Source organism: Cynocephalus volans, chromosome 6, assembly GCF_027409185.1.
Source record: "Cynocephalus volans isolate mCynVol1 chromosome 6, mCynVol1.pri, whole genome shotgun sequence".
Classification (NCBI taxonomy): domain Eukaryota; kingdom Metazoa; phylum Chordata; class Mammalia; order Dermoptera; family Cynocephalidae; genus Cynocephalus; species Cynocephalus volans.
Genome location: NC_084465.1, coordinates 157839769 through 157911857, shown reverse-complemented (window position 1 = coordinate 157911857; position 72089 = coordinate 157839769). Strand labels below are relative to the sequence as shown.

The following is a 72089-nucleotide window of genomic DNA, read 5'->3' as shown; positions in this document are numbered from 1 at the left end:
AGTAAGAATTTCTTCTGAGGTAGAATTGCTGGCCAAAGATTCTCTTACTTTTTGACTGTCTGAAAGTGAAACCTTTATTTTTAAAGGTTATTTTTGTTGGCTATAGGCTTCTATCATTCACTTTATTTTATAATTTTAAAGGTGTTGTTTTATTGACTTCTGGCTTCCATGGTTCTAGTCCGTCATCAGTTTCATTTTCTCTTTTAAAGTCCCAGTTGTCCTTTTTCTAAACACCTTAGGAATTATTTTTTGTAATCATTTGTTATCAGGTTTATTACGATGTGTCTAGGTGTGTTTTTCTTTCTATTCACTTTACTTACAGTGAATAATTATGCTTCCTGACTTCCATTCATTTGGAATGATTATCAGCTATTTTATTACTATTCAAAGGTATATCAAATGTTGCTTCCGTCTTGTTCTTTCTCTCTCTTCCTGTAGTGGGACTCCAATAATACACACGTGTTGAACTTTTTTACTATAATCCATATATTCCTTACGCTTATTTCTTTATTTTCCAGCATTGTATTTTTCCTAATCTTTGGTCCGTATTTTTTTCTTAACTAAACTGTATTTGAAATCATTAATCCTTTCTTCACCTGAAACTATTCTGGTGTTAAACCCATCTTTTGTGAGCTTAATTTCAGATATGGAAGGTCTGGATATAGCAATGATGAGTTTCTTATCTTTCTGCTAATCTCTTAGCCTGTAGCACTTATGTATTAGTGAATGCTGTCATTCTTCCTTTTTCATAGACCAGCTTTCCTGTTTCCTGGATAGAACATTTTCATCATCAGTCTTTCTGAGGATGCGAATTAGGCTGCATGGTGTGCTGTTTCTTCCAGTCACTTGTTTTTATTTGTCTTTCATTTTCACATTGCAAGGTTTACTTAAATTCTTGGTGATCTTTGACCATTCGTATTTAAGAAAAAGGAAAAGTATTCCAAACAAGAGCTGTTGATAGTTTGGTTAGGTAGGTTGATTGAGAGCCTCTTTCTAACGAGGTATAGATTCTGTTATTCACCTGGCAGACCCCTAAATTCCAGAATGTAGAGGACCTCCTCACAGGCTGTGTTGATTACTCTAAGCCTACTTTTTCAATTTGTTTGGAAAACTAGCATCCACTTTTTTCCTTGGAGAAGTAGATGTCTGGTTTTCAGTTATTCTGCTCTTATAGATGGGGGTAATAATTGTGCTATATACAGAAATTGAATTCATCCTTTTGTTGTCATCTTGTGATTTATTTGCATTCTTCATTTTCTTTAGAGTTCATTCTGAATCCAGCTGGGAAAATGGAATATCTCTTTACCTGCAGTCGTCTCCATTGAAACTTGAGGTTGTGGCTTCTTCCACCCTGCTTTACTAATTTACTGTTTCTAGAAAATGTTTTAAACATTTTCAACTCACTGATTATCACCTTCTTATATTCTCTATTTTAGTAAGTTTGTGCCTTTATATTCTTTTTGGATAATATTAAGAAAATCTTAGATAATGAATGAACAACACATGTACAGCCTATCACTTAATCTCTTTCAGCCAAGTATCAGTTGAATTTTCCATGCATCTGAAAATGTCAGTAGATGGCTAATCTTACACATTTTGTATTTTACCTAATCTAAATTTTCAGAGTATAATCTCATTTCTAGGACTTGATGGAAGCTTATTTTACTCTATAAACTTACAATGAGATTTATAAGGAGTACATCCTTTGAAGGGCCTTATCCATACATTGAAATGAAAGCAGGCTTAAAATGGGTATGACTTCTAACATATGTATTAAAATATCCTGAATTTAGCCCTCTACTACTGTAAAAGTTCCTTAAAATATTTTATTTTTTTCTCAGTTTTGAAATTGAGAAACACAAGGGAGACAACTTACTAGGTAGATACACGTAGGGTTTACCCTGTTCTTAGTTCTACAGTTGAAGTTATATGTTAAATGTTTAGTTCTATTTCCTTTTACTTTGGATATTTCTTGGAAATTAACATGAAAAGAAGAAATTTTAAGTCACATTAATGAATGAAAATTACAGTGAATTTGTCTTAATATCATTCTAAAATGTGATATAGGATTGGGCACAGTTTAATACAGTGTGATTGAACAATGATTTTAAAATAATCGTACATTTGAATGTGTGACCCATGAATCAAAGAGAATTTCTGACTTGTCTTTTATATTTTATTTTAGCATATGAACGAATATTGTGTTCCCAGGTGAAAAGTCCATATTATTTTATATTGAAAAGGAAAAAAAAAAAGTCCTTAATTTTCCATTGAGGGAGTTTAATTTTATAAGATGAAATACGAGTTGCAAGGCTTCTGGTCAAGTTGGCAGAGTAGATGGTCCCCAGTGTCATTCTCTCCAACAAATCAACCAATTTCCAACTATTAAAAAGCAACAACAGCCAAGCTGGGGCTGCTACACATCAGGCAAGAGCAGGAGAAACCACAATGAGAGAAAGAAAGGACCACTCCAACTGTTTTGAGCCCTAGCCACTTCAAGGCTGGAGCTGGTAAGTGCACAGGGCAGGAGCTGGCAAAAGCTGCAGCTGTGCCCTTCCTATGAGGTTGCTTGGAGGCTGCAGGGGAGAAGAAGGCCTTGGTAGCCCCCAGGCTAGCAAGACTACTATTAGGGTTCCCATGGACCCACATAGGAGCAAGGAGCCACAACAACGGAAAAAAAGGAGCCGCTCAGAGGCCAGTGAGTCATCACAAAGGATCAGCACATGGCTGCCCCATGGGAAGTGTTTGGAGCAGGGGCAGTAGGGGAGATGGGCCCACTGGGAGAACACTGGGGCACAGCAAGGACAGCTGATCTGCCCCCCAGTCAGCGTAAGATGACTCAGTGGAGACTGGCCAGGAATACAGAACTGCAGGAGGTGCAGTTTGCTGAAAAGACTAAGTCTCAGACCAGAGTTTCTACACGACCCATGTGTACCGGATCTCACAAGACCCCGAAGCACCTATAAAGTCAACCATTAAAACCTGAGCTACACAAAAAGCCTTCCCTAGGGCATCAGCAGCAAAGCAGCAATTTAGTTCAACCACACAGCTCAAGGGCTGGGCAGCAATTTAGTTCAACCACACAGCTCAAGGGCTGGTCCCTATAGGAAGTTCCCCCATTTCAGAAGTAAGCAAAGGACAACAAATTAGTTCTAGTGCAGAGTTTAAGTACTGGAAACAGTGAAGAATCCAACACAGAACTGAAAGAAAATGCAAAATACCCTGAGACTAGAGACAAAGTTTAATATTAGCTAGTAAAGGTCTCACATAACCAAAGAACACCTATAAAACCTAGAATGACTGGAAGTCCCCTGGGCTACCAAGATGGGGGGAGGGCTGGGGCCTCAGCCACACCCCACTGACACCCACAACCAGCCCAGAGATGACCACTGAGCTGCCACAGGACGCACCCCAGGCTCTCCTGAGCCAGGGCAATGGGGGACAAAGGGCCATGGCCATGCCCCTCCCAACACTTCCAACCAGTCCAGTGACAACCACTGAGCTTCCACAGGAAGCACCCCAGGCTCTCCCAAGCTGTAGTGGTGGGAGGCTGAGGGCGTCCACCACGGCCCCCCGACACCCACAACCAGCCCAGTGGAGACCATGAATCCACCACAAGAAACACTCCAGGTTCCCAAGCTGGGGTGGTGGGGGGTGACAGCTTCAGCCACACTCCCCTGACATCTGCACCCAGCCCAGCAATGAGCAAGCCACCACTGGAAGCCCCCTGGTCTCCCCTGCAGGAATGAGGGGGGTGCCATGGGCCTCAACCCTGCCCCTCCTCCTTCCTCCTTTTCCCACCCTATTTCCTTCCCCTTTCCCCTCTCCCCCTCCCCCAACTGCTCCACAACAACATCATAGAATGTAAATATATATATATATTAATAAATGAATAAACTTTTAAAAAAAGAAATACAAGTTGCAAGCTAAATACTTACAAGGAACAAATGTATGAGTATTTTTGACCTCCTTTCCATGTTACTGCCTAGATATCCTTCTTTATAGCTAACTAGAGAAAAGCCATTAAGACAGTAGAATTTCACTGGAAAAGGCCAGTGGGAAGTTAAAATTTTTGATAGCTCAGGTAATTAAACCATGGAAATACAGAACATAAACCACATACAGCAAGGGTCCCCACTGTTTTGTGATTTTTTTTCCGTTAGTAACCAATCCTTAGTTAGTGCTTACCATGTGCCAAATATTTCACATGCACTCTCCAATTTAATCATTACTACAGTCCTATAAGGTAGGTCATATTTAGACTCTTAGAGACCTAAAAATGGGTAAGAAATGTTAATTAACTTAGTTGGTAAATCACAGAACCAGGATTCAAACCCAGGATTGTCCTGGGTTTAATTATTTATTCTATAATTATTTTCAGAACATCTAAACATGGGCCAGGCATTTAGCTTGGCACTAAGAATGCAATAGTAAACAATTCAGACATGCCCTATGTCCTTATAACATTATGTTATAGTGAGGGAAGTAGCCACTGGGTAGTGGAAAAGGGTCAGTCACAGTTGACTTGTGTACCACTCGCTTGGGCAGCAGTGTGAATAACTTGGGAGGAACTTGTCCTCTGATTTAGGCATGTTGATTTTGGTATGTCTTTCAAATATCCAACTGAAATTGTCAAGAAGGCAATGAGATATAGGCAGAAGACAGTTCTAAATGTATAGATTTTGGCATTTCCTGATTTACATTAAGAGGATTGCATGAAGAACCGTAAAATGCACTAGGAGTAGCTGTGCCAGGGCTAACAGTGAAATCCTGCCAACAGGACATAGACCACAATTGAATAAAATTATAAATTCTGAGACATTGGCCTCAGGCAGGTAGAGAAACTCAAAGGTAACTGCAGATTTCTCAGTTTATCTGGGTACATAAGATTTTGGGGCAGTTACTCTCAGATGCTCACATAACAGAGATCCAGTTCAGTATGACTCAGATTTTTAGTGCTCAGACTTTACCTACTGACAGCATCCCAGTACAATACCACATTATTATACAGTCAGAAATTGGCCATGTTCAACATTTTCATTTGTTGTATAGAATGAGAAACAAATTCTTGAACAATATGTGAATCTCTGAACTAGAAAAAAGATACATGATCACAAAGAGAGAAAAGACCAGTTCTGTTTCATTATAGCTTTGCACAATTCCTGACACTGATTGAATATGTCTCACTTTGAATTGAGGTTCTTTGAAATATGGACACTGAATCCTAGAGAAAGGGGACAGAATGGGTTTGCATGTCAGAGCAGAGAGGACCGGGATAATGAGATGCCAAAAAAAAATGTCTCTTATTTAGTATTCTGTCCAGTTTTAGCCCCATTAAAAAAACTTGCTAATTGTCTTCTAAGAAGTGCCCAAGATGTGAAGTAAATACAAAGATTTGAAGTAAGATGTGAAGGAAGGAAGGAAGGTGTTTTCTTCTGAGCAATGCCTAATATGAGAAGTAAGTACAACACAAGAGCACAGAGAAGACTGAGACTAAAGAAAAGAATTCGGACATACTGCCCTGTTGACTCTCACTTTGATCTATGTTACTGGAAACAGTAAAATTAAGCTACAAGCAGTTATTTTTCAAGAATTTAAAAACTATGACTTTGAAGTTTTCCCAGTTACATTTAATCCTAAGAAGTTAAAAATATATTACAATATAAGCTGACTTATCATTATAGTGTATCATATCTATTCTTTTAAGTTTAAATTTTATTATTTGAGAACTATTATCCTATGCTTATTTACTCAGTGGTAACAGTTTTCCAACCTTGCAGCAATCTCATTATTTTGGTCTTTAAAAGGTTATATTTGCCTTTCTATGTGTTTTTAATTTTTTACAAGTCAATAAGATAAATACTCTACTGTTTTGGTCTTGGAATCAGGGGAACAAGTTGGAGTTGTAAAAGAAGAACGTGCTTGAGAAAGTTAGCAGATATAGTTTAGACTACTGAGTCTTCTAACTATGTGATCATAGGACAATTATTTTGAAACTGGTAATAATATCAACCTTTCAGGTTTTTTTTTTAATTAAGGAGGCAACATATGGAATATTTGTAATATAGTAGCCAATAAATAAATAGTATAACATTCCCCATTTTTAGCTGTAACTCTATAACAAATAATCTAAGTAACAATGTTAGGGTGGATTTTTTCCTTCTCATCAAATATTGGGATCCCTGAAATATGACATTGCACTGACATATGCACCCATTCTCCCAACACAGAAATTTTTCAAAAAGTATACAATTAAAGTTAATTGTAGCTTATCGTTTTAGGAAATCATCAAAATATGAGCAAAAGTCAGAATAAAAAGGTAGGAACAGCTATTACACAAAATTTCCTTTACCATGGTGCAAAGAATTTACAAATAATAACAAAAACTATAGGGAAAAAACTCTTACATTTGGAAACAAAAATAATTCTAGATGATTCAGTGTCAAAAACTAAATCATAGTGGAAACCTGGTAAAAGTATCACCAAATAATACTGAAACCAATACAAGTAAATTGTTAAGTTAAAGGGAAATCAATAGCCTAGATTCCATTATTAGAAACTAATATTAGCAATAAATTAGCATTTCACTCAGAAAGTTAGAAAAATAACAAATAAATCCCAAGGAAAAATAAGGTAGAAAATAATAAAGATTATAGCAGAAACTAATGAAACAAAACAAAGAAACATTAGGGTATCAATTCAATTCTCCAGAGAAACTGAACCATTAGGATATATGGATGTGTGTGTGTATACACACACGTTTGTTTCTGTTCTTTATAAACTACCTAGTCTTGGGTCTTCTGTTATAGGAGCACAAATGGACTAAAATAGAAATTGATAGCAGAGGAGTTGGGGTTTGCTGTACCAAATACCCAAAAATGTGGAAGTGGCTTTGGAATTGGGTAATGGGTAGAGGCTAAAGCCGTTATGAAGTGAATGCTAGGAAAAGTCTGTATTTCATGAATGGAATATTAAGGGAGATTCTGGTGAGAGCTCAGAAGAGAAGACCTGTAGGGAAAGCCTCATTCTTCTTAGAGATCACTTCAGAATGCTGGCAGAATCATAAACAGTAAAGGCCATTCTGATGAGGTCTTAGGCAGAAATAAGGGATATCTTAATGGAAACTGGCAGAAAGGCCATCTTTTCTGTAAAGTGGCAAGGAACTTGTCTGAATTATGTTCATGTCCTTGGACTTTGTGGAAGGCAGAATTTAAGAGCGATAAACTAGTATATTTGGCAGAAAAAAATCTCGATGCAGCAAGCACTCACTGTGCTTCATGCTTCCCTTAATTGGTTATAGTAAAATGTGAGAAGAGATAAACGATTTAAAGATGGAATTTATAATCAGAAGGGAAGCAGAACTTAAAGATTTGGAAAATTCTTGGCCCAGCCATGTAAATAATAAAAAAATATGTTATGTTTAGAGGGGAAACCAAGGGTGTGGCCAAATGAATGTTTGATAAGGAGATTACTATGGAGGAAGGAAGCCAGTTGATATTCATCAGGAGAATGGGAGAATGACCCCAAAGGCATTTTGAAGATCTCTGGAGGCTGCTATACCCATCACAGGCCTTGAGTGCTAGGGCTTTGGGGCAGAATGGTTTCAGGAGAAGGGCCCAGGGAACTCATGGGGTCTTGGGGCTTGCTGCCTAAGGATGTCTTGGGTTTCTGCTCCCTGCATTCCAATGCAGCACTCCTTGGCCACCTCAGCTATGGCTCAAGTGGGCCCAGGTGCAGCTTGGGCACTGTTCCAGAGGGTGTCAGCAGTGAGCCTTGGCAGCATCCATGTGGTACTTATTCTGCAGGTGTGCAGAGTTCAAGAGCAATGGAGGCATGGCTTCCTCCACCCAGATTTCAAAGAATGACTTAGAGAGCCTTGGGGCCCAGGCAGAGTTGCTGCAGAGTCCCCACTAGGGCAATTCCTAGTGGAGCCATGGCCCCTGTGACCCCAGAACTATAGAGCCACCAGTGTGCAGTGCCAACATGGGAAAGCTACAGGCATGTGACTTCGATGCATGAGAGCTGAAGCATGTGCTACATGTGGGAAATCCATGGGGGTGGGACTGCCCAGGTCTTTAGGGTCCCAACTGCACCCCTGTGTGTCTGGAGGTGGGGCATGGAATCAAAGAAGATTATTCTCAAGCCTTAAGATTTGATGTTATTCGTCCTGTTGGGTTTTGGACTTACTTGGGAACTGTTACTCCTTTCCTTCCTATTATTCCCTTTTGGAATAGGAATGTCTATCCTATGCCTGCCCCACAATTGTATTTTGGAAGTACATAATTTGTTTGATTTCACATGTTCACAGCTAGAGAGCATATTACCTCAGGATGAAGTGTACTTTCACTCTCACCTGTATCTAATTTAGATGAGATTCTGTACTTTAAGGATTTTGCGTAGATGCTGGAATGTGTTAAGACTTTTGTGGCTATTGGTATGGAGTGAATGTATTTTACACATGAGAAGGACATGAATTTGGGGGGCCAGGGTGGAATGATATGGTCTGAGTGTATCCCACAAAATACATGTGTTGGAAACTTAATCCCCAGTGCAACAGTGTTGGGAGATATGGCCTTTAGGGAGATGTTTAAGTCATGAAAACTCCACCCTCATGAATGGATTAGTGCCATTATAAAAGGGCTTGATAGAGGGAGTTTGGCCCTTTTTGCCCTTCTGTCTTGTGCCATGTGAGGACACCATGTTCTCCCTTCCAGAGGACATAGCATTCAAGGTGCCATCTTGGAAGCAGTGAGCAGCTCTCACCAGATGCCAGCACCTTGATTTGGAATGTCCCAGCCTCCAGAACTGTGAAAAATAAATTTCTGTTCTTTATAAATTTCTGAGTCTCAGGTATTCTATTATACCAGCACAAACAGACTAAGGCAGGGGCCTTAATGGATGGGACCACAGCATTAAGGTTGTGGTAACCCATTGTAAGGTGCCATTTATTTTTTCCAGTTTTAGGAGCAAGACAAATTGGGCTGTTAAATGGAGAAGCAGTAGGGATAATGATTGCTTCATTAATTAGATCTTATATGATGTTTTAATCCTTGAAGACCCTGTTCTCATTTACATTGGGCCATACTGATTATTTTAACTGGGGCAGGGGTGTCCTTGGGTATCATTTTGTCAAGTGTCAAAGATTTGAATGAATTTTAGTTCATTATTCATTGGATCAGAGTATCTGTGGATACTCTGCTTTTAAGGTCTTATTCATACAGTCTTTGCCCAAACCTACTTCCTGAAATGTTTCCTTTTAGGAGTTTCATAGTTCCAGGTCTTATATTTAAGTCTTTAATCCATTTTGAGTTGATTTTGGTATATGTTGAGAAGTACAGGTCTACTTTCATTCTTTTACATATGGATGTCCAGTTTTCCCAGCACCATTTATAAAAGAGGCTGTCTTTTCCTCAATGTATGTTCTTGTTGTCTTTGTCAAAGATCAGTTGGCTATAAGTATGTAGGTGGATTTCTGGGTTCTTGATTCTGTTTCATTGGTCTGAGTATCTGTTTTTATGCTGGTACCACTCTGTTTTGATTACTATAGCTTTGTAGTATAATTGAAGTCAGGTAGTGTTATTCCTCTGGTTTTGTTTTATGTGTTTGTGTGTTTGTGTGTGTGTGTGTGTGTGTGTGTGTGTGTGTGTGTGTGTGTGTTTTCTCTCCCCCTCAGGGCTGCTTTGGTTATTTGGGGTCTTTTGCTGTTCTATATGAATGTTAAGATTGTTTTTTCTGTTTCTGTGAAGAATATCATTGGTATTTTGATAGGGATTGCATTGAATCTGTCGATCACTTTGGGTAGTATGGACATTTTCACAATGTGAATTCTTCCAATTCAGGAGCACGGAATGTCTTTCCATCCTTTTGTGTCCTATTTAATTTCAGTAGTGATTTGTAGTTCTCAAGGTAGTGATCTTTTATCTCCTTGGATAAATTTATTTTTAGTTTGTTGTTTTTGTTTGTTTAGTTTTTGTTTGTTTTTGTTTTTTTTTGGTAACTATTGTAAATTGGCTTGCTTTCTTGATTTCTTTTTCTGCTAGTTCATTGTTGGAATATTAAAAAGCTACTGGCTTTTGCGTGTTGATTTTCTATCCTGAAACTTTATTACAATCACTTATGAGCTCTAATAGTTTTTTGATAGAATCTTTAGGTTTTTCTATGTATAAGATCATGTCATCTGCAAACAGGAACAGTTTGACTTTGTCTGTTCCAGTCTTATATGCCTTTTATTTCGTTCTCTTGCCTGATTGTTCTGGATAGTATGTCCAATACTATGTTAAATAGAAGTGTGAGAGTGGGTATCCTTGTCTTATTCCTAATCTTAAAAGCTTTTCCCCACTCAGGATGATATTAGTGGTGGGTTTGTCATATGTAGCTTTTATTGTGTTGAGGTACTTTCCTTCTATACCTACTTTGCTGAGAGTCTTTATCATGAAGGGATACCATGAAGGGATTTGAATTTTGTCAAATGCTTTTTCTGCATCTATTGGGATAATCATATGGTTTTTGTCCTTGATTTTTTTGACATGGTGTATCACATTTATTGACTTGCATATTTGGAACCACTTGTATCCTGGGATGAATCCCACTTGATCATGATGTGTAATTTTTTTTGTTGTATAGCTGTATTCTGATTGCTACTATTTAGTTGAGGATTTTTGTGTCTGTATTCATCAGAGATATTGGCCTGTCATTTTCTTTTTTTTGTTGCATGTTTGTCTTGTCCTGTTATCAGGGTGATGCTGGACTCATAGAATGAATTTGGGAAAATGGGCTCTGTTTCAATTTTTTGGAACAGTTTCAAGATTAATTCCTCTTTAAAGGTTTTATAGAATTAGGCAATAAAGCCATGCAGTCCTGCACTTTTCTTTGTGACCTAATGTGGTCTATCCTTGAGAATGTTCCATGTTCTGATGAGAAGAATGCATAGTCTGTAGTTGTTGGATATAATGTTCTGTAGATACCCTCCAGGTCCAATTGGTCTAAAGTGTACTTTAAATCCTGTGTTTCTGGGCCCAGCCCGTGGCGCACTTGGTAGAGTGCTGCGCTGGGAGCGTGGCGACGCTCCCGCCGCAGGTTCGGATCCTATATAGGACTGACCGGTGCACTCACTGGCTGAGTGCCGGTCACGAAAAAATGAAAAATAAATAAATAAATAAATAAATAAATAAATAAATAAGTCCTGTGTTTCTCTGTTGATTTGTTGTCTAGATGATCTGTCCAGTGCTGAAAGAGGGTTGTTCAGGTCCCCAACTATTTATTGTATTACAGTCTGTCTCCTTCAGGTCTAATAGTGTTTGCTTTATATATCTAGGGGCTCTGGTGGGGGGTACATATATATTTATGATTGTTATGTCTCCTCACTGGATAGATCCCTTTATCATTATGTAGTGGCTTTCTCTCTTTTTTATTGTTGTTGGTTTAAAGTCTATTTTATCTGATATAATAACTACTCCTCATTTTTGGTTTCCATTTTTGTGGTATATCTTTTTCCATCCCTTCATTATTAGTCTGTGTGTGTCCTTACAGGTGAGGTGAGTCTCTTGAAGATAGTGTATAGTTGGGTCTAGCTTTTTAATCCAATCAGTCAGTTTGTGTCTTTTGAGTGGGAAGTTTAATTCATTTACATTTAGGGTCATTATTGAAAGTTTTTTTTATTAATTCTGGCATTTTGTCAATTTTCCTTTAGATGTTTTAAGTATCTTTTGTTCCTTTCTTCCTATTTCACCATTTGTCTTCAATGTTTGTTGGTTTTTTGAGGTGGTAAGGTGTAAGATTCATTCTTTCTCATTTGTGTTTTTGTTCTACCAGTGGGTTTTATTCATTCTTGTGTATTCATGGTAGTGATTAGTGTTCTTTTTATTGCAGATGCAGGACTCTCTTAAGGATTTCATGCAGGGCTGGTCATGTGGTGAACTCCCACATTTTTTGTCTGTCTGGGAAATATACTATTTCTCCCTCATTTCTGAAGGATAGCCTTGCTGGGTATAGTATTCTTGCTGGCAGTTATTTTCTTTTAGTATTTTGAATATTTAATCCCATTTCCTTCTGGCCTATAGAGTTTCTGTTAAAAAGTCTGCTGTTAGTCAGATGGAGACTCTCTTATAAGTGATTTGACACTTTTCTCTTTGTCTTTGAGCTTTTCCAGTTTAACCATAATGTGTTTTGGAGAGGATCTTTTTGAATTGAATCTGTTTGGGGATCTTTGAGCCTCCTGGATCTGGAGGTCCATGTCTCTCCCTATACCTGGGAATTTTTCCATTATCCTTTTGTTGGATAGGTTTTCAATGCCTTTTCCTTTCTCCTCCCCTTTTGGAACACCTATGAATCAGGTGTTTGTGCACTTAAGGTTGTCACCTAGCTTTTAGATTTTTTTCATTTTTTAAAAATTCTTTTCTTCCTTTTGTTTACTTGGGTTATTTCAGAAAGACCATCTTCCAGATCAGAAATTGTTTCTTCTGCTTGCTCTAACTGGCTGCTTCAGCTCTTGGTTGCTGGTTTTTTTGTTTTTTTTTTTTTTAATTGAATGAATCCTTCCTTTCCAAGAATTCTGCTACTTTTTTTTAACGGTATTAATCTCTCTGTGAACTTTCTTCTTCATATCCTGGATATTTTTTCTTGTTTCATTGTGTTCTCCAACTGAGTCTTTTTGTATCTCCTTGAGTTTCCCTAAGATTGTTGCTCAGAATTCTTTTTCAGTCATTTAAAGGTTTCCTGCTCTATGGAATCTGGTACATGAGAATTACTGTATTCCTTTGGTGGTGTCATTTTTTTGGTTTGTTTTTTCATGTTTCTAGTATCTCTACATTGATGTCTGGTCATCTGGTAGAGAAGTTGTTTCTTTTTTTGCTTTGTTATGGGGTTTGAGGAGAGAGAATTCCACTTCTTTTTCCAGGCTCTGCTGGTGACTCTCCTTGTGTCAATGCAGTCAAGTGGGCAACAGGCTGCCTGCACTGTGGCCATGGCTTCTACTATGGTTGTGAGACACCCTCATGACAGCTGTGACAGTGGCTGTGGTGGGCTACCTGCACTGAAGCAGTGTTTGTAGCCTGATCCTGCCTTCTATCAGGTGGGTGGCTGCCTGCAGCTCCTGCCTAGGTCCCGAGGATCCTTCCAGCCTTCTCTCAGGTGGGGGAGGCTGCTTATTTCTCCTGCCTAGGTCGTTGGGTATGCTACTGCCTTCTGTCCCCTCAGATGTCTTTATAAGGGCAATCATCCTATTTATGAGAGCAAAGTCATCATGAGCTAATCACCTCCCAAAGGCCCCACCTGCTAATACTATCACATTAGGGATTAACTTTCAACATATGAATTGTGGAGGGACACAAACATTCAGACCTTAGCACTTGGTAAATGAACTTGAGTAGTATATCCAAACGAGGAACATGTTGCCTCAAAAATTCAGAGGCCAATTAGGTTTCAAGGTTCCGTTTTAGTTTCAAGAAAGGCCAGCTGCAACAATTTATTCTTCACCTTAAAAGGGACACCCTGATATGCCCCATATCACTGGATCGTGAGAAATTTCACTGAGGTAGAAGGCCCTGAAGTAATGTCAGATTTATTTCCCACCCTTTCTCATGGAAAAGTCTTACCAGTAAGTCTAGAGTAGTGCCACTTGTTGCTCACTAGATGCAATCAGCATAATGTCATCAATGCATGGATCACTGTGATGTCCTGTGGGAAGGAAAGGCAATCAGAGTCCCTGTGGACTTAATTATGACACAGGACTGGAGAGTTGATATGCCATTGAAGTCAGACCGTGAAGGTGTATTGTTGGCTTTGGCAGATAAAAGTAAACTGCTTCTGGTGGTCTTACTAAGCAGTACTAAGCATTTTCCAGATCAATAGCTGCTAACCAGGTGCCAGGGGATGTGTTGATTTTCTCAAGCAATGAAACCACATATGAAACAGCAGCTGCAATTGGAGTTACCACCTAGTTAAGTTTACATAATCTACTGTCATTCTCCAAGATCCATCTGTTTTCTGCACAAACCAAATAGGTGAGTTGAATGGGAATGTAGTAGGAATCACCATGTCTGAATTGCTGAAGTCCTTTGTGGTGGCACAAATCTCTTCAGTCCCCACAAGAATGTGGTGTTTCTTCTGGTTTAGGCAGTTCTGGTGGCTTCCACTTGGCCTTTGCCTCCATAATATCCCCCACTTCACAGAGCAGGGTACCAATGTGGGGATTCTGTCAGTTGCTGAATACGTCTATTCCAATTATGTTTTATGGAACTGGGGAAAAAACCACAAGATAGGCTTTGGGACTCACTAGACTCACTGTGAGATGGGCTTGGGCTTAAAACTCCATTAATCAAAAGGCTTCCTTAAAACCCTACTGTAACTGGTGGCCAAAGTGACATTTTAGGTCTCCTGGAATTAGTGTCATTTCAGAGCCTATATCCAGTAATCCCTGAAAGGTCTGATTATTTACTCTTCCCAATATATAATCACCCTGGTAAAGGGCTGTAAGTCTGGTTCAGGATGGCTGCAGGGAAGATGGAAAATATAAAGTTTTGGTAGTGAAGTGGGTGCTTACTCAAGGTTACCCATTCTCCCCATCACTGAAAGGGTTCTGGATCTGTGAACCAAACTAACGTAAGTCTAGGAAATGATTGAAGGGCCACAACTCTGTTTTGGTGACAAATTCTATTTCTGTTCATTTGAACTAGAAATCATCAGATCAAGTAAAGATTTCGTAGACTGCTCATATCTTTCTCTTCTAGGAACACTATAATCAACTATCCAATACCATAGGTCTCTGCTGGTCAAACTATTGTGATAACTGCTATGACCCCACTCTTCATTATGCTAACAACACCCACCTTGTCTTTGCAATTTAGTGTTGCCACTTGGCTCCTGTCACCCAATTATTTTCAAGGATACCAATTCAGTGGCAGCAGTCCCATTGTAACTTCAAACCTACAAAGAAAAGCAGCAAAAAAAGCTCTTCAGGATTCTGGAGCTTTGCTCACAAATCTATTTCTCACAGTCATGGTGAAAGGTGTACCCTATGGACCCTTCCAGGGTGGGTGAACAGGTGTTACATAATAAATCCACTATAACATTCCAATCTCCCTAAGCGTATGGACACCTTCCTCTATGGTATACCAAGGAAGTTTTGGCATTTCAACTTCATTTATTACAGACCACCTTTTATCCTTGTTGCAGCAAACTAAGCAGAGATATTTCTGTCCACTCAAGTTACAACACTCAGTCCAGAATCTCTGCTTATTGGGTCCATATTGAAAAGATTAGTCCTACCACAACTATATTTTCCTTCTGCCATTATCTCACACCCTTAATATGCATTTCCACACATATTCCCTGAGTTTATGTCCATACAAATTGGAATAATCATGCAGCTCTTTTGGAGTGTAGCATATCTCCTCATGGGTCACACTTTCTGCTTCACCCTTTGAGGACTTCTGGGACTCGAGTTTAGTTATAAGGCTAGAAACAAACAAAGGTGGTAGGGGTGAGTCCTAAGGAGAATCAGCAGCATCTTGCAAGCCAGCTACTTCAGGGAAAGCCATTACAGTTTCTTCAGGCAAAGCAGGGTTAATCTCAGAAAGTGGCAGAATGGTTATATATACTGCAAAAAAGACTCAGCAGAATTTTAAGGTTCAGTGTCCCCAGCCTCATCAAGATCTTCCCATATGTTCCCATTCCAATTTTCAGAATCCCATTCCTTCCCAATGAGTGTCCTTACTTTAACAGAAGACACTTTACTAAGTTGGAAATTTAACTTGTGTTGTAATTCAGGATGAGACTCTAGGTTTCATTTTCAGAAAAAATCACCACTCTGTGGTTATGGGAGATAAAGGTTTCTTTCAGAGCAGCCATAAATTACTTTCAGGTCAGGTATGTGGAGACTGAGTTGGGAATTTGAATCCTTGAGCTCCTCTTTTTATTTCCTTCACTTTCTCCACCACAGTCAGGAGCAATCAGCCATTTTCATTATACTCATTAGTTTAACAAAAGGTCAAGGTGAATTGGCTCTGGGGTTTCTGGAATTAGTTCTTTAATCTTATTAAATTTGCAGGCACTAATGACTCTTTCCAGTGATTGAAAAAGGGCACTAAAAGTCCATGACATGTTTATGTCATGCCATGAAATTATGTATACTCAAAATATCACCACTGGATACTCTTAATCAAATACTTATAAAAAGCAGAGTTCTAAGTTACCATGTATTTGATACTTTTTTGTCAAATATTTGAATCTTAAATGTTAGAGGCCTTGAACACAAGAATACATCTGGAGAAGCAATATTGTTTTGTATTAATTTAAATCAAAATCACAAATGCAATATAGGCTTCTCATATCAGGAATGTTTTGATCTACCTATAACCACCATTGCATCTTCCCAAAGACAAGCTGGATTCAAGGAAAAAGCAGTAAAGACACTACCAACAGCAAACAGCTATAACAACAAATCCTGGTGAGGGGAAAGAAACTGAGTTTGATAATAACCACATTATATTATTTAACAGTCCATTTTTAAACAAAAAGTTATGAGGCAGGAAAGGAAACAAGAAAGGGACCCATTCACAGAAAAAAAATTAATGGAAAATTTCATGCAGTAGCCCAGGGATTAAACTTATTGCACAGAACCTTTAAATCAACTATCTTAAATGTGCTCAAAGAGCTAAAGGAAACTTTGTACAAAGAACAACAATAAGAACAATAAAAAACTGGAGAATGGTGTCTCTCCAAATGAAGAATATTAATAAAGAGACAGAAATTACAAGAAGGAGTAAAATAGAAATTCTGGATCTGAAAAATACAGTAACTGAAATGAAAAAGTTGCTAAAGGTGTTCAACAGCAGATTTTAGCAGACAGAATAAAGAATGGGAAAACTTAAAGAACTAATTGAGATTATCCAGACCAAGCTTCAGAAAGAGAAAAGAATGAAGAATAATGAGCAGAGACTAAAGGATCTGTGGGGCACCATTAAGCATGTCAACATACACTTAATCTGGGCGAAGGGAGACAGTAAAAGAGATAAGAAACATATGAAAAAATGTGGCCCCAAACTTCCCAAATTTAATGAAATGCTTGAATCTTCATATCCAAGAATTTCAATGAACTCCAAAAGATAAATTCAATGAGATCCAAACTAAGACATTATAGTCAAATTGTCAAAAGCTAAAAAACAAGCAGCAAGAGAGAAGGCAGTTGCATTACATATTTAAGTGTTGAAAGAAAAAAAACCTCATGTCAACCATGAACACCATATCCAGCAAAACTATTTTTCAAAAATGAAAGAGAGGAGTGACATAGGTAAGATGGCAACTAGTAAGCCCCATGCCCTGGCTCACCCACAAAAATTGTCAAATTAAAAACAACAAACTGAGTGGAATACCTTTATGGGAACTCTAGAAACCAGTCAAAGGTCTGCAGCAACCAAGTGAATACCCAATTAAGAAAAAGCCACATTCAAAACAGTAGGAAGTTTCATGGCAATTTAGCTCACCTTCCCTACTTGCTATGGCATGGTACAGTGCAGTTGAGTGGATACCACCCGATTTCTACTTCATCCCTCATTGCTGACTTAGAAGAGTGAAACTTGTTTGCAACATTCTGGCTTCTAAGGGGACTATTTGAGGGACTGATTTTTGTCTTACCTGACTCAGAGTTCAGACAAGAAGGGTGGCACATTTTAGATATCAGATTTATGGAGGTTGAAAGCACTGGTGAGCATGTGATGAATGGAAGCTGCATGGAGACTACAAACCAATGGGCACCTCATAGTGAGAGAATATGGGCAGATGAATACAACCGAATATCTAAGGCCCCCCAAAATACATGTCAGACTATGAGGGAAATTAAAGGCATCCATGTATATAGGGGGATTGGGGAAGAAACAGGCTCAGGGAAGATTTATCCAAAGGAAAGAACTGAGAAGATCTTAATCCTTTACAGTGGCCTGATTGGTGACTGTATTCCCCTGCACAGAGCCAATCTGCAAAGAGTGGACAAAGTGGCTGTTTTTCAAATGTCCAGTTTTGAACAAAAGATACAAAAAGCATAAAAAGAAACAGGGACATATAGCCATTCAAAGGAACAAAATTAATCTGCCTAAAGTGACCCAAAAGAAATACAGGCTTCAGACTTACACACAAACAACTGTCTTAAATATGCTCAAAAGTTAAAGGAGAATGTGGATAAAGAATTAAAAGAAATCAGGAAAGTGATATGTGAACAAATGAGACTATGAAAAATGAACCAAAATGAAATTCTGAAAGTGGAAAGTACAATACTGTATTGAAAACTTCATTGGAGGGGTTCAGCAGCAACTCAAACTGGCAGAAGAATGAATCAGCAAACTCGAAGATAGGTAATCTGGAATGCTCAAGTCTGATGAGAACAAAAGAAAAAAGAATGAAGATATATGATCAGAACCTAATGGATGCATAGGATACCCTCAGGCAAACTAATACTGATATGTACATTATGGCAATATCAAATGGAGAAGTGAGAGAAAGAGGCAGAGAGCTAATTTAAAGAAACAATGGGCAAAAACTCCCCAAATTTGCTGAAAGATATGGATATACAAATACTAGCTTAACACACACCAAGTAGGACCAAAATCAACTAATATTAAAATCAAACTGGTAAAATCAAATACAAGAAGGGATCTTGAAAGCAGCAAGAGAATTGCAAGCTGTGACATACAGAGGATCCTCAATAAGAATATAAGCACATTTCTCAGCATAAACTTTGCTGTCCAGATGGTTGTAGGATGATACATTTAAAGAGCTAAAAAAAAAAAAAATGTAGCCAATAATTTAATATCCAAAAAACTGTCCTATGAAGTGAGGGAGGAATTAAGACATTCTTGGATAAACAAAAGCTGATGGAGTTCATTACCACTAGACCTGTTTTACAAGAAATACTACATGGACTCTTCCTAGTTGAAATGGAAAGATGTTAGACAGTGATTTACTGCTTTAAGAAAACTTAAGAAAATATAAAGTCCTCTGGTAAAGGTAAATATGTGCGGGAATATAAAAAATTGTATTATTGTGATTTGGGCTTATAATTCCACCTTTTATTCTGTTACAGGATTCAAAAGGGAAAAAAGCATAAAAAATTATATGTTAATGAGTACCCAATATATAAACACACAATCTGTGATGTGAACAAGATAAATAGGGGGATGAGGTGTGGAGCTGTGAAGAAGTACAGTTTCTGTATGTGACTGAAGTTAGTTTAAAATACATTGTTATAACTTTAGAATATTATGTATAATCCCCATAGTAACTAAAAAGAAAATAGCTAAAGATTATACACAAAAGAGAATGGGGGAATTAAAACATGTCACCACAAAACATAAACTGAACACACAAAAAAGGCAATAAGTGAGAAAATGAGAGACAAAAAGTTATAAAAAATATAGAAAGCAAACAACAAAATGACAATAGTAAGTCTTTCCCTATCGTTATTTAATAAGTAATATTACTTATTAAAGTAATTACTTTAAATGTAAATGAATTAAACTCTCAATCAAAGACACAGATTGGCAGAGCAGACTTAAAAAACAGGATCCAACTATATGTTATCTACAAGAATAACTTTAGATCTATGGACACACAGGTTGAAAATGTAAGGATGGAAAAAGATACTCCATACAAACAGCAACCAAAAGAGAACAGGGGTAGCTATATAGGAATAGGGTGATACATTTAGGTTACAACAGACAGATAAGGACATTATATAATGATAAAAGTGTCAATTCACTAATAAGATATAACAATTATTAATATATATGCACCAAATAACAGAGCTTGTAAATTGAGAAAGCAAACACTGACAGAATTGAACAGAGAAATAGACAGCTCTATAATAATAGTTGGTGACTTCACACTCCACATTCAATAGTATATGGAACAACCCAGCCCATTCTTGTCTCTGCTGCCATAATTGGCAGTCCCTTCAGGATCCAGGCCAGACATCAGGGTGAAATGAGTAGACCATGATACCCCCTGTCACAATGACTAAACACCAAAGGAAAGATACCAGAAATACGAAAAATCAAGAAAGTACATTACCAACAAAGGAAAATAATAACTCTTGAGCTCTAGGTCCTATAGAACAGGAAGTCCTTGAAGTGACTGACAAGGAATTTTGAGCTACAATTCTAAGGAAACAAAGGGAGATACAAGAAAACTCAGTTAGACAGCACAATAAAATGAGAAAAAGTATACAGGATCTGAAAGAAGAAATGCACAAAGAAATCAGTGCCCTGAAAAAGAATGTAGCAGAGGTTGTGGAGCTGAAGGATTCATTCAGGAAATTAAAAACACAACAGAGAGTCTAACCAGCAGGCTAGAACAAGCAGAAGAGAGTATTTCCGACCTTTAAGATAGGCTGTTTGAATTATCACAGGCAGATCAGAAAAAATTTAAAAAGAATTTTAAAAATTGAAGAAAATCTAAGAGAGATAATAGACAAACTTAAGCACTCAAATATCTGAATTATGGGTATTCCAGAGGGAGAGGGAAAAGGAAATGGCATTAAAAACATGTTCAATAAAATAATAGCAGAAAATTTCCCAGGTATAGGGAAAGTCACAGATCTTCAGATTCAGGAGGCCCAATGATCCCCAAATATATTCAACCCAAAAAAGTCCTCTCCAAGACATATGATAGTCAAACTGGCAAAACTCAAAAACAAAGAGAGAATCTTAAAAGCTGCAAGAGAGAAGTGGCAAGTCCCCTGTAATGGAGCCCCAATCAGAATAACATCAGACTTTTAATCAGAAACCCTAAAAGCCAGAAAAGAATGGGATGATATATTCAAAATAGTAAAGGGCAAAAATTGTCAGCCAAGAATACTTTACTCAGCAAGGCTGTCCTTCCAAAATGAAGGACAAATAGTGTATTTCTCAGACAAATAAAAACTGTGGGAGTTCACTACCACATGACTAGCCTTACAAGAAATTCTCAAGGGAGTCCTGGGGTTGATACCTTAAAAACAACCATCACTGCCATGAATACTCAAGAAAGATCAAAAGCTACCAGTAAAACAAAAATGTTAACAATAAAGAGAAAAAATACTTTATCTATCACCCCAAGAAACTAACAAACACAGAAGACAAGCAGAAAATCAGAAAGAAAGGAACAAGGGATACTTAAGACATCTAAACAAAAATCAATAAAGTGCTAAGAGTAAATCAACACCTTTCAATAATAACTCTAAATGTAAAAGAACTAAATTCCCCACTCAAAAGACACAGACTGACTGACTGGATTAAAAAGATGGACCCAACAATATGCTGCCTTCAAGAGACTCACCTCATCTGTAAAGACACACACAGACTAAGAGTGAAAGGATAGAAAAAGATATACCATGCAAATAGAAATGAAAAACAAGCTGGAGTAGCTATTCTTACATCAGTTAAAATAGACTTTAAACCAAAAACCGTAAAAAGAGATAAAGAAGGCCACTATATAATGACAAAAGTATCTATCCATCAAGAAGACATAAGAATCATAAATATATACACATCCAATTTCAGAGCAGCCAAATTTATAAAGCAATAACTATTAGACCTAAAGAATGAGATAGACACTAACACTATAATAGCAGGGGACCTGAATACCCTACTCTCAACACTGGACGGATAATCTAGGCAAAAAATCAATAGAGAAACACAAGATCTAAACAACACTTTAGACCAATTGGACTTGGTAGATATCTACTGAACATTCCATCCAAAAACCTCAGAATATTCATTCTTCTCATCAGCACATGAAATTCTCCAGGATAGACCACACATTAGGTCATAAAGCAAGTCTCAACAAAGTCAAAAAAATTGGTATTATTCCATTTATTTTTTCAGATCACAATGGATTAAAATTAGAAATCAATAACAAATGAAATTCTGGAAACTATACAAACATATGGAAATTAAACAACATTCTACTTAATGACATATGGGTCCAAGAAGAAATCAAGCAGGAAATCAAAAAATTTATTGAAACTAATGAAAATAATACCAAAACCAGTGGGATACTGCAAAAGCAGTACTAGGGGGGAAATTAATCACATTAAATGCTTACTTCAGAAGAATGGAAAGATGGCAAATAAACAACATAGCACTTCACCTTAAAGAACTAGAAAAACAAGAACAATCCAAACCCAAGTTAGTAGATGAAAAGAAATAATTAAGATCAGAACAGAACTAAATGAAATAGAAAACTGAAAAATGGCACAAAAGATCAATGAAACAAAATGTTGGTTTTTTAAAAGATAAATAAGATTGACAAATCTTTGGCAAGGCTAAGAAAAGAAGAGAGAAGACCCAAATAACAAAAATTAGAAATGAAAAAGGTGATGTTACAACTGATACCTCTGAAATACAAGGAATCATTCGAGACTACTATAAACAATTATACACCAACAAATTTGAAAGTCTGGAGGAAATGGATAAATTTCTGGACACACACAAACTACCAAAACTGAGCCAAGAAGATATAGAATATCTGAACAGAACAATAGCAATAAAAGAGATTGAAGCTCTTATCAGAAGGCTCCCAACAAAGAAGAGCCCAGGACCAGACAGGATCACTGCAGAGTTCTACCAAACATTCAAAGAGAAATTGATACCAATTCTCTACAAACTGCTCCAAAAGATTGAAACAGAAGCCATTCTGCCAAACTCATTCTGTGAGGCAAACTTCACCCTGATACCAAAACCAGACAAAGATACATCAAAAATAGAAGAGTACAGGCCAATATCCTTGATGAATATAGATGCAAAAATCCTCAATAAAATACGAGCTAACACAATACAGCAACACATACACAAAATTATACACCATGATCAAGTGGGATTCATCCCAGAGATGCAAGGTTCGTTCAACATATGCAAATCAATAAATGTGACACAGCACTCAATAAAAGTAAAGACAGAAACCATATGATCATCTTTATAGATGCTGAAAAAGCTTTGGACAAAATTCAACATTTGTTTCTGATAAAGACTCTCTACAAGATAGGTATAGATGAAAAGTATCTCAACATAATTAAAGCCATATATGATAAACCCACTGCCAATATCATCCTGAATGGGGAAAAGCTGAAATACTTTCTTTTAAGAATAGGAACTAGACAAGGATGCCTACTCTCACCACTCCTATTCAACATAGTGTTGGAAGTACTAGCCACAGCAATCAGAGAAGAGAAGGAAATAAAGGGCATACAGTTTGGAAAAGATGAAGTCAAACTGTCCCTGTTTGCAGATGATATGATCCTATATATTGAACAGCCTAAAGCCTTTACAAAAAAACTCTTAGAGTTGATAAATGATTTCAGCCAAGTTGTAGGATACAAAAGCAACACATAAAAATCAGTAGCATTTTATACTCCAACAGTGAACATGCAGAAAAAGAAATCAAGAAAGCTAGCCCATTTAAATAGCCACCAAAAAAAAAAAAATACTTATGAATAAAGTTAACTGAGGATGTGAAAAATCTCTACAAAGAGAACTACAAACCATGGTTGAAAGAAATTAAAGAGGACACAAGAAGATGGAAAGATATCCCATGCTCTTGGATTGGAAGAATTAACATTGTGAAAATGTCCATATTAACCTATTGATCTACAGATTCAATGCAATCCCCATCTAAATTCCAATGACATTTTTCTCAGAAACGGAAAAAACTATCCAGACATTTATATGGAATAATAAAAGACCACACATAACCAAAGCAATCCTGAGGGGAAAAATATATAAATAAATAAATATAAAGCTGGAGGCATAACACTATCTGACTTTAAACTATACTACAAAGCTATAATAACCAAAACAGCATGGTACTGGCATGAAAACAGACACACTGATCAATGGAATAGAATAGAGAATCCAGAAATCAACCCACACACCTACAGCCATGTGATCTTTGACAAAGGCACCAAGCGTATACACTGGGGAAGAGACTGCCTCTTCAGCAAAATCGTGCTGGGAAAACTGTATATTTATATGTAGGAGAATAAAACTAGACTCATACCTCTCACCATATACCAAAATCAACTCAAAATGGATTAAAGAATTAAATATACATCCTGAAACAATAAAACTCCTTAAGGAAAACATAGGGGAAACACATCAGGAAGTAGGAGTGGGTACAGACTTCATGAATACGACCCCAAAAGCACAGGCAACCAAAGGAAAAATAGACAAATGGGATTACATCAAACTAAAAAGCTTCTGCACAGCAAAAGAAGCAATCAACAGAGTGAAAAGACAACCAACAGAGTGGGAGAAAATATTTGGAAAACATAAATCTGACAAAGGATTAATGTCCAGAATATGCAAGGAACTCAAACAACTTTACAGCAAAAACCCAAATAACCCAATTAAAGAATAGGCAAAGGAGCTGAATACACATTCCTCAGAGGAAGATATATGAATGGCCAACAGACACATGGTAAAATGCTCAACATCACTCAGCATTCAGGAAATGCAAATCAAAACCACTTTGAGATAGCATTTCACTCCAGTTAGGATGGCTAATATCCAAAAGACTAAGAATGATAAATGCTGGTGAGGTTGTGGAGAAATAGGAACTCTCATACACTGTTGGTGGGACTGCAAAATGGTGCAGCCTTTATGGAAAATGGTATGGAGGTTCCTCAGACAATTACAGATAGATCTACCATATGACCCAGCTATCCCACAGCTGGGAATATACCCAGAGGAATGGAAATCATCATGTTGTAGGGATACCTGTACTCCCATGTTTATAGCAGCACTATTTACAATAGCCATGAGTTTGGAACTAGCCCAAATGTCCATCATCAGATGAGTGGATAAGGAAACTGTAGTATATCTAAACAATAGAATACTACTTTGCTATAAAAAAGAATGAAATACTACCATTCACAGCAACATGATGGACTTAGAGAAAATTATATTAAGTGAAACAAGTCAGGCACAGAAAGAGAAATACCACATGTTGTCACTTATTTGTGGGAGCTAAAAATAAATAAATAAATAAATATACAAACAAATATAGGGAGGGGGAAGAAGACACAACAATCACAATAATTCCTTGAACTTGTTAAGACAAGTGAACAGATGTGATTTAGTGGCAGGTGGCAGGGGGAGAGGAAAGTGTAAAACGACATGAAAATCAACTACAATGTATATTGAGAAGTTAAAATAAAAATTAAAAATAAAAGAATAAGTGATACCCCAGACAGCTTCCTTGCCCTATTCTGCCATGTAAGGACACAGGGAGAAGATGGCTGTCTATGAACCAGGAAGCAAGACACTGAATCTGCCAGAACCTTGACTTCCCAACCTCCAGAACTATATGCAATAAATATTTGTTGTTTATAAGAAAAAAAAGATCTAAAAAGTATACAGAAAGGAAATGAGAAAGGAATCACAATGGTATACTAGAAATCAATGAATCAATCACAAAAGAAGGCAGTAATGGAGTAATTGAAGATCAAAATATAAGAATATAGAAAATAAATGGTAAAATGGTAGAAGACCTTTCTTACCAATAATATCTTTTAATCAAGCTATTCAATTAGAAGGCAGTGACTAGCAAAATGGATAACAAAAACATTATCCAACTACAAGACACTCACTTTGGATCCAAAGACTCAAATAGAGTGAAAGTGAAAGAATGGGAGAAGATATTCCATACAAACAATAACCAAAAGAGTTAAGTCAAAACTTATTCCAAATACAAAGATGGACATTATATATTATAAAAAGGTCCATAAATCAAGAAAAGGTAGCAAGTATAAACATATATGCTCCTAACAACAGAGCCCCAAATTATATGAAGCAAAACCTGATGGAATTGAAGGAAAAAAACAGACTATTTTATAGTAATATTTGGAGACCTCATTACTGTGCTTTCAATAATGAACAGAACAATGAGACAGATCAATGAGGAAATGGGGAACTCGAACAACACTATCAAATTAACTGACACATATAGAAGGTTCCACCTCAAAACAGCAAAATATACATTTTTCTCAAATGCACATGGAACTTTAGTTCACAAAGCAAGACTCAACAAATTAAAAAATTTAAATTTAAATAATTTTAAAGATTAAAATCATACAAAGTATCTTCTCTAAGCACAATGAAATAAAACTAGATATCAAGTACATAAGGAAAACTGGAAAATTCACAAATATGTGGAAAGTAAACAACAAATTCTAAACAAACGAGTGAAAAAAGAAACTACAAGTGAAATTAGAAAATACTTTTAAACGAATTTAAATGTAAACACAAGATATCCAAATTCACAGGGTGCTGCAAAGGCACTAATCAAGATAAATTTACAGCTCTGAACAACTACAAGGGAAAAGAAGCAAGATCACAAAACAATACCTTGACTTTATACCTTAAAGAGGTAGAAAAATAAGAGCAAGCTGAGCCCAAAGCTAGCAGAAGGAAGTTAACTGTAAAGACTGGAGCAGAGATAAGTACAATAAATAATATAAAAATAGAGAAAATCAACAAAACCAAAATCAGTTCTTTGAAAAGAACAACAAAATTGGCAATCCTTTAGCAGATGCATAAGAAAATAGAAGATTGAAATTGCTAATATCACAAATGAATATGGGAATTTTTCTGCCAATCTTACAGAAATAAAATGGATTATAACATATTATCATGAACAATTACACACCAACATAGTAGTTAACCTAAATGAAACAGATAACTTTCTAGAAACACATGAAATACCAAAATTTAGGAAGAAATAGAAAATCTGAACTGACCTATAGCAAGTAAAGGAATTGTATCAGTAATCAAAAACCTTTCAGAAAGAAAGGCCCAGGGACAGATGGCTTAACTGATAAATTCTACTAAAAATTTAAAGAATCATCACCAATCCTCAAACTCTTCCAAAAAGTAGAAGAAAAGTGAACACTTTCTACCTTATTTTATGAAGCCAGCATTACCCTGATATCAAAGCCAGATAAAGACATCACAGGAAAACTATAGACTACTATCCCTCATGGGTATAGATGCCAAAATCCTCAACAAGATACTAGCAAACCAAATCCAGCAGCATAAGAGGATTATCCATCATGACCAAGTGGGATTTATCCCAGGAATGTGAAGGTGATTGAATGCATGGAAATCAATGTAAAACACCACAATAATAGAAAGAAGGAAACCCCCCCCACATGATCACCTCAATTCATATAGAAAAATCATTTGATAAACTCTAACATTCATGATAAAAAAGAAAAAACTAAACAATCTAGAAACAAAAAGGAACTTCTGAAATATGATAAAAAGCATTTAAGAAAAACCCTCAGCTAACATTACACTCAATGGTGAAAGAATGAAAGCTTTTCCCTAAGATCAAGTACAAGGATGCTTCCTTTTGCCTCTGTAATTCAATTTTATACTAGCAGTTCTAGCCAGAGTAATTAGGCAAGAAAAAGAAATAAAAAATCATCCAAATCGGAAATGAAGAATAAAATTATCTTTTTTGCAAAGATGATATGACCTTATACATAGAAAATCCTAAAGAATCCACACACACACACACACACACACACACACACACAATTATTAGAGCTAATTAATTAATTCAGCAAAGTTGCAGGATACTAGATCAGCACACAGAAATCAATATTTATTTATATACTCTAGCAATGAAAAATCAAAAAATGAAATTTAGAAAAAAAAATACATTTATAATAGCATCTAAAAGAATACTCAGCAATAAATTAAATGAAGGAGATGACAGACCTGTGTACTGAAAATTACAAACCACTGCTAAAAAAAATTAAAGAAGACCTAACAAATAGAAAGATATCCTGTGTTCATGAATTGGAAAATTTAGTATCAGTAAGATGGCTATACTACAACAAGCAATCTACAGACTCATTATAATCCCTATTAAAATCCCTGGGATCTTTTTTGCAGAAATAGAAAATGCTGATTCTAAACTTCATGTGGAATTGCAAAGGGACCAAAATAGCCAAAACAACCTTGAAAAAAAATTGGAGGAGTCACAGTCCCTCGTTTTAAAACCAACTACACTGTTACAGTAATCAAAACATTGTGATAATGGCATAAGAGCAGACATATAGACCAACTGAATAGAATAAAGAACCTAGAAATAAAACTTCACTTATATGGTCAATTGATTTTTTTACAAGGGTGGTAAGATCATTCAGTGGGGATAGGATAGTCATTTCAACAAATGGTTCTGGGATAACTGGATACTGAAATGCAAAACAGTAAAGTTGAACCTTTAGCTCATACCAAATACAACAATTTAACTCAAAATGGATCAAAACCCCAAACTGAAAATATAAAACTATTAGAAGAAAACATAGGAGTGGACATTTATAAACTTGCATTTGATTATGGATTCTTAGATATAACACTAAAATCACAAGCAACGACAACAACAAAATAGATAAACTGTACTTAATGAAAGTTAAAAACTTCTGTACATCCAAGAATGTTATCAAGAAATAGAAAAGACAACATACAGAATGGTGGAAATGTCTGCAAGTGTATCTGATAACGGTTCTATGTCCAGAAAAAATAAAGGACTCATAACTGAAAAACAAAAAGTAAAAGAATTCAGTTATAAGTGGAGAAAGGACTTGAATAGACATTTCTCCAAAAGAGATTCACAATTCCCAAAGAGATTGCCAATAAGCACATGACAATATGCTTAATATCATAAGACATGAGGGAAATGCAAATAAAAACTGTAATGAGATATCACTTATACACTAGGATAGCTGGTGGGGATATAAAATGATGCAGCCACTGTAGGAAACAGTTTGACATTCCTCAAAAAAGTTATACTTACAGTCTCCACAGAACCCAGGAATTTCACTCATAGGTGTATCTCAAAAGAATCTAAAATAGGTATTCAAACAAAAACTTACACATGAATGTTCATAGAGCAGCACTATTCCCAATTTCCAAAAGTTATAAGCAATCCCAAGTGTCTATGAACTGTTGATGGATTAAACAAAATGTATATCTACACGATGGAATATTGTGAAGGCATAAAAAACAACCCATTTTCTAACAGGTTTTTCACACTAATATCCTAACTAACAGATTGCCCACCCTATAGATATAGTGAAGAAAATGGCATGCACCACAGATGGGATGGCTGGCTGTGGGAGAAGTGAAAACAGACCTAAGAACTGCAACTGAATTTCTGAGACAATGCAACTGGGAGATTTACATGTTTTTGTGTCAATAGGTTTGTATCTATAATTTCTATCTTGTTCTACCCCCAATTTTTGGTCTGAAATTAATTTATCTTACAGTATGTGAGTTGGCTTATAAAAGCAAGTAAATATTTATGTACTGTTAGAAAAGAGGTAATTTGATGATGACATTTACTTATTTATCATATTTCTTAGTGTTAGAAGAATGGTAATTAAAGAGTAAGTCTACCAGGAAGAGACATGCAGGAGCTCTAAATTCATATTGCTAAGCGAAATAAGCCAATCTGAAAAGGCTACATATTTTATGATTTCCAACTATATTACATTCTAGAAAAGGCAAATCTATGGTGATGGTAAAAAGATTGGTGGTTGACAGGAATTTGGAGGCAGAGAGAGAAGGATGAATAACTGGAGCACAGGAGATTTCTGGGGCAGTGAAATTATTCTGTATGATACTACAACATATATTTGTCATTACACATTGTTCAAAATCCATAGAATGTACAACACCAGGAGTAAACCCTAATGTAAACTATGGACATTAGTTAATAACAGTGAACATTGTCTCAGCAATTGTAACAAATGTGCCATATTAATTAAGATGTTAATAATAGGGGAAACTGTGTATGAGGGTGGGTGAGTAAGGGGTATATGGAAACTATATTTTCTGTTCATTTTTCTATAAACCTAAAATGCTTGAAAAAATAAATTTTAAACAAAATAAATCTAAATTGCCTTATCACGAGGTTTATATCTACAATGTAATTATTTTCTATTTGTACTACTTCCAGGTTCGTTTTCCTCTTCTTTTAGGCCTTTTTTTTTTTTTTTTTGCATATATCAAATGCTTTGCTTATTCCACCTTTCTGATAAAGTGCTAATTTCACTAAAATTGTTTAGTTTAATATTCTTCATAATTTGTTCCCTGGGAAGCTGCATTACGTATCCTTACTACAGTCTTAAGTCCATTATTTTTCCTATCTCCTTGTTAATGTTTGAACCTTGACCATGGTACCTTTCTCAGCACTACACATACTGCTTCTGCCCTATTTCCTATCTTCTCTTCTCTGGGATCCTTCAGTCCATGGTTGCTACCCAGAGAACTGACCTAGCAGATTCTAATATGCCAGTCTGGAAGACTTGCAGTGTTATAAGAAGTATCCCCACTTCATGATGATTTGGGAAGATCACTGAAGCACTCTGGACCATACATGTTATTGTAAAATAGTTGTACAGGACAATGCACATTGTTTTGCTCCTATTAATAGGGTAGGAAATCACAGGTTGATTTATTACAGTTATTTTTATTTAAAAAGCAGGATATAAACCCTCCACCTTTTGAGGGGTATTTGGGACTGTTCGTTCTGCTGCTGGGACGAAGTCTTTTGTGCTTTCACAGCTCTCACAGGCATCTGAGCACACTAATCAGGGTCATGCGTGGCTTTGTTTCATGGGTTAACCAATCTGCTTAATAGTCTGGCACATATAGGGTACTTGGTTGTGATTCTTTACCTCTCTGAGCCTCAGCTTCATCATCTAAAAAGTGGAACTAATGATGTTTACCCACCTAGAGGGGCTTTTATGGTTTGGCAAGCATGAGTGTGAGCATATCCATCCCAGTGCCAGGCTCATGGTGAGACGCAAGAGATGTGGTGATCCCTTGTTTAAGGTTCTCAGTGGAGCCCAACCAACACAACTGGGTCTTCATTTTGGGTCTGATCTTCCTTCAGTGGCCCAGGACACCAAGACTTTGGCTATAAGCATCCAGATCATAAGAAACATGTGGCATTCTAAGGGTTACCAGACATTTACAATGCTACAGCCAATCTATTTAAATTATATTTCATGTCTGCTTCATTGCACTTTGAAATGTGAGCCAATTGAGTTTTCCCCAAGGAGCATCTGTGTTTGGTAGTTAATTGCATCTCCCAGTGATAAGTTGACGAGGAGTCAGCCCTGGAATCTGCCCTGGAGAAAGACAGGGTAGAATGAAGACCTGGTGTCTCCACCTCCAGGAGCTTGTGAGCTGCTGGTGCTGTCAGGCAGGAGACTGTGCAGTTCAGTCACTCATGGTTGGTCTTTCTGAAAATCTTCCATATGCCAGTTGGTGTGGACATAGCAGTGACCAAGACCTTCATCAGACTCTCATTTTAGTAATGAGAGAGGCCAAGAGCAACTTTTGAGGAAAACGAAATAAGGTAATTGTCAAGAAAGTGACAGGCCAGGGACATGTTAGATCTTATAGTCAGAAAAGGGATCTCTAAGGCCTGCAAGAGCATTCCAGACAGAGGGAAAAGAGAAGGCAGAGGCCCCAGGTGTGTTTCAGGAACAGAGAGGAGGCCACTGCGCCTAAGTGCAAACCAAGGCCAAAGTGGCAGGTGAGGAGTTGGGGGAAGGAGGTTGGCCAGACTGTGCCCGGCAAGGGGCACTGTGAGGACTTTGGGTTTTGTTCTGAGACCAGTGGGTGGCACAGAACAGAATAAAAAGTCACTGTTCTGTGCAAACATGGAGGAGAGCGAACCTTCCCACCTGGAGAAGGTGACTCCTGAGCCCACAGTACTGGGAGGGAGAGTGGGACAGGAGCAGGCACAGCATGAGCCAAAGGAAGTAGGGCATGAGAGCTGCAAGTCATGAGCTAGGGTGTGTGGAAAGACAGGCCAGCCAGCCAGGCCAGGTGAGAAGGGCCCTATGGGGACCACACTGAGGGGCTTGTCCTGTTCTCTGCAGTGGAAGCCACCCAAGGGAGAAAGCAGCAGAAAGCCAGGCACAGATTTCTCAGGAATTGTTCTCAGGGTCTGTTGATCGCCTGGCAGTTTCCCTCCTCTGAGTCAGCCCCTCAGGCACATTCTGGAGAGGACTCTTCCTGTCTCATCTCCTGGAGGAAAAGCCATCATTCCTACCCCCCCCAACCATCCCTCCCCCCTAGCTCTGACACCACTAAGGAGAGCACTGCTGGGGGGGTCAGTCCTGCTCTACATTTGTCTACCAGCCCCCGATCCTGGACACAAGCACCATTCAAGTGCGAGAGGCAAGTTCACCTGCTGGCAGAACTAAGGTAGCCAGACCCATCCGGGTAAGGATGAGCAGGCAGAACATCGCTGGTCATTCTGGTGGAGTCACTGCCCTCTAGAGAGCCTGGATGAGTGTGAGCAACACACATGCTCAGAAAAAACAAGGGCCAGTCCACAGAGGATAGCCTCACAACCAGCACTATGCCTCATAACCCCCTTCCAGCCCCCAGCACACACCCCACCTGGCCACACCCTCTTGCTCATGCATGCACACACCTGCACCGACACACACATGTGACAATCCCCCACGTGTGAAAACAGACACAGGACCCACAACTCCCACCCCGCAAAACACAGACACACAAATCAGCCCTGACCCGACATTCCCTGGATAGTACACAACACTTTACTTTCTAACAAATATACTCACCACACCCCCACCCACACATGTGTAGCAAATACACATGCTAGTGATCCCTATGTACTCAAATACATGTAGTTGTAATCTATACTTCCGCATGTTTACACTACATCCCTTGAATACGTATGCACATAATACCACAAAACAATGAAAATTCACACATGAAACCCTACTAATTGCCAGAATCCACATAACAGAATCCTACATACTCTGAAAAGTCATACAGACTTGATCCTCTTAAGAGAAATACAAATATCCAATAACCAACCATAAGTTATATTGCTGCATCCCCAACATACACAATTTATAATACCTAACACAATCACAAACACCCGAATCCAAACCCTGAAGAAACACTCAGACTCATAACCCTGAACATACATACATAAACAACTCTATGTTCCCAGAATATATTGATGCTCCAACACCAACTCCCAAACACACATAAAGCCTTCCAACACTCTCCAAAAATACACACCAACAACCCCAGGCACAATTTACCCATCATTTCCCAGTACACACACCATCCACTAGTGCCCCAATACACACATTTCCCTACCTCACTCTCCCACTCCAAACTCCTCCCAAGTCCAAAATTATAAACATTCACAGAAATCCTCCCTTCAAACACTGCTGCTAATAAACTCCCATGAATCCCATCATGCCATAAACTATGCATACACACCATCACCTGCGAAGCACTGTAACATAACTTCTACTCCCGTATAACTGTCCTACACTTACATGTAACTGTCCTACACTTACTCAGTAAAAGAACAGACCACACACACCCGTAGCTCTGGAATGGACACACAGCCACCATACCTTAAGCACCCAGATGCCTGAATATATACACCACAAATTCAAATACAAACACAGCCACATCCTGACGGTCACCAGAAACACACAAGACTCCCCAAACCTCCTGAAGTACACAGTCAAAATCACACAGCCCCATGGAACACTGAAAATTTTTAATCACACCAACTTCCAACCTACCAGGTGCCTGATTGTACACCCAGAATCCCTCATGCACCAAATACACGTATACCCCCAAAACCCCAATAAAATCACAATCTACAATCTTTAACACAAACACACCTTCCAACCACCCTCACACGAACACTTAAAAAGATACACATAGCCTCATACCCCACAAAAATACACCCAACCTTATAACACCCCAAAATGCAGTTACACAAACCTTCTGACAATAACTGAGTACACCCAAACCAAACTCATACACTTCTTAATATACAATACAATTCTCCACCCCCAAAATAACATTTTTTAATATACAACACATACAATCCCTCATGTCATCAATATGTATATATATGTATTGCCTCAAAAGCTGAAGACAAATGTAACGACATCCCTCAGACACACACAGACATTCCTACCTTCTCCTAAATACTCACATATGATGCTCCTCCATAGTGAGAAACTACAAACAGAATCCTTCTACATCCCTAGACTATATATTCACAACTCAAATACACCCTATAACCTCACTCATCCCAAATTCCTTCACACCAAAAATACATCCCCAAAATTCTTACCTGGACATCGTGAGCGTAATTCAAGTACAAATCCCTCTACTGTGAATATACACAGATCACATGCAAAGCAGTAACATGCATAACTTACCTCTTCCCAACTGCATGCACGCACATTCACGAAAGCTCACAATATTCTCAAAACACACAGAATCAGATCCACCACCAAACACACACACACGCACAATGCCACGTCAGCTGTGTACTCCCAAAGGCCTTCCCCTGACATTTACCAAAATATCACCCATGCACAATTCCTACACATTGCTATTGTTACACCAAACCATCCCATCCCTCCAAACATGTACACACAAGTCCCCCCACACCCTTTAGTTAGAGTAGCATAATCCACTGCATCCTGTTTCATGGCCCTTTCCCCACTCCCTTCTACACATAAAACATATATGCAAACACAATGCCCTAAGACTGTGCGCACATGCACACATTCACCACACACATGTGCGTGTGTACACACAAGGAAATTTGGAGCTGTGCAATCAGGAATTTGATTAAGGGCTCTTAACCTGTAGATAGAGTTCTGTAGATAGAAGTATACGGGCACGAATACAAATTTGAGAATTATCAAAAAACAGTTGATGTTTGAAAATGAGAATATAAAAGTGTGAAAGAGAAAGTATATTCTCTCATATAAAATGGTTTTTACTGCTGTGGTTTCTGCCTGATGAGGTATCTGCAATCTTGGCCTGAGGTACATGATTGCATTCAGGTCTACCAGTTATCTATTGCAGCAATGCTGTAGATAAACATACGACTGTAACATTCAATGGATTAAAACCATACACATGTACTCACATTGAGCATCTAAGGGTCAGTGACTTTGGCTCAGGTCTGCTGGATGGTCCTTCGGCTCCAGGCTGGTCTCACTCACATGACTGGGACACATGGCTCTCCCAGGTCCCACATCCTCTTGCAGGCTAGCCTGACCATGTCCTTCTGGGGATGGGCAGAACAGCAAGAGGAAGACCCCAAGGCAGGTCCCATGCCCCACCCAGAGTCAGAGTGAGAGGGAGGCTGTGTCAGGTCACATGACAGGGCAGCAAGGTGAGGATTTGGGGTCATTTCTGCCACAACAAGGTGAAGACTTTAAGGGACAAATTTAATTCAGTAGCAGGTTATCACACAAGTACTGTGGGGAGAGTGAAAATCATTTTCTATATCCCTCCATTCCTCGTCACCTCCTTGGTGCAGACACCAGAATGGGTGCTCTGGAGGATTCTAGGTGAAGAGGTCTGCCCCTGTCCCTGAGGTCAAAACCCTGCAGGAGACAGAGGTTGAAAGCACTAATTTTGCAGTGAGGCAGAGATGGAGGGTGGGGTTTTAGGAGAGAGCAGGGAGCCCATGCCCCCTGGACCATCTGAAGAGTACTGCTGCCCTGAGTGCAGATGGGAGGGGGGCTGTGTTAGGGACAGGGGCAGGTTTGTCCTGTGCAGACTCATCACCAGACTAGCTAAAATTTATGAAGAGAACTCACAGCATGCCAATCACTGCTCCAAGCACTTTACACAAACTCACTCTAATCTTCACAACCCTGGAGAGCTAGCCTATTACCCCCCATTCTACAGAAGAGGGAGCTGAGCCTCAGAGAGGTTAAGCTGCTTGCCCAAGGTCACAAGGTCACAGAGCCTAACTGGGGCCTCTGGGATGTGACAGTCTGGATCCACAGCCTGGACTGGTTGCCTGACTCAGCTGCCCCTGGGAGAACCTCCCAGGCCTTGGAGAGGTGCTGAGTGCAGAGAAGGCACTTCATACAGGAGCGACACCTTGGTTACCTGCTCTGGAGAGGAAGCTCCACCAACACTGTGGGGTCTCCATGGGAGGGTCACCCCTCCAGGCACATTCCAGTTTCCGCTTTCAGCATGGGCAGCAGTCTCCTCCCTGGGAGGACACGCCATCTCTTGCTGCTGCTTCCTGAGCTGAGCCTGGGTTTCTCCAACCCTGGGTTAGCTCCAGCCACATCTGTCCCCACATCCAATTAGGTTTCTGGGGTATTCTTGGAGAAAAGGCCCTGGGATTTCTTAAATACCCCAATTCTAATGGGGACACCACCGACATATGTGTTCCTCAAAGGATGGGTGACTGAAGAGTTGGCCTGCGGGAAGGACCTGGACCTCTGAGCCCCAAGCTGACATTCCCTTGGTGTTACCTGTTATTTGTAGCTTCAGGCGGTGAGTCTGGGAAAGGGGCAGATCACGAAGGACTCGTGTTGTGGGTGGGGGATTTCATGATCCCTGACTTGCTCCCTGGACCTCTTCCTGCAGAGTCTGAGCCTGCCTCAGTCTCCATTCCTGACCCTGGCCTCCCCCTGCTCTGTTCTTACTGTCCCATTGACCCGCATTCTGTCCTCCTGGTCTCTGCATGCTGAGCCTCCTCCCTCTGACCGTGACCACAGCCTCTTCCCTTTGACCTCAGGCTCCTCCAGCAGACATCAGAATGGCCTCCTTTGTAGGGGCAGCTCCTCAGTGGCCACATCATCATCTCTGGGTGTCCTCAGACCCACCACTGTGTCACACGGGGCCCTGCGCCCCACACTCCAGTGTGGACTGAGATGGGTACAGATCCTTCTTCCCTTCAACCCCTGGGAAACAAAACATTCAGGGACTTCTAAGACCCTGGCCAGAGAGGCTACTTGGTACACAGCCAAGAGTTTCTTCTGTCCAAGGAGAGAAGGCAGATGCAGGGGATGTCCCCTGACATACACCTCCAAACATGTTGGCCCCAGAACACCCAGGTCAGTCCGCCTCAGCCATTCCAGCAATTTCCATTCATGCAGACTGGGTGGGAGATGTTCAGTGCTGATTCAACACACCAAGATAGGCCTGTTCCTCTCCCCTAAAACCCAGGATCCACGGCCTCCCATTTCAAAACAAAACAAAGCAAATAAAAATCCAAAGAAGGTACATTACAGTGCATTTTTATTTAAAATATATGATGTTTTGAAAGATAAAAACTCCATTCTGCTAACAAAGCATAACACGATTAGCACAACATACTGACATTGTATCAGGACAGGATGTGGAGGAGCCTGAGAGACACTCGCAATCCATCTGTACTACAGGAAAGCAGTTACCGGAACATTCCAGAAGTGATGTTGGCACTTTAGGCCAGAAGGTGACTCACCATAAGGAGCAAGGCCCAGAAATCCTTGGGTGGGTCGAGGGAGGCAGAGGCAGCTGTGGAGTCACTTTCAGGCCACCTGGATGAGGCTCCCTCTGGTGAGTTTGTAGCTGGATACGGAGTAGAGAATAGAGAAGTTGGATCACCTACCAGAGAAACATGAAGCTGAGATGCACTTCGTGCAGTGGCCCTCTCCATCTCTGCAGGTCTCGGCCCCTCCCCTCTCAGCAAAGAGCCTCCGACCTCTGTCCTTGTGGCTTCACTGACCCAGTCCCCACCAGACTTCTCCTGCTCCCCCTGAGCCAGCACCTCCCTGCCAGAAAGAGTGGGGTCCTGGGACCAGGAGATGAGACCCATCTGCGGCTGGGAAACCTGCCCTCATGGGATCTAATGTCGACCTCCAGAGTGTTGAAGGGACATAGACCCAGTTCCTCCTCTTAACTCCCACCTTTCCCACCCAACAGAGCCAGGCCCGGCCATACGTCCCTGTACAAGTTGGCTGAGACCTCCACCTGCAGCTCGGTGTACCCCAACAGGAGCACATGCAGAGGCTTCCCCCACCTCACCTGAGGCTGTGGCGAGGCTGGCTCCCCAGGCTCTGTATCTAGCTTTTGTCCCAGGACCAGAGCCCATGTGAACTCAGGCTTCCTTGCACCTGCTCTCCCCAGGCCCAGGTGCTAAGGTCATGCTGACCCCACTGCCTATCTACTTGTCACTTTGCCCCTAGAATTACAGCCCAGCTCAGAGGGGACTGCAAAGCTCTGTCCAACATCTCCCATTGCAAAGCTGATGTAGACCCTTGTCCCCAGAAGACACTAGAATACACATTCCAAACAACAGAGCAGGAGCTGCCTTGGGCTATTCAGTCTGAGTGCTCATCTCCCACACAGACTTTCAGAATAACGTGGCAGACGTTTATTTCTGGCTTCACCAGGAGAAAGAAGGGGACAGCACATGCCTTTGACTGCCTCTTTTTGACCATGGCCACTGAGACATAGCTCCTAACACAGAAACAAAAGACTGCTCTCAGGACTGGGGACTTCCTGGGGGCCCTACCTCTCCCAGAAGCCTTAGGTTTCCATGGAGATAGATTGTTTGAGAACTGGTGATACAGACACCCTGGAATCGATCTGCATAAGGAGGAACCAGAAATCACCAACATTTACGTAGATTCTTTGGCCTTAAAGGATGACCCAACTGGTTAGGAGCAAGGCAATGACTCAGAATGACCAGGGTCAATACACACACACACACACACACACACACACACACACACACAAGTGCCCACCACTCCTGATGCCCCACTCACAATTGATGAAGAGTCCCCCAGTACACACACCCACTGACACCTGAATATTCTTGCTTCACACCAACATCTGTTCCTACATCGTGAACACACACACACACACACACACACACACACACACACACACCAGTGGTGTGCTGGCAAATGCTTCATAAAATGTTCTCTTGGGAGAGGTGTAAAGGCCTTGGTTTGTGGTGTTTACCTGATATACATATCCCAGCAGGACTGATTTCAAGTTACCAACCTGATGTCACTGGTCACAGAGCAGGGACAGATGTGCACCATCAGCTGCCCGAAGCTGGTACAAGCCAGCTCCAGCACACTCATGTCCACTTATAATGAATGAGTTATATGATATACAAATATGTATTATATACATTAATAAGGAGTCTTACATAAATACAGATCTAAATTATACCTAATTTAGTATTTCTATGGTTTAAGTTTATCCCATGCCGTCATTTACTGGCTCCTTTTTCTTATTTGGCTCCTTCGTATGCTTTGGTCTCTACATTTAACGTGGTTCTTATGCTCTTCACCCCCTTTGAGATCAATCTTATATTCCCTTTCACAACATGTATGAATTCTTCTTTCAGTCCTTCTAAAGAAATATATATTTTTCCCTACACTAACGTACTTTTGCTAAACCCTAGATACTGGTTTAACAATTAATTGAAATTAAGTCCTTAATAAATAAGGCTGTGTGACCTTTGGGTTCTGCTTTCATTATAACAATTATTAAACTGATATTTTAGTGTATGTTTGTTACTATTGATTATTTAGCGATATTGACTATTAAATTGATATTTTCATGTATACTGTGTGCAGTGCTATCTCCCTTATGCCTAGACTTAGTGGTGAATAAAATAATAATTTCCCCCGGTTGTCTGGAGTTTACAGTGTAGTGATGAAGACAAAGACAGAAATAAATGTAAAATGAGAGGATCTCACTTCTAATAGAAACAAATTCAGAAATTACATCATGAAATACGAGGGCACCTCAAAACGTTTGCAGAAAAATGGAATCGAAAGACAATATGAATCTTTGCATGAATTTTTGAAGTTCACTCATAGAAACGGGGAACGTGTCTTTGAAACTTAGATCCCACTCCCTTTCCACCAGTCTATGGAGAAGTCACTGATTAACAAGAGATTGGAGATCTTTATCGCTCTCATAAAATGTTTGCCATTGATTACTGAAAATGACACGTAAATGTTCATTTTCCACATAACTAGTTAGACTGAACGTTTTCCCCTGTGTATGGGTCTTTTAATTCCTTCTCCCGTGAATTACCTTTTTAACATCCTTTCCCATATTTCGTGTCATTCATGTGCAGGAGCTCTTGATTGCGTCGTGGTCGTGCCATACTCAGACCGGTCAGGGGCGGGGTCAAGGTTGGGTCTGAGGCTGGGCCGGGCAGGTGTCAAGGCTCTGAAGAGAGTCAAGGTCTGTACTGGGATGGGGTCGGGGTGAGGTCAGCCTGTCTCTGAAAGTTCAGGGCCTGTCTGGGGCTGGGGTCAGGGCGGGGTCAGGGCGTGGCCAGGGGCGGGGTCAAGGCCTGCTCCCGCTTCCCACCCTCTGGCGCGGGTGTCGAGCGATGGGTGTGGAGTCGCCAAGGACCCGAGGCCGGCCGGGCCGCCTGCTCTGGCCGCTGCTGCTGCTGCTGCTGCTGCTGCTGCTGTCCCCGAGACAGGAGGAGGCGGCCCCCAACCAGCAGCCCCGCGTCCCCAGCCCCTCGCAGGCTCCGGGGGAGGCAGGAGCGAGCCCGGGGGCTCAGAAGGGCCGGGGACCCACGGGCAGCGGGCCCCAGGGCTCTGCAGCCCCAGACCAAGGTCCCTTTGAAGCAGACCGTGTGGGGCGGAGCCGGGCCCCGGGCAGGGCTGGCACACTGGGCTGGAGTGGGGGCCCAGACTGGGGTGCTGGAGGGGGCGATCAAATGGCGGTGGGCGGGGGCCGAGGGCGGCTGGGGCTGGATGGGGCTGGATGGGGCTGGATGGGGAGGCTAGAGATGGCCAGGGAGGCCCAATGGCTGGCTGGCTGGCTGGGGGCCCAGACTTGACGGGGCGTTGGGAGGTGCTGGCCAACAAGGGGAGGAGGCGGAGAGGGCCGGCTGGAAGCCAGGTGCCCTGTGCTGGAAGTCACCTGAGGCTGTCCTCTCTGCCCTCCCCTCTCAACCAGGTGGCTCCACAGACAGCATCAGCCAAGGTGGGTTGGGGAACCTTCCTCAGGGCCTGGTGTGGGAGGCGTGGATCTGGACAGATGACAAAGGCCTGGCCCTGGGGCTGGGCGGAGGGAGAGAGCGCCAGGAGTGCTGCTGAGGGGCCCAGAGTCAGGTGGGCCCAGGGGCCTCATGCCCCCTCCCTGAGGCCGGGGGACCACAGGCCTGCACCAGGGCACTGCCTCTCAAGGCTGCAACCACAACTCCCCTCCCAGAAGTGTCTTAGAACCAAGGTTGCCTTCATTAGCCCACCCCCTTCCTTTTAGAAATGGAGGATAATGAATCAGAGAGGGGTAGTGACTTTTCCTGGGTCACACAGCACAGACTCCTGCCAGTGATTCTCTCTCCCTGGGATACTGGAGTGAGGTGGAGGGGGCATAGCCACTTAGAAGCCATGACCTTGAGCAAGCACCATTAGTAACCTCTGAGACCTTTGGTTCTTTGACCTACAAAGCAGGCATCCAGGCGTGCTGGGGGAAGGAAATAAAGGCACAGGGCCTGGGTCCCAGTCCACTGCCCTGGCAGGTCCACTTAAGGATGAGCTGCTGTGGCCACACTCAGTCACCCTTGCCCCATTCCCCCCAGGCCCCTGGGTCCTCTTTCCCCCAGAGCTTACTCAGTTGTGCTCGGCCATCTGTCCTTGGTGCTGGCCACTGAAGGCAGAAGCCGGGCAGCCCTCAGTCATTTGGCCAGGTCACTTGTCCTCTGGCCTTGGTTTTCTCATCTGTGAAGTGGACGAGGGGGCTCTTTGGGGTGGCCTTCGGGGGCACCACCTGTGTTTCTAACAGGTGGGTGGGGGGTGTCTCCACAGTGTGCGGGAAGCCCAAGGCGATAGGGAAGATCTACGGTGGCCAGGACGCGGTGGCCGGCCAGTGGCCGTGGCAGGCCAGCCTGCTCTACAAGGGCTCGCACCTCTGCGGAGCCGTCCTCATTGACTCCCACTGGCTGGTTTCGACCTCCCACTGCTTTCTCAAGTGAGTCCTCCTTCCGTGGGGCCCCCAGCAGAGGGGCTGGCAGGGGAGGATGATGCGGGGGAGGAGGGGGAAAGAGGGCTGGGGTCCTGCGCCTTTCTCCTCAGGGCTTCCCTCTGGGGTGGGCTCCTGCCACCAAACACACGTTGTGTTTCCCTTTGACCTGCAGAACCCTACACCTGGACTGTCCCCACTCGCCACCCAGTGCTCCTTCATGTGCCCAGACCCTCCTCATCCTTCATCCTCAGCTCCAGCAGGGAGCCCTCGGCCTCCTGTGTCTGTCCCCCCAGCAGTGACATGCCCCGAGAGCACTGGCAGTGGCTGCAGGGCTTCTCCTCACTGTCCACACTCCTGAGTCACACTCTCGGCAGGGACCTGGGACTCTTCAATACCACCAGTGCCAGGCAATTCCTTTATCGTTCATGTAAAACTGCATGCCTGGGAGGAGCCATGGCGGTCACAGTCCCTGAGTGCCAGGTGGGAGGGGTGGGGTCCTTGACCTTGGAGAACAACGTGGACGGGCAGGAGTGTAACTCCTCTGACCCTCCTGGGTCTGACTCAGTTCCCAGCTTCTGAACAGATGTGGAGGGGCCCAGGAGTAGGGTCCCCACGGTCCAGTCAGGAGTCACAGATGGGAGCTTCCTGGCTTTGAGACCCCAGCTGGGTTCTGTTGGCAACTACCCTGTGCCACTCTCCCCTGAGACCCTCTATGGCACAGGGGATGGCAAGACCCCACATCCAGGGGTCTCCATCCTCTCAGGAAGGCGAGACACAAGCCCCAGTCGTGTGATGCGGCGGGAGAGAGCCCAGAGGGGGTGAGAAGTGCAGGCTCCCAGGTGGGGGGTCGAGAGCGAGGCGGCTGTCGGGGAGGCCTGGGGGCTGCAGGGGCTGCCCGAGGGAAGACGGGCACAGGGAGTGTGGGGAGGGCCTCCCCGGTGGGCGGTGGGCGCCTGTTGAACAAGCCATGAAGGCAGGGAGCGGACCCGTCGTGTTGGGGAGGCAGGAGAGCTTCAGTTTCGGGCCCATCTGTGCGCTTAGCCAGGCCCTTCTGAGCGCTTCCAGCGACGCGGACAACACCCTCAGGGAGGGGAAGGAAAGGTGGTCAGGCCAGGGGGCGGGCCGGCCTCGGAGGCCCTCAGAAGCTCGGGCTGGAGCTGGGATTGAGCCAGAGCTCCTCTTGAGTGACATAAAAGGGCTTGGTTTGGAGACCTTAGCAAGGACCCATCCAGCGGTAGGATTCTCTGCTCCTCCGATTCAGGGTATGATGGGAAGCCACGTATCCCGAGACTGTGAGTAGAATATCCTTCAGCCTCAAGGAAGAAGCGGTCCTGACTGTTAGGAAGGGGGCGACAGAGCTGCTGGGAATGATGGCGAGGTGGAGGAGCCCGGGAGGTGTGGGCAGTGAGATGAGCATTCAGGAAGAGGGTGCTGGCCCCACACCTGGGGACAACTGTGATCATCATAATGGCACTTCCTCCTCCAGCAAATCCCAGGCCCCGGAGGACTATCAGGTTCTGTTGGGAAACACCCAACTGTACCAGCACACCCAGCACAGCCAGAAGATGTCTGTGAACCGGATTATCAGCCACCCCGATTTTGAGAAGTTCTACCCCTTCGGGAGTGACATTGCCATGCTGCAGCTGCACCTGCCCGTGAACTTCACTTCCTATGTCATCCCTGCCTGCCTCCCACCCCCAGACATGCAGCTGCCCAGTAACGCATCCTGTTGGATAACTGGCTGGGGAATGCTCACCGAGGACAGTGAGAGGGTGTGGGAGAGGCAGAGGCTGAGGGAGGGGAGGACAGGGGAGGAGGAGGAGGAGGGAGGCGAGGGGAAGAAGGGAGCGGTGGCTCCACTAGGCAAGGAGGCCCAGGCTGGTTTCTGAAGCCACTGGTCCTTGGCCTGATGTGCCTCATTTCCATGACCTGAAAGATGAGGATGGGACCACCTGTGGCCATTCCCATTTTGCAAGTGTGCGATTCCATGGCTCCAGAATCCCGAGTCCCAGGCTCTGAAAGTCTGCGAATCTTTGACTTTCAGCATCAAGGGTCTGGGTTCTTTGGGTCTTCATGGTCCTTGATTTTAATGCTTTTAATCAGCCATGGGTCTGAGATGACTTGATTCAACTCAAAAGTCAAGCTTGGGGGCTGGCCCATTCCAGGTCCCCACCACACACCTCAATTTTCCCTTGCCGTAGAAGATACGTGGGGAAAAGCGGAGAGAAAACATTGTGGCTTCTGACCTCTGAGCCCGAACGATCAAGTCAGAATGGTTACAACACGGGGGTGTCGAGCCTCTCCCGACCTCACTTCACTCTTATCCTAACCTAGGCCAATGTCTACTTCATACTCTCGTTAGGTGAACTGAGTAACAGAGAAGGAAGTTTTGTTTGTTTAGATTGAAAGAAGAAAAATGTAGGCAAAGACTTATGCATAAGAGTGTTTATTGAAGGAAGTGTTTATGGTTTGGGGAAATGCTTATGTTATGATGTTAAGGGGGAAAGAAAGAACATACTTGTAAATGTTTTGGGAGTCACAATTTGTTACAGAGTTTCTCAACAGAGGTGCTACAGGTATTTTGGACAGAACATGACTTCATCGAGTGGGGCTCTGCTGGCATCCCTCGCCCTTGCCTAATAAAGCCAGGAACACTTCCCAATCATACGACAACCAGCCTCCTGCATTTATATACACACATGCACACGCACGCACACACGCACATACACACACAACTGCTTACTCTCTGACTTGGTTGCACTGCAGTGCTACCATCTTCTTGCCTGTAGCCCCTGAACTGGCCTCCCAGCTTCCACCCTTGTGTGCCTCCACACAACTACCAGAATATTACTTTAAAACTTTGGTCATGTCACTTCCCTGTTCAGTACCCTCCAGTGCCTTCTCATCTGTGCTTAGAATAAAATCCAAACTCCCCACCTTGGCTATAAGGTCTTGCATGGTGCCGGCACCTGGTTCATCTGGTGCCAGCATCTGGCATCTGCCTCATCTCCTACTGCAATGCCTCACACACACACACCCCAGCCACATGGGCCTCCTTGCTGCTTCTTGAATATGCCAAGGCCATTCCCATTGCAGAGCCTTTAGCTTTGCAGTTTTTTTTCCCTGCCTAGCTCACTCCATCGTGTCATATTCGCATGACTGGTGTCTACTTTACATTTACAATTCAGCTCCTCTCCTGAGTTTTACTTAATCATTTATATTAGTCCATTTCGTGTTGCTATAGCAGAAATACCTGAGACTGGGTAATTTATAAAGAACAGAGGTTTATTTGGCTTACGATTCTGGGACAGCTGCATCTGGCACAGGCCTCAGGCTGCTTCTACTCATGGTGGAAAGAGGCAGGCAGCCGGCGGGTACAAGCAGATCACATGGCAAAAGGAAGCACGAGAGAGAGAGGAGGTGCCAGGGTCTTTTAAACAACACTGGGGATCAAATTTCCTCATGAGTTCTGGGAGGACAATACATCCAAACTCCATCATCATTTGAGCTAAAAGAGGCCTCCCCTACTATCACATCTCTGTTTTATTTCCTTCATACCACTTAATAGATCAAAAATAATTTTATTTATTTATCTACTTCACTTACTGTGTCTCCCAACTAAAAATGTATTACTATGTCATTAGTGTCTAAAAGACAACTAGCATGGGGGTAGATGAAGAGAAGAGTGATTGAGTGAGTGGACGGATGGGTGGATGGATGGATGGAAGGAAGAGTGAATGGATGGACATATGGATGCGTGGATGGATGGATGGATATATGGATGGATGGATAGAAGGACCAGTGAATAGATGAATGGATATGTGGATAGAAGGATGGGTGAGCACATGGATGGATGGATGGATGGATGGGTGGTGTTTATGCAGGTAGATGGATGTGTGGATGGAAGGATTAGGGAGTGGGTGGATAGTGGGTGATGTGTTGATAGATGGAGGGAGGATGAGTGGGTGACTAATGGAGGGATGGATGGAGAGATGGATGGAAGTGCCGATGGATGGGCAAACGGATAGAAGGATGAGTGGATGAATGGGGTGTGTGGGAAGATGGTAGATGGATGAAGGAATGGGTGAGTGAGTGAATGGATGGGCAGGCAGGTGGATGAAGAGATGGGAGAAGAGTTAGTGATAGATGTGTGGAGAATGGATGGGACAGTTCATGAAAGAGTAGGTGGGTGAGAGAATGTTTGCTAAGATGCAATGAATGGGTCGTGTGTTGGCAGGTTTTGCCTCTTGTGCACTAGGAGAGGTATGGCCTGTGGCTGTAAGAGGTGGAAGTAAAGGATGAATATGTGGAAAAGTTTGAGCAAAAGGAGAGGAGCTTATCAAGGATGGTAGAAGACTCAAGCAGTGTTGAAAGCCCAGCTGTTTTGAGAAAACCCACGTCTGGGGGGTAGTGGGAAGAGCGGCAGTGCAGAGTAGCCTGGGCTTCCTTGGCTCACCTACGCTGCACGTCACTGACCTCCCCTTATCTTTGCAGTGCACCTGTCACCGCCCTTCTCTCTACAGGAGGGTAAGGTAGGCATCATTGAGAACACGTTCTGTAATATGTTATATGAGCAAAGAACTGGAAAAGACAAGAACTCCCCTGTGCGGGAAGAGATGCTGTGTGCTGGGGACTTCTCGACGGGAAAGTCCATCTGCCGAGTGAGTGAGGCCATGTCGGCTGTTCTCTTGCCTGTCCTCTGGACTTTGGTTTCCCCAGGGGGACCTGTGTCGTTGCCTCTGCTCTCTGTGGAGCCCCCTGCACTTCCTGTTTTCTCCCTTCTGCATGTCTTCCCGGGGCTCCACTTCTCAGCCATCTCCCCCAGACTGTTCCTTTCCCCGGCCCATCCCAGCGTGATGGCGTCTGCTGGAAGGATCCACGCACAGCCTCCATTTTTGTTGCATTTTTTTTTTGTCTTTTTTGTGACCGGCACTCAGCCAGTGAGCGCACGGGCCATTCCCATACAGGATCTGAACCCGTGGTGAGAGCGTCGCTGCGCTCCCAGCGCCGCACTCTCCCGAGTGCGCCGCAGGCTCCGCTCTGCATATTTTAAATTTTTACTGAAGCATAACATACATAGGCAAGAGTACACGATTCATAAGTGTATAGTCTGAACTTTCCCATACTGACAGACATGTTCCCAGCACCCCACAAGCCCCGCTCATGTCCCCTTCTTGTCACCAGTGCCCAAGGATGACCACCATCTTCACTTTCAACCCCTTAGAGTAGACTCTGAGTTTATAGTTGTTACTCTGTGGTGTCCTAACGTCGTACGTGTGAGACTCACCCACACTGTGACACAGTGACAGTTCGCGCTTTCTGGCTGCTCTGTAGTGCACTGTGTGTGCACTGGACTCTGTTATCTGCTCTACTCTGGGTGGGTATTTGAGTAGTTTCCAGGTGGGGGGTACTACAGGTAGCAGTGCCCTACACACTTTGTACTTGTCGTTGGGACACAGATGAACACCATATATTTCATATTGTCCACAGAAGCCCACAGGCACGACCTCTGGAGGAAAGGCGTGTGCCCCAGCTGGGGACAGTTAGCCCGTAGCCTGCCACAGCGGCCAGTGGGGAGCTCGTATCTCAACAACACTCGGCGCTTCCATTTTTTCTTATTTGGGCCGTTTTGGAGAGAGTGTAGTGATTTGTAGTTTTAATTTACATTTTCCTGATGACTAATTAAGTTAAATATATTTCCATAAGTTTATTATCATTGGATATCTTCTGTGGTTTCAAGTTTGTTTGTCCCCCCGTCTCCCCATGTTCCTGTTGGGTCGACTGTCTTTTTCTTCTAGGAGCTCTTTATGTATTCTGGATATAAGTTCACTATTGGACATAGGGATTGTGAAGATCTCCAACCCTTTGTCATGTCCCTTTTTACAGATGGGGAAACTGACACCCAGAGATGGAAAGTGGCTAGTCTACAGAGAGGAGGCACAGCCTAGGCCCAGGTGTTCCGACTCCGAGGCCAACCCTGCCTCTACCACACCTGCCACAAGGTCCAGCCTCCTGAGCTGGCATTTGCAGGTCGAGCATTTGCATGGAAGCCACCATGGAGTGGACAGGAAAGTGTTAGGACCCTGTAGTCAGAGACATTGCTCTGCTGCCTGTGCCTGCCCTGTGACTTCAGATGGTCTCTTCACCTTCTGAGCCTGGGTCCTCCTCTGTAGTGTGAGATTCCGAGGTCTCCTTCATGGGCTTGTTGAAAGGATTGTGTAGTGGGTTGAGTGGCATCTGCCAAAATTCAAGTCCACTCAGAACCTCAGAATGTGGCCTTATTTGGAAATAGGGTCCTTACAGATGTAATTAGTTAAGAATCTCAAGACGAAACCGTTCTGGATTTAGGGTGAGCCCTAAATCCGATGATTGGTGTCCATATCAGAGGGAGGGAGAGAGAGACACACAGAGAAGGCCACGTGAAGAGACTGGAGTGATGTTGCCCCAAGCCGAGGATCACCTGGGGCCACCAGGAGCTGGGAAAGACAAAGATGGATCCTCCCCTAGAGCCTTTGCGGGTAGCCTGACCCTGATGACACCTTGATTTTGGACTTCTGGACTCCAGAACTGTGAGAGAATAAATTTCTTTCTAAGCCACCAAGTTCATGGCAATGTGCTACAGCAAACCCCTGGAAATGAGCACATTTAGTTAAGGCCACAGCACTAAACAAAAGGACAGATTGAAGACTAGAATGAGGTCTTGTTGCCCCACAGTCTGAGCACTGAGACCCCTGGCCCTGAGAAGGGCCCACTGACAGCACTGTTTTCATTAGTGCCCCGTGATCCGCCTGAGCCAGAGCGGGGAGCTCGGCCCACCTGCCCCGTGGTGGGAAACAGCCCTGGGTTTCTTGGTTCCCAGGCCATGTGCCGTCTTTCCTTCTTTCCGGCTGTCTTGTCTGGCCCACCCTCCTCACAGAGTCAGCTGCACCCACAGGTGAAGGGAGGAGACTGTGGCGTGCAGGGGCCGGTGTGGGGGGGTGTCTGCCACCAGCCCCCAGCCCAGCTGGAACCCGGGCCTCCTTCACATCGTTCTCCACCTGGCTTCTCCTGCGAAGGCTGTGCCCATGGGCTCCTGGGCAGCGACCTTGAGTGTATGCCTGTGGGACGTCCCATAGTGCCCCCTGGACCCCGCCCCTTGTCAAGTTCCTTCCGCAGGGTGAGGACACCACTGAGCAGACGCCCCTCCCCCACTCTGTGTCTTCCCTCCTTGGCCTTTCAGTCACCACAGCTTGTCTGTGAGGTTCTGTCTGGACTCTTATCCTGCTGAGTCACCTGCCTGGCATGTGCCGTGATGAGCTAAGTTTTCCTCAGCCATGAAATGGGGTCGCTAACAGCCTCCACTTCATAAAGTTGCTGTAGAAACTTAACTTTACATTACATCCTGGCATAGCAGGTGCTCAACAGGTGTTGGCTTTTCTGTTCCTGGCCTGGCCCGTCGCCCTCCACCTGCGTTGTGCTTGTTCTTCTGGGCCTGCAGGACCTTCCTTTCACTCAAGGTGGAACTGACCACTGTGGCCCTGGCCCCGCCTCACACGCGCCCCCTGTGGTTTCCCCTGTCTCTACAGTAGTGCCAACCGCAGCTCACTTGTCATGGGCTACATTATTGTAGGGACTTCTTCTGCCTTCTCAGAGCCCCCAGGGGCCAGAAGGCTCCTGGAGTCCTTCCCATTCTCCCCAGACTGGCTCAGAATCCAGCATGATGTTGGCAACCACATGGCTCATCTGCGTGAGTTGCTGAGGCCTGAGTGAACAGGAGCCACCGCCTGGAGGATCAGGCCTGCCTGTGGCCTGGAACGAGCTGGGTGGTGGGACACTGTGAAGAGGGGCAGGGGCACTCTGGATGGGGAACCTCGAGGGAAGGGCTGAGACAGCGAAGGCACATTCCCACTCTCAAGAAGACCCTGTGCATGAATTTGCTAGGGCCGCAGTAACAAATCACCACAAACCGAGTGGCCAGAGAACAGTTCTGGAGGCTAAAAGTCTAAAATCAAGGTGTCAGCAGAGCTCATTCCTTCTGGGGGCTCTTGGGGAGACTGTTTCCCGGCCTCTTCCAGCTTCTAGAGGCTGCCGCATTTCCTGGTTCGTGGTCTCTCCCTCCATCTTCAAAGCGCATCAGTCTTACCTCTGCATCTGTTGTCACATCCTCTTCTCTGACTCTGACCCTTCTGCCTCCCTCTTTCCCTTAGGAGCTCTTTGTTACCTATCTCAGGGTCCTCCACTCAACCCCATCGGCAAAGTCCCTTCTGCCCCATAAGACAACATATTCACAGGTACCAGGGGTGAGGACGTGGATGTCTTGGGGGTCCTTAAGCGATGACCACACTGTGTCACACCCTCTGTACCCTTCAGGCCTCCGTTCCTCAGCCCTGACCCTCCTCGCCCTCAGCTCACGTCTTCTCATTTCACTGAGGAGATGGAAGCAATGGACTGGCACTCGCTCATCTAGTCCCACAGCCACCCACCCCTGCCCTGGCCCGGTGTCCCAGAGCCCTCATGGCCCAGCCGGGTAGGTACTCGGGCTTCCCCCGGCTCCATGTCCTTTGCTTACCCCCCACATCTCCCACGGAAATGACAGCAGCAATCCTCTGCAGCCACTGCCCGATTTCTCTGCCTGCCTCCTCTGGAGTCTCCTCCCAGAGCTGACCGCACCAGAGCTCTTTAACCCACTCCACTCCGGCTCTGTCCACCCGTGGCATGGAGCCACTTTGTCCATAGCTTCTGTCTTGCCAGAGTCATCACTCCCTCGCTATGTCACTTGTCACATGCAGCCCCTCCTGAGTGCCACACCCAGCTGCCCCACTTGGACTCTGCCATCCGTTCCCCTCAGGCTTCAAAATGCTGAAGGCCCCAGAGCTCAGTCCTCAGCCTCTTCTCTTCTCTCTCTGCACCTTCTCCCTGGTTGGGGGGAAAGGGTTAGATGTGACATTTCCTTTGGCTCCTTCTTCAAAACACTGTCCCAAATCTGACTGTCTCTCACGGCCTTGGCCACCTCCCTCCTGCAGTGCCTCCCTGGTCTCCCCTCTCGACCTGGTGCTTGACATCCGTCCCTTCTCCACACAGCACCAGACTGGCCCATTTGAACAGGTCATGTCCCCTGCACAATTCTCCAAACTCCCCCCACCATGCCAGCCTGTGACTCCCTCTGTCCCTGCGCTGCAGACCCCGTGGCTACTACCTCCTCTCCTTGTTTGCACCAACTGCACCCTCTGTTCCTGGACCTTGGAAAGCCAGGTTCTGTTTCCTATTTCCACTCAGCTCAGGAAAGCTTTCTGTGACACAAAGGCCATGTAAAGGGTCTGTTTGCTTGTCTACGGTGCCATGGGGGAGGGGCGTTGTCTTTTCACCCTGCGTTTCCTAAGAGCAGTGCCTGTGCCAGGATGCTCAGCAGGCCTGTGGGTTAAGTGGACGGAGGAGCCTGCTGTGGCCCTGCCACCTCCCACTGCCAAGGCTAAGGCCCTTTCTTTGGGCCTCAACTTTTGGCCTCTGAAGTAGGGACTTTCCAGCTGGATGATCCTACCCTGCAGCATCCCAGGACTCCAGTAACTCCCAGCAACTTCCTGGAGATCCTCCCCCACTCCCCTAGTGATGTGGGCTACCTCCCCGAGGCCTAGGCCTGGGTATTTTCTAAAGATGCTTAACAAGGAGTTGAGAGAGACCCAAAGACCCAAAGGAACAAGAAGGGGACCGGACAGGTGCACTTTGCTGCGGTTCAGGTTTACAAGAGCTGGGGTCTGCACAGAGGCATCAGCTGGGCCGGCTCTGCTCACAGGCTGAGCCCCTGTTGGGCCCCATCCATGCAGAAGTCTCCTCTGGGCCCCAAGCAGCATGATGTCTTGGGCCCCTGGGCGATGGGTGCAGAGGGTGGGGTCCACGTGTGGGCAGACTCAGATCCATGACTGTCCACCATTAGGATCAGCCAGGAGCTTCTTTATGCTTGACTCCAGTGTCCCAACCCTGAGATTTTGACCTGATGGGTCCACAGTGGGATCCTGACTCAGATAGCGGGGCACAGAGTACCCCATGGTGGCACCTGGTGTCTCTGATGGCCCAGTCTCCCACCCCCACCGGTGCTAACCCTCCTCTCTCTCTCCTCAGGGTGATTCTGGGGGACCCCTCATCTGCTACCTCTCCGGTGCCTGGGTCCTAGTGGGCCTAGCCAGCTGGGGCCTGGACTGCCGGCATCCCGCCTACCCCAGTGTCTTCACCAGGGTCACCTACTTCACCGACTGGATCAACGGAATCAGGAGGCTCACTCCTGTCCCTGACCCCGAGTCTGCTCCTCTGGGCACCAGTTCCCCCCCACTGCCTCCGAGGGCTGCTGCCTCACCCGGGCCCGGCACCACCCTTGTGCCTCCGCAGACCTGGCTGCTGCCGCCACTCATCCTCAGGGCCCTGCAGCCGGCCCTGTGGTGACCTTGGAGCCCCTTGGCTCCTCCCGACTCAGTCCCCAGTCTCCATGCGGGACCCCTCCTCTCTCAGCCCACCGTGTCTCTAAATGCTTCTTTTTCCTCAGCTTTTCTGTCCATTAACTGTCTTTTCCCAATCAAGCCTGGCAAAACCAAACTAGACCAAATAAAAGTCCTGCCTGGCTCCTCCTGAAGCCACAGAGGCGTCTGGGCCCTCCCGCTCCAGTGCCCGCCCTCCCCTGGGGTCAGCGATTTGCCTCTCTGGGCAAGGATCTGGACCTTGCCGAGGGCTTCCAGGAGGAAAACAGGAGAGGGGGGCACGTTGAAGGGACGTGGCTGCTCGCAGGCTGCTCATGACTTGGGGAGGTCGTTCTTTCAGAGGAGGCAAGACTTTGCACCCTGTGTGCCAAGTCTGGGGGAGCAGGGGCTTCCGTGAAGTAGAGGAACAGCGCTCCTGGGGCATGTGGGAGGGAGGGCTGACTCCCAGAGGAGACGGAGGGAGAGAGGGGAGACCCTGGAGCATGCAGTGACTGAGCGGGAATGGGGTATAGGACCCAGGCCATGAGGAAGGGGGTCGGCCAGCGGCTAGAGGGCTTTCAGATGTGGGTGGCTGGGGAACGGGATGGGAAGCAGGTGGAGGAGGCCCTGATGACTGGCCGAGGGCTGACGTTTAGGCCAGAAATGCTCAGATCCTTATTCATAGCGTCAATTCCCAACACCTTCCTCACCTGCCCCCATAGGTCCTGCTCTCCCCAAGTCTGCAGGAGCCTGGCCCCCCACCCACTAACCTCTAACCCTGCATGAACCTGCTCCCTGCTGTCCAAGGCCCCAGGCCAAGCCTGCCTGGAGTGTCCACATACCTCCAGCAGTTGGAGCCTGGTGTCACTTTTGCTAGTTAGCTGACCCAGGACTTAGTGGCCTGGCAATAAGGCCTGAAGTAGTGTCCTAGGCTGTCCTTCCTACAAATCTGTGGGACAGAGTCCTGGTGCAGCCAGCAGGAACCTGGTAGGCCTCACGGTGCAGCCTGCCTCAGCCTTCAGAGCCCACGATAAAGAGTGAGAGCTCCCACTTAGCACATGTCCATATGGATCAGGTGCCAAAGGGTTCAGTGAAAATTCTTTCTTATCTGGGTATTGCCCAAGTTTCTGGACTCTCACTGGCAGGAGGGTGCAGCTGGACTCACATGCACACCAGCACCAGGATCTCACTGGTTCAAATCCTCTGCTACTCATGCAGGCACTCTCATCCCAGAACAATCTGTAGGACCTCAAGAGTGTTTTCACAGGGTCTCCTCCTGTAGGGATGTTTCTGGCAGTTCCTGTGTCCAGCCGGAGCTACACCACTGAGGTTCCACTGTGCCTAGCTGTACACCTGCTGCTAGTGTCTGGCCTTAGAGCTCAGCAGTCTCTGAAGGGGGTGGCAAAAGCATTCTCTCCCCTAGTGGTGAGTTCAGTTACAGACCCTGGGAAGACAGGGAGTCACGGAGACAGCGTGTGGTTCACACGTGTTCTCCTCAAGGTCAGGGAAGCTTGGGCGGTTCGGTTAGTATTAGCAACGCCACTTGCCCCAGAGTTACTGTTCTCCTCCCAACTGGGGTGGCCTCAAGTGGCCCTGGGGGCCTAGGAGTCATACACCCTACTCCAGGAGTTAGGTGTTTCCTGTCTCCCCAGACGTCCTCAGACCTTTAAACCAAGGAACCCCAGCACATGCCTGGTCCACACGACAGACCATCCAAATCTCAGCTCCAGCCCAGCCAGTTACGCAATTACCCAAAACCAAACTAAGTGCTCAGTATTATTACCCTGGTTTAGTTTCTTTTTAAAGATCAACTGAAGCCTATGAGGGATGAGTAGCCTTTCAGAGATGACATAGGTAGTAAGTAGTAGAACAGGAATTCACACCCAGACCCCTTCTGAGAGAGCTGGACCACCTGTGTTCTTCCTTTCCCATAAGCTTCCTGTTCCCAGATGCCTGTTACACAAGCCCCAGACACCGGGAGAAACTTCCTCTGACCTGTCCCCAGAGCAAGCTACTGAAGAGAGAGACTGGGGTGGGGACTGGAGGGGCCCTGGAGGTGTCATTGGGGGAGAAGGACTTGAAAGGTCTGCCACGGGGACTACCTACCCTCCCAGATGGTCAGCGGCATGGGCTGCTGCTCTTATTGCTAAAGTCAACCCCCAGACAGGCCATGGAGCTGAAAAAAAAAAAACAAAAAAACGAACCAAGATCAATTAGAGACTTTTGGTTTCCAATACGGAGTGTAAGGAGCTTGGAAGTCATGACTTCCATTCTCAAAACAAGAAAAAGGCTGAACAAACTGAAAATAAATAACTCTTCTTAGATTCATCAGAGAATTGAGGTCACAAGTCAAACTGCTGCCCTCAGAATTGGAGAGACAGACAGGTACAAAGAATTACAGCTTACCTGAAGGCAAGCTCAGGAGCAGACACTGACTGCTGGAGTCAGTACTGGGGTAGAAAAACCTAAACTGTAACTGATGAAGTGCTAGAGGCTCAGCGTGGATGACCTTCAGACTTACAAACTCCAGGGAGGTTCGGTCTCAGGGACCCCCACTTTCATGGGTTTTACCTCCAATAGCCCTATCAGATTCTCAGGGTATAGATCAGAGGAAAATCCTCTTCTGATTCTGGCAGGAGGAGGAGAAATACAACCAGAGCATCAGTTCTACTTTACAAGAGCCTGCTCTCATGAAAAACTGTTTTACCAGAGCTTAATCTATTGGGTTATTATCAGAGCCTAACTGGCTTGGGGGAGGAGAAATGACATACTTATAAATGTTTTGGGAGTCATAATTTGTTACAGAGTTTCTCAACAGAGGTGCTACAGGTATTTTGGACAGAACATGACACCATCAAGTGGGGCTCTGCTGGCACCCCTCGCCCTTGCCTAATAATGCCAGGAACACTCCCAATCATACGACAACCAGCCTCTCATCTCTTCATCCACCTGCCAGCCCACCCATTCACTCACTCACCCATTCCTTCACCCATCTACCATCTTCCCACACACCCCATTCATCCACTCATCCTTCCATCTGTTTGCCCATCCATCGGCACTTCCATCCATTTCTCCATCCATCCCTCCATTAGTCACCCACTCATCCTCCCCTCCGTCTATCAACACATCACCCACTATCCACCCACTCCCTCATCCTTCCATCCACACATCCATCTACCCACATAAACACTAACCATCCATCCATCCATCCATGTGCTCACCCATCCTTCTATCCACATATCCATTCATCCATTCACTGGTCCTTCTATCCATCCATCCATCCATCCCTTGGCAAAATGAATCTTCACAGATACAATTTGACAGTAATTTCTGCTTTTCAAGTAAGAGAAAGAGAAAACAATCTTTCTGATACTGAACCATTTTGGCCTCCGCATGCCATTGAGTCAGGAGGCAAATGAGGGGCTACTCTTGGCTGGCATGACTGATCCTGATTACTAAGGAGAAAATAGGCTGCTGCCACGAATGCGGGAAAGAAGGGCTATGTTTGGAACCCAGGGGACTCTCTTGAGACACCTCTTAGTACTTCTACGCAAAACAAACAAAAACAAAAACAAAAAGCAGGACCACTGAGGATTCAGGTCCTTTAAGAATGGAGATTTGAGTCACCCATCTGGTAAAAAAAACCCCAAGGTATTGAGGCTCTGGTGAGGGCCAAGGAAATATGGCATGGGTAGAGGCAGAAGCTACAAATACCACTATGGCCACATGACCAGCCAGTCAAAGAAAAGAGGACAGAGCAGCTGGACATACCTCCTTACTTGTCAGTTTGTGTGTATTTAGGATATTTTTTACTTTCCTCCCTATTTTATAGAAGTTTTGTTAGAGGTTTACTTTACCTTTTTGTATGAGAATGATTGATGCTGGAGGGAGTAATCAATGTAGTGCAGTGATGGATACAAGGCTGCTAGGATTTTGTGTTGCCTCATTTTGAGGAGAGGGTGAACACATCACTTATTTGTACATAAGATAGCTCCATCTCATTAGGCGGAAAATGGGGCTGGTTGGTGGCTGCAGAAAAGCACATGTGTGTGTAGCAGGCATGTCAATGTTCCCAGCGATTCAGTTATTTATTTTTTGATGTTACAGAATGTTTATTACCCACCTCTCCCTGTATATTATAGGGGTGCTTTATGCATAAGAAAAGTTTAGAGGTACTTTTAGTTTTAAAAAACCAGGGAATCTGTGTTACTTATGAAAATAATGGAAAAGGATATTATTTGTCTTTATGCTGGTGCCAATAAAAATAAAGAAGTGTTTTAAAGTTATTGAAATTAAGCTCTAAGTTAGAAAAATTAAAATGAAGGGGGATCAGGTGAATTCTGCAGCATGTACACCAGACCATGCAGCTGCACCTAGGGCACCGCATGAATTGCCATCTTGACGCTGAACAATCAGACCTAGCATCAGCGGATGGGGCCTTGACTAGAGCAGCACATAACTGCTCCATCAACAGTGACACTGTACATGGAAGACCAGCCGCTGGCTCTGAAAAAAATAAACCTTGTCAGTTTTGGATTCCAGCATTCATGGCTCTTATGGGTTTGCATAGAAAGTGGTGGCCCAACAGGCCCATGGCAGCTGGAGCCGGATTGGGAGGGGGGTGCAAAGCCGGCTGTAAACACTGGAGTCTGTACTGGCTCTCAGTCCACCCTCACACCATGTTATGGGAGAAGGGCCACAAGGTATAACTCAAGCAACTTAACACATGGAAGTCTAAGTGCACTCTTGACATGTAAGTCTGTGCGTGAGTTAATTTTTCTTGTCTTGTCCTTCTCAGGGGCTGCTGTGAGGTGGTGTGCGAGGCCTGAGGCTGCATGGCCTCAACTGCAGCCTTCCTGCGGGTGAAGGCGCTGGCCTCTTCCTCCAGCTCCCCGTGCTTCTCCTCCCCCTTATGCTTCTCCTTTTGATGGACCTGCTTCAGGTGCTCAAACTTTTCATGGAGCTCCCTTTCCTGCCCCTTCAGCTCCAGCTCTGTCTCCTTCACTCTGTTGACAAACACCATCTCATCTCTTCCTCCGTCCTCTGCAGCTCACTCAGGACCTCCTTCCTCTTGGCCTCATCCATTGCTTGCAGGCTGAAGGGCTGGCTGTCACCACCACTGTCCTGGAAGCCCATCGCCTCCAGCTTGCAGCGCTGGTAGTGCCTGTAGTGCCGACTGTGGGTCTGCTCACCGAGGTCCTCCATGTTCATCCAGATCAACACCTCCCAGAGCTTCACGAAGTCGCAGTCAGTCTCATTCTCCACCTGCACCACTCCCCAAGGGTACTTCCGTGCTCGGACCAGCTTGTTCCCCTCCTTCACCTCCTCGGTGCTGCCCACCACAGCAAAGGGCAGACATGCATTCATGGCTTCATGGCTGCATTAATCTCTGCAATAGCCTCACCATCAGTGGCAAACTGGTAGATCACCACTCCCCCCACCCCTGTTGTTGACAAGCTTGCCCATGATCTTGATCTTGAACTTGTGGGGCTTTGGAGATGGTGTCAGCCTTGTTCACCTTGCTGTCTAGTTTCTTCGTGGTCACCAGATCCAGGGACTTCAGGGAGTGCCCTGTGGGTGTGATGAAGTAGAGGCAAACGTGGGTCCTCCTGTCATCGTAGTCGAAGAGTGAGCTGCGGATCTTCAGCTCCTCCTGCAGATGGTTTTCAAACTGCACGTCGATGTAGTTGACTATGGGCCTGTCACTCGCATCCTTATTGATCTGATCCCCTCGAGCTGCACGTTGCTCTCCTGGAGGTCGTAGGTCTGCAGCCACAGGCGCACACGTGCCCCACGGTGGCTGGCTTCCGCGGTCTCAAAGGCTGTGTTGCCCACACTAGTCTCCCCCACACACAGGATGTGGAAGCTGAAGCCCTGAGGGACCGACTTGCTGGTCGGCGAGGCTGTCAAAGCCCACATGGCTGTCCAGGGAGGGGCTCCGGGGCTCCAGCTCTGCACTCGAGAAGCGTCTCAGGTCAGCGGCCGCCACGGCGGGGAGAAGCCGGCTTTGGGACGTGCTCCGCCCGGGCGGCTGCGGCTGCGTGGGTCCAACACAGCCACCTCCTGGAAACTCCCCTCGGCGGCCACCCCCGCCCCCACCCCCGCCCCCACCCCCGCCAGGCCTGGCCACGAGTGCAGCCGGAGCGCAGCCGCTTGGGCCCGATTGTTACTGTCTCTCAGCGCCCGTCTTCCCTCCTGTGCTTTGCCAGCAGGCTCTGTGCGCTCTGCCAACAGACGGGGCTGCGGGGAGCCTGCGCACCTAAGAGCAGGGGGCGCCGACGGGCCCCTCCTGTCTGCTTCCCACTTGTCTCGGCTCAATTCCAGGAACGCTTCTTCACCCTGGCAGGGGCAGTTCCCTCCGCAGCTGCCGCTGAACCGAGTTAGCAGTATCTCCAAAACACGCAGAACCAGGTACACGAGCCAGCACAGCCCCACCCCTGCGGACCCCTCCTCTGAGCCTAGAAGCCCCGCCGGCAGCCACTTGGCGGCCCCTCTTCAGAAGTCCGACTCAAGCGCACAGGAACCCTTCTCTAAGAGAAGTTTCAATAATTTAAGTAAACACCCTTTGTTTCCTCGGCCCGGTGAAACTGCAGTTGTGATCCCTATGATACCTTCGAAGAGTAATTCTCAAAATGTGGTCCCAGGCTCAGCAACACTGGCACCTCCTGGGAGCTTGTGGGAAACGCTGGTTCTTTAGCACCAGCCCGGCCTGCTGAGTTATGTGCCGGTGTGACTAAAAATCTGTAGTCAGCAAGCCTCCTAGTTGACCCTGGCACATGCTGATGTTTGCGAGGCGCTCCCACTGCTTTAGAATTCTCGTTTCACGCTTTCAGTTGCCTACTTAACGGTATAGGTAATAACTCTTTACATTAAATTGTTTAAATAACTGGTGTGGGATACTCTAATACAGTAGCTATTAAGAATAAAAAGACCAGGGGCCGGCCCGTGGCTCACTCAGGAGAGTGCGGTGCTGATAACACCAAGGCCACGGGTTCGGATCCTATATAGGGATGGCTGGTTAGCTCAATGGCTGAGCGTGGTGCAGACAACACTTGCGATCCCCTCACCAGTCAAAAAAATTTTTAAAAATAAAAATAAAAATAAAAATAAAAATAAATAATAAAAAGAATAAAGAGACCAGATGGCTTCAGTGGTAAATGAAAGAAAGTGAGCTGAGACACCAGGTACTGTTCAAGCTTTATTAAAGGAAAAGAATCTGCTGGGCTGCACTCAAAGTGATGGGCAGCCTGGGGCTGCCCTCAAAATGGAGGACAGCACCAGGTGTGGGGGTGTAGAGCTTATACAGGGTTCCAAGGGCTGGCTGATATAATCAAGGAGGGGCATTATGCTAATGTGGAAGCTATGCAACCAGGGTGGAGAACTGCACCCTTGCAGAAGCAAAAGGGTTTCTGTTTAAGTCATGAGGCTTCTGATAAAGGGAAGGGGGTAGGGGCTTGGTGCTGAAGTGGAAGACAAGGCCAGTGGCTATTTTGTGCTTATTGTGTGGACAATGGTGCTGGTCACATCCAAGAGTAAATTCTACCAAAAATTAAAACAAGTATTAGTACTAATCTTTCTCACTCTTCCAGAAAACGGATAAGGAGAAAACATTTCTGAACTCATTCTGTGAGGCGAGCATTACCCTGATACCAAAGCCAGATAAAAACATTACAAGAACAGAAAACTACTGGGCTGGTTGGTTAGCTCGGTTGGTTAGAATGTGGTGCTGATTAACACCAAGATCCAGGGTTCGATCCCTGCCAAGCAAAACAGAAAACTACAGACCAACATCTCTTACAAATATTGATGCAAAAAACTATCAGAAAACACCAGAACATTGAATCCAGCAGCATATTAAGGGTATTATGCACCATGACCAAGTGGGATTTACCTCAGTAACACAAGAGTATATTGATATATGGAACTCAATGTAATATACTACATTAATAGAATGAAGGAAAGAAACATACATGATCAATCACCTCAACTGATGCAGAAAAAGCATTTGGCAAAATCCAACACTCTTTCATGATAAAAACATTCAACAAACTAGGAATAGAAGGGAATTTCCCACAATGTGATAAAGGACATCTATGAAAAACCTGCAACTAATATACTCAATGTTTAAAAACTGAAAGCTTTCCCCTGAAGATCAGGAACAAGGCAGGAATGCTTGCTTTTGTCACTGCTATTCAGTGTACTGGAAGTTCTAGCCAGAAAATTAGGCAAGAAAAAATAAAAGACATCTAAACTGGAGTGGAAGGAGTAAAACGATTTGCAGATGACATGATCTAATACATACAAAGTCCTAAAGAATCTCCAAAAGGTACTGGAGCCAATAAACAAATTCAACAAAGTTGCAAGATACATGATCAACACATGAAAATCAGTTGTATTTCTATACATTAACAATGAACAATCTGAAAATGAAATCAAAAAAACCAATTCCATTTACAATAGTATCAAAAAGAAAAAAAACTTAGGAGTAAATTTAAGTTAGTGCAAGACATGTATACTTTTAAAAATGACAAATCACTGCTGAAAGAAATTAAACACATAAATAAATGGAAAGACATCTCATGTTCACGAGTAGGAAGACCTAATATCATTAACATGACAGATCCAGGCAATCAATGCAGCCAGCTGAGTCTCCCAGGGATCTCAGAAGGGGGCCAAGGGCCTCAGCCATGACCCTGCCCACATCCAGGCAAGCAGTGGAGCCAACTGAGTTGTCTGGGGAGTCCTGAAGCAGGGGCCAGGGACAGCAGCCATGTCCCCACCCTAAACCAGATCTCAGAATGTACTTATTAACCATGTGGGTTTCTTCAGGGTGTGAGACTTATCTGCTCATGTCCTTCACTAAATTTCTGCTTATATTTTATGAATTTATATTAAGTGTTCTTTTTGCAATTTAAAAAACCTATATATATATATATATATGTATGTATATTTTAAAACCCCCAATATTTTAGTAAAAAGATGTTTGCACCCAGAACTGACACAGGTGCTAGAATTCACAGATAAAGATATTTAAACAATTGCTTTCACAATATCCCAGAGGTTCAAAAACTTAACTAAACACATGAAAGATTTCTTTTAAAAGAACAGATTGAACTTCAAAATATGAAAACTAGGTGTCTGTGATAAAAAAAATACACTGGAGTAGACTGAGGCCAATTATGTATTGCAGAAGAAAAGATTAGTAAACTGGAAGACACAGCAATAGGAGCTACTCAAAATGAAAAAGAGAGAATTAGAAAGAAAAACACAAAAAGAGCATCAGTGGATGGTAGGACAATGTTAAGTGATCTTCATGTTCCTTGTGCTAAGGGGCTCATAAAGGTTCTTTGATCTGTGGGTTTACAGTCTTATCAAATTTGGAAAATGTTTAACCATCATTTCTTTAAATACTATTTCTGCTCTTTCCTCCAATTTCTTTCCTTCAGAGACTCCAATTACATACATACTATAAGAAATGTTAAACATAGTCTTCCAGGCAGAACGAAAACGGCACCAGACGGAAAGATATAACCTGCACCAGAAATGGTAAATACATTGGTAAATGTATAAGATAATACTCTTACTATTTAAATTTCTTAAAAATAGAATTGTTCAAGCATGACTAATACCAATGTAGTACAGGTTTCATAACACATATAAAAGTGAATGTATGGCAACAAAACCATAAAGGCTAGGCAGGTGGAAAGGGGCAGACAGAAGTGTACTATTTAAGCTTCTTATACCGTCAGTGAACTTACATAACATCATCTGAAGGTGGACTATGATAAGTTAAAAATGTATATTATAAACCCTATAACAACTAGTAAAATAACAAAACAAGGAGTTTTAGCTAAAATCCAAAAAGATGACAAAATAGAATCATAAAAAACATTGAATTAATCCCCGAAAAGGCAAGAAAAGAAAAAAGGGTAACAGACTAAATATACAAATAGAAAGCAAATAGCAAGATGATAGACTTAAACATAACTATATCAATAATAACATTAAATATAAATTGTTGCTTTGCCCCCCAAGGATTTGTCACCCCTCTTCCCCTGGGTGATGGAGCCAAAAAGGATTACTCAAAGCCCATCTCTTCTGAGCAGTGAGAAGCCCGAAAGTGGTTAATCTCCCCTGGAACACTCCAGCAAGAGGCATTCCTTCCTCAGGAAATTAACCATGAATTGGGGTTCTCTTCCTGCATTTATTCTCCAGCCCAGGAAGTTTCAGGAAGAGACATAGGTGGGGTTACAGTTTAACAATAGAAGCTGGTAACATTCAGTAAAAACATGTCAGATGACATTCCCTAGACAATTCAGTGATCCACCAACAAAAGCTTGATCTAGCAAACATTCCTTCTCCCTCCAGCAGCTTCCCAGTAACTTTACATATCAGTAACTAGTCTGTCTTTGAGCCAGAAACCCTGCTTTGTTACAAATCTTTATCTTGCCTCAGAGACTTTATAACTTGAGGAAAATTTCTTGTCCTTTGGAAGGTCAATATTTGAAACTGCAAAGCTTTGGAAAACCAGGCCCTGTGAAGTATATTTGCTTTATGAATCCTCTAAAATAAATGGTTTAAACACTCCAATGAAAAGTCAGAGATTGTCAGATTGGGGAAAAAAAACCAAAACAAAACAAAGCAAGACCTAAGAAACACATGAATTATCTTTAAATATAAAGAGACAAATTGGTTAAAAGTAAAATGACCAAAAAAGATATACCATGCTAACAGTCAAAAGACGACTGGAGAGTTCTGGTCAAGATGGCGGAATAGACGGTCCCCAGCATCACTCTCTCCCACAAATCAACCAATTTATAACTACAAAAATGTAACAACCAAGCTGGGGCTGCTGGAGCTCATGGGAAGAGGAGGAGAGACCTATGGAGTTCATGAAGGGGGAGAAGCCACAATGAGAATAAGAAAAAACTGCTTGAAGTGTTTTGGGCCACGGCTGCTTTAAGGCAGGAGTTGCTGAGCGCATGGAGCACGAGCTGGCAGAAGCTGCAGCTGTGCACTTCGGATGGAGTTTCTTGGAGGCAACAGGGGATAAGAGGGCCTTGGTGGCCCCTAGGACAGCAAGACCACTAATAGGGTTCCCATGGACCCATGCAAGAGCAATGAGCCCGAACAGCTGAAAAAGCGGAGCCATTCAGAGGCCGGTGAGTCACTGAAAGGGACTGGTGTATGGCCTGTCCCATGGAAAGTGTATGGAGCATGGGAGGTGGGGGAGAAGAGCCCACTGGGATGACACTGGGACACAGCAAGGACAGCCAATCTGCCCCCCCAATCAGCACACGACCCCTCAGAAGAGACTGGTCAGGAATGCAGAATTGCATGGGGTGCAGTTTGATGAAAAAACTCGGGCCAAGATCAGAGTTTCTACACAACCCAGGTGCACCGAGTCTCTGGAGAGCTGGAAGTACCTATAAGGTCAACCATTAAACTCTGAGCTACACAAAAAGCCTCCCCTAGGGAAACAGCAGCAGAGCAGCAATTTAGCTCGACAACATAGCCCAAGTACTGGTTCCCACAGGAAGTTCCCCCATGTTAGAAGTAAGCAAAGGACAGAAAATTAGTTCTGGCCCAGGCACACCACACAAGTGCCTTGGGGCCCACCTGGAGACCTGAGGCATGGAGAAGAGGACTGGACTCCCCTCCCACAACCAGGCTCACTGATCCAGCGCCTAGGGGCCCATCTGGGGACCCAAGGCATGGAGAAAAGGACCGGACACCCATCTCACAACCACGCACAGTGCACCAGTGCCTCAGGGCCTGCCCAGAGACCCAAGGTATGGAGCTGGGGACCGGACTTACCTCCCACAACCAGGCACTGTGCCAGCGCCTTGAGGCCTGCCTGGGGACCCGAGGCATGGAGAAGAGGACTGGACCCCCCTCCCACAACCAGGCACACTGTGCCAGCTCCTCAGGGCCCACCTGGGGATCTGAGGCATGGAGAAGGGGACCGGACCCCCCTCCCACAACCAGGCACACTGTGCCAGTGCCTTGGGGCCCGCCCAGGGACCCAAAGTATGAAGCTGGGGACCAGACACTCCTGACAATCACACATACTGCCAGCACCAAGGAGCATGCCAAAATCTTCACTTCCACGTGGGTGGCCCACCATAGCCACCACAATAACCATGGCTGCTGTGAAAGCGGCTAGATGCCACAACCACCACGCAGACGGTCTACCAGCCACTGGAGTGCACTGACACAAGGAGAGTCACCAGCAGAGATAAAGAAAAGAAGAGGATGTCTCTCTCCACAAAGCCCATTTCAGAATGACAGAAGCATCTGCTGTATGATAATATTGGGGGACCTGATCACACCTCTCAGCATTGGACAGATCATCTAGGGAACAAATCAACAGAGTAACCGTTATTCTTTCAGAAGGAGAAAAGAAATCTAGGGTAATTAGAGTGGGTAGGAGGGAGGGAGAGGGGGACGGGAAGAGATTGGACAAGGGGCATAAAGAATAATAACGATTTGTAACAATATACATGCTAGTAATATTGATTTGATCAACATATCTCAATGTTGAACCCTCAAAATATGTATAATCAATTTTGATTCAATAAAAATTTTTTAAAAAAGAAAAAGAAATAGAAACTCTGAATAAATGCAAAAAATAAAAATAATAAATAAATAAATAAGTAAAAGAAGACTGGAGTGGCCATATTAATATCACAAAAAGTCTATCTCAAAGTATGGAACATTGCCAGGGATAAAGAAGAAAGGGCTGGTGACTAATTTATACACATTTATATTGTCTGAATTATTTCAAAGAACATACACTTAGCTAGTAGTTTAAACAATCAATAAAACAGACCATTTGATAAACTTTTTATTAAGCTACTTTCTATGCCCAGCATTATTTAGGTTTACAGAAGGAATAAAAAAGGTTGGACACGGCTCTAGACTTAAAGGACACACAATTTGTTAGGAAGACAAGACATCAACTTTTTTTTAAAAGTTAATAAAAAATGTGTCAAATGTTAACTGCAAAATGAAAATTCAGAGAATCAACTATTTCCAGCAACGCAGCAGTTAGGGAAGATTTCTAGAGGAGATCTAGGCCCAAGCGTGTGCATAGGTAATAGAAAGAGGAAGGAAGGCATTTTAAATGATTTGATCGGGAAAGTGTTATTTTACCTACGTGGCAGGATGGTTTTTTACTTTGCTTTTTGCTTCCTGTATTCTCCCTTTCTACTCCCCCTACTCAAGTACAGAGAGCATTTTGCACTCACTGCTGCCAGGCTTCGTGGCCTTGTGGGGAGAGCACTGGGCCAGATGCAGGGCAGCTACCTGGGGTGAGGGGCCATGGCTGTGGGGTGTTCCAGCAACCTACAGAGAAGGAGGCTGAGGTGACGCGGCAGCCTTGCAAAGACAGGTATGCCCATGTGGGACGCGGCAGCCCTGCAAACACTGGTGTGCACCATGTGGGACGCGGCAGCCCTGCAAACACTGGTGTGCACCACGTGGGACGCGGCAGCCCTGCGAACACTGGTGTGCACCACGTGGGACGCGGCAGCCCTGCAAACACTGGTGTGCACCACGTGGGACGCGGCAGCCCTGCACACACTGGTGTGCACCACGTGGGACGCGGCAGCCCTGCGAACACTGGTGTGCACCACGTGGGACGCGGCAGCCCTGCAAACACTGGTGTGCACCACGTGGGACGCGGCAGCCCTGCAAACACTGGTGTGCACCACGTGGGACGCGGCAGCCCTGCGAACACTGGTGTGCACCATGTGGGACGCGGCAGCCCTGCACACACTGGTGTGCACCACGTGGGGAAAGAAAGGGGGGAGAAAGGGGTAAGGGGTAAGACCTCTGGATTCAGACCGAGATTCAGTCTCTAAGGCTCGCACACGACTCTGCAGGACTAAAACTGTAGTTGACGCTCCCTTTCCCTCTCATCTTGCAAACGACCGACAAAAACTCAAAAGGCATCTTAACTGAAGCTAAAATCAAATCAAATCTCGTGCGATTGCGGAAATTTCTAGCTCCTAACCCTGGAGGAGTCCTCAGTGAGTTCTTCTATTTGCAGTGGGGGCTGGAAAAGGAGGTTTCTGGCCTTGCAGAAGCCACATCGCGTCCCCACACAACCTGTGTAATGGCAGATGTTTGTAGCTGAGGCTCTGCGGTTTCGGCTAACCTGAGCAAGGCTTCCTGGAGGAGGCGCAGGTGGGGTGGGGGTGGCGGCGCCCACGTCTCTGCAGTGCAGCGGTGGAGGAAGGCGTCTCTTCAAGGGCGTCACGAGAAGCAAATCCGTTTTGTTAAAGGACTCGCATCCTGTAGCCCTGAACCGGAGCACTGGGGCTGAGCCGAGCCGCGGTGTTCTGGGTGGCTCAGAACTCACCTGTCCCGCGCACGGCGGAGACAGGTGATGCAGCTGCATCAATCCTCGCTGCTTACGTCCCAGGACAAAAGGGGCCAGTCTTCTCTAGAAAGTCCTCCTATTGCGCGGAAACGAATCCCTTCCCAGACCGCCTGCCTTCCGGGACAAGCGGCGCTTCCACAGGCTCTTGGGCCCCGCGCACGGACTCCGCCGCTTCCCCGCGCGCGCCTGAGACCAGCGAACCGCCTTCCGCCCGTCAGGTGAGCGGCGCCCGGCCCCGCCCCGCCACGCCTGCGCAGTGCGACCGTCGGCGCCGGGCGTCCGGCTGTGCGGCAGTTGGAGTTCGTTGAACGGTGCGAGTGCACTGTGGCTCCGGGGAGCAGCGGCGGCGGCGCGGGAGCGGACTCGGGGAGGCGAGGAGCGACGGCGGAGCCCTCGCGGTTCCGCGGACGGCGGCCTCGGTGGCCGGCAGGTGAGCTCGTGAGGGGCGGGCGTGGGCTGTGAGAGGCGCGGGCGGCCGGGGGCGCGGGTGCGGCCGGGGGCTGAGGTGAGCGCGGCGGCGCGGGCCCGGCGGCGCATTGTCCGGCGGGCGGCGCTCGCTCATCGCCCCCTGCGGGCCGGGCCGCGGTTGTCCGGGGCGGGCACGGGCTCCTGTGTCCGCCGGCCCCACACGTGCCTGCCCCGCCGTCCCCGGTCCTGGCTCACCCGCCCTCCGCGCGCGTTTTGTTCCGAGGCGGGCGGGCACGGGGGCGGGGGACGGCGCAGCCGGGCTCGGGGAGGGGGTGCTGCGCCCCGGGAGGGCGGGGAGAGCGAGGCTAATCCTGGGTCGGCGGCGGGACTGAGGGCGGGACCCCACGGGCCGGGTCATCCCCATGGACGTCTAAGTGTTTCAGAGGATTTCAGTACCATGCGACGGGTGTCAGAGGACACACGTGCCAAAGTGAGAATAGCTGTATAGCTTTATTCTGTTGGAAGGAATTCTGTGCAGTCTGAAAGGATTGATGGAGAGGACAGTAGTTGCTTCCTGCACAGGTTTTATTAGACAGTGAAAATCAAATCTAAATTAAGGAGTTTGTACCTGGACGTACTAGTTTGTGAACACTTTTAGAAGTTGTGAAAATTTGCAGAGGTCACCTGAAATGAAGAGTCTTCTTCCAACCTCCGCCTCCTTAGTTAAGGGGCAAAGACCAAAAATTGTACTAGCTGGTAATTTACAGACCATTGTCAGGTTCGATGTAATGATATATGTGACTATATATAATATATGATATAAGTATAATATAGTACATTAAGGTTGTGCAATGTGTCAAAATTATGGGTAGTAAGTAGTTTAAGAGAAATAAAAGAGTTCTTTTTATTTTTAATCTTTTTGAGTAATGAAATGGTATACGTTAAAATGGTCATGAAATGGGTCAGGCAAAAGGGCCAGTTCAGGGGCTGGCCAGTTAGATCAATGGTTGAGTCAGGCTTTGTAACACCAGAAGGGCCAGTACAGCTGTCCTTCCATACCTGTGGGTCCTGTATCCCCAGTACAGATACAGCCAACCGCAGACTGAAAATATTAATAAGTAAAAAGTAATACAAATAAAACAGCTAGTATCGATAAGTGTAACAACTATTTGCAGAACATTTACATGGTATTAGGTATAATAAATAACGTAGAAATGATTATCTAGAAGTGACTTAAAGTATGTAAATGCCATTTGATATAAGGAATTTGAACGTCCACGGATTTTGGGGGTGGGAAGGTGGCCTGGAACCAAGTGCCTGCGGATACCGCAGAAGAAATGTACCTGCCTCTGTCATCTCTTTATGGTTAATTTAACATTTCTTTAAAAAGATTTTTGTTAACACTAGAATTTCACTGGTACTGTTTTTGATAGTACATGTAATGATGAATTCAGAACAAAATAACAGTATAAGATATCAGTAACTTAATTTCGGAAGATCTGAAGCAGTGTTGCTTAAGGTGGCATTCTTTGTGATACTAGTTCTAAGAGATGCTACAAGGAAAGAAATGGTTCCTTGGTTACGTAAGTTTGGGGAACAATGCTTTGTCCTTTCCTTCTCCTCTTAGGGTCACAATTCACATTACCATACTGGAAGATTTAGCCACAGAAGCCTTTTTGTTTTGTTTTTGGTGTGATCTCTATGAATACCCATGAAACCCAGGAAACAGTGGCTGTTCCCTGGAGTAGCCATTGTGAACTGCTGGTCCTTGGTGTCCTTATAGGGTGCCTCGCCTTAGATAATGGTGCCTCTCCATTGTGAACTGAGAGGTCAGAATATTGATGTGGTTTGCATGTGCCTTTGCATTTTGTGGCAGTTCTCAAATTTGGCTATACTGTACTGATAAGATATGAGAGTTATTAAGTTGAAGTTGGATAGAAGAAATTTAATTCCACTGTTTTTACTTCCCAGTGAATTACCCGATTGCGCACACAGTTCCAACTCTACTGGCTGCACTCCTTAATTGTTAGCATTTTTCCCCCGAGTATGTTAGAAATATGTGGGAAAAAAGGTTACTGCTGTTTCTGAAGAGTTAATCCTGTGGGTTATTTAGAAGTTGAAAATAATACCTTTGGGCACTTCATTTGGGTTAGCTATTAGCAGAATCTTAATTTGCTTAGAAAGAGCATTTAAATGTAAATGCTTCTTTATATTGGTTAGGTGCTTAATTAAATGTGTTTTCTTTTCCTTTTCCTCGGATGAAAAGGAGTTAGAAGAAGAGAATCAACTATTTTGCCCAAGCATTTTGTTCAATTTGGAAGACATGGTGTTGAGGAAAGAATGGGGACTGTGGCGTTAGACGTGGATCCAGCATGGCCTTTCAGGTAGGAACAATCTGGGTGGAAATGGGGCTCCACTCCTTCGTTGTCCAAAGCCACATTGCTGATTCATAGCCACATGGCCTTTCGAAAACCTTCAGTTCCTTAGTTGTAAATTGGGGTTAAACCTATTGTATAAGGCTATTTTAAGAACTAGATGAAATTCTGATTGTTGCAGAGAACCCTGAACATTTTCTAATTGTTAAAACTTTCCCTTTTTTTTCCACTCAAGAAACCATTTTAGAAATTTTATGCTTGACTGTCTTAATAGCAAACTCTGGCTCCTGCAACTTAGCTTGCCTGCTTTCTGCACCCACCTGTATCCGTGTGCTAATTGGAGACAACAGTCTCACACCACCCTAAGGTCTGGATGCAAATTAGGCTCCAGAGCTGACCAATGGACTGTGTCCCATAACCGGCCAATACAAATTAGCAGGATTGCATCCCACATTTACTTAAGAGGACCTAAATGGTAACTTGGGTGGGAAGTTAGGGTGCGAATTTTGGCTATATAAGACTGCCTCTTCCCTTTGTTCGGGGAGACACTGGTCTAGGAGTCTTCATTCCCTAGTGCTCTCCTTGCTTACAAGCAAAAAGGCACTGTAACACCGAACAAGGAGTTGTAACACAAAATAAAGGGCTGTAAAACTGCAACACTGATGCCGGACTTGGATTCCTCTGTGCAATCTCCCCCACAATACTGATCTGTAGATTTCCCAGTACAGTTCCTGAAATATAGCAGCTGGTGCCAGTAAATGTTGATTTCCTTCCCCTTTAAGTGTTTGCATAAAAATATGTTACTAGATTCATAGCAATCTTTTAACCTTGATGACTTCTTGGGGGTGCATGTGGGGAGGAGAGCATTGTGGAAAATGGTAACAGTGCATTGTTTGCTTTGCTCCAATATCTTCTTAAATTTTGAGTGAATAGTAGCAAATTCCCCTTTGGTTTGAGCACTGTTGACTTCTCAGTTTTGCCTTTCCTTTAAAAATATTTTTTCTTATTGTGAAATATACTGTAAATACAGAGTAGTTACAGATTCATGGTTTTTGGCTGACCCTAATTGTGTAACTACCGCTCATTTCATCATGAATTTTATCCATAGGATTATTTGTAGTTGTAGTTTGTTACTCATTTCTTATGACATGCTGTTCATTCTCCTGTTGATCAGTATTGAGTTGTTCGCAGTTTGAGACTGTGTTAGTTCAAGTCCCCTAAGAACAAGAAGACTGCAAGTTCAAGATTAGATTTAGATTTATTGGGAGCCGTCAGACCCATGCAAGTGTGATGCTTGTGGAGAAGAAAGGGAAGGAGGGAAAACAGGTAGGAAAAGTCTTAGAAGTGCAGTGAGGTTGTGTGAAAGTTTAGGCAAAGCCGATAAGGGGTCATTCAGCTGGTTGCCCAGTAGAGGAGTCCCTTGTCCTGCATGAATGGGCCTGCTTTTTTTTTTTTAGTACCCCACCTGTGGTCAGTCACTGGCTAGAAACAGCCTGAGGGAAGTGTGGGGCCAGAGGGACAGCAGTGGTGGCGTCAGCAGAGCTCAAGTCACTCAGTCTTACTCCCCGTGGTAGGTGGTCTGGAGGCTCATTTTCGTGACCTTCACAGGGCTAATGTGAGTGACATTGCTGTAAACATTCATGTGCATATTTCTTGTGTGATTTTCTGTTGGGTAGACTTAGGAGTGGAATTGCAGGGTCATCATTATATTGTGCCTGTGACCAGTGTTAGTAGATAATGCAAACCCTTTTCTAAAATGGATATACAAATTTTCATTCATACTGCAGTGAATGCATTCTGTGGCTCCACATCTCACCAATATTCGGTATTGTTAGTTTTTCTAATTTTAGTCATTCCAGAGAGTGTGTGGTGTAGTAAATTATTGTGGTTCCTGACTTCTAAGTTAGGTGTGGCCATGTGATTTGCCTTGGGGGGTGGGGTGGGGGTAGGGGTAGTGGTAGGGCAAGGACAGGGAGGTGGGGGGAGGAGAGAATTTTTTTGTCTTAGCAGCAGAGATTTTTGGGGTTGTCTGTAGCCACAGCATATGTATTAACCTATCCTGACAAACTTTTTGAAAAATAGACTATTTTTTAAGAGCAACTGTAGGTTCAGAGCAAAATTGAGCAGAAAAGACAGAATGCCCATATGTCCCTTGCCCCCACATATGCATAGCCTCCCTGTGAGCAGGGAGTACTTGTTAGTACAGTACTTGTAAGTGCAGTACTTGTTACAACTGATGAACAACTGATAGTGACAATTGACATGTCACTATCATCCAAAGTCTATAATTTGCACTACGGTTCTCTCTTGTTGTTTGTGGGTTTTGACAAATCTGTAATGGCGTGTGTCCACTATTACAGTATGATATAGAATAGTTTGACTGCCCTAAGAATCATCTATGTTCTGCCTTTGAGGGTACTTCAAAAAGTTCATGGAAACATTCATATCATCTTTTAATGCTGTTTTTCCACAGATGTTTTGAAGTACCTGCATGTCTGTCTGCTTGCCTTCCTCCCTTCCTCTGTTCCTCTCTTTCCTTCAGCTCCCTCTCTTTCCTTTCCTTCCTTTCCTTCTTCCCTGCCTTCCTTTCCTTCCATTGTGGTCAGAAAACATAGCACTACTTCAAAGCTTATGAAATTTTTTGAAGCTTGCTTTATGGCCCATCATATGGACGCTT

At 44.2% G+C, this 72089-nt stretch overlaps 1 protein-coding gene and 1 pseudogene across 1 annotated transcript; one reads left to right on the top strand and one right to left on the bottom strand.

Moving 5' to 3' along the window:
- The first annotated feature begins 40230 nt into the window (after positions 1-40230).
- LOC134381106 (putative serine protease 47) lies at positions 40231-52232 on the top strand. Its single transcript, XM_063101158.1, has 6 exons — positions 40231-40531; positions 40812-40838; positions 41663-41825; positions 43306-43583; positions 46314-46480; positions 51915-52232. The coding sequence occupies exons 1-6, from the start codon at positions 40231-40233 to the stop codon at positions 52230-52232; spliced, it is 1254 nt and encodes a 417-aa protein (XP_062957228.1).
- Positions 52233-56667: 4435 nt separating this feature from the next.
- On the bottom strand, positions 56668-65568 carry LOC134381105 (septin-8-like; annotated as a pseudogene).
- Positions 65569-72089: the final 6521 nt, after the last annotated feature.

What these genes read in the sequence shown, in the direction of transcription:
- LOC134381106 (XM_063101158.1), top strand. Translation starts at nt 40,231, where the DNA reads ATGGGTGTGGAGTCGCCAAGGACCCGAGGCCGGCCGGGCCGCCTGCTC. An exon ending in CACAGACAGCATCAGCCAAG is followed by an intron (nt 40,839 to 41,662) that starts GTGGGTTGGGGA and finishes GTGTCTCCACAG; the next exon opens with TGTGCGGGAAGCCCAAGGCG. An exon ending in CGGGAAAGTCCATCTGCCGA is followed by an intron (nt 46,481 to 51,914) that starts GTGAGTGAGGCC and finishes CTCTCTCCTCAG; the next exon opens with GGTGATTCTGGGGGACCCCT.